The sequence below is a fragment of the Triticum aestivum genome, chromosome 6A, assembly GCF_018294505.1.
Source record: "Triticum aestivum cultivar Chinese Spring chromosome 6A, IWGSC CS RefSeq v2.1, whole genome shotgun sequence".
NCBI lineage: Eukaryota > Viridiplantae > Streptophyta > Magnoliopsida > Poales > Poaceae > Triticum > Triticum aestivum.
The window spans coordinates 174,580,009-174,652,097 of NC_057809.1; positions in this window are offsets into that span (position 1 = coordinate 174,580,009).

Below are 72,089 nucleotides of genomic sequence, written 5' to 3' on the forward strand. Positions count from 1 at the left end.
TTTCTGCGATGTAAAAAACAAGCAAAAAACAACAACTGGCACTAGGCACTGGTTCAATAGGTTAGTCCCAAAAAAGGATATAAAGTTGCTATAAAATGATTGTAAAACACCCAAGAATGATAAAATAACAACATGAATACTTCATAAACTATAGATACGTTGGAGACGTATCAGGCACCTGTGTGCGAAGCACGTTGGTAGAACCAGTCTCATGAACGCGGTCATGTAATGTCGGTCTAGGGCGCTTCATCCAACAATACCGCCGAATCAAAGACGTTGGTGGTAAGCAGTATGCCTATTATCGCCCACAACTCTTTGTGTTTTACTTGTGCATATGACATCTATGCATAGACCTGGCTCAGATGCCATTGTTGGCGAACGCGGTATTTCAAAAAAAATCCTATGATCATGCAAGATCTATCTAGGAGATGCATAGCAACAAGAGGGGAGAGTATGTCTACGTACCCTCGTAGACCAAAAGCGGAAGCGATTAGTAACGCGGTTGATGTAGTCAAACGTCTTCACGATCCAACCGATCCTAGCACCAAATGTACGGCACCTTCGTGTTCAACACACATTCAACACGATGACGTCCCTCGAGCTCTTGATCCAGTTGAGGACGAGGGAGAGTTCCGCCAGCACGACGGCGTGTTGACGATGATGATGAAGTTACCGGCGCAGGGTGATAACCCACAAGTATAGGGGATCAATTGTGGCCTCTTTCAATAAGTAAGAGTGTCGAACCCAACGAGGAGCTAAAGGTAGAAAAAATATTCCCTCAAGTTTTATCGACCACCGATACAACTCTACGCACGCTTGACGTTCGCTTTACCTAGAACAAGTACTAAACTAGAAGTACTTTGTAGGTGTAATGGGATAGGTTTGCAAGAATATAAAGAGTACATAAATAAAATCTAGGGGCTGTTTAGGTAAATAAGCAATAAAGTTAACATAGTGAGTGTGGAAAAGTGGTGGTAGGAGTTGCGAAATTGTCCCTAAGGAATTGACTACTTTACTAGATCAATAGCAAGTTTTATGTGGGGGAGGCCACTGCTAGCATGTCATCCCTGACTTGTAATTCTATGCACTTATGATTGGAACCATTAGCAAGCATCTGCAACTACTAACGTTCATTAAGGTAAAACCCAACCATAGCATTAAGATATATTGGTCCCCCTTCAATCCCGTATGCATCAATTTCCATGCTAGGTTGAAGCTTCTGTCACTCTTTCCCTCCAATACATAGTCCTATCAACATACAACTAACCCTATCACTACAAAAAAGACACATCCATGACATTTTGGGCCGAACGAAATTTTTTCTATCATACTTATGACACTTCTATGACGATAATTGTGACAAAACCCGGTATCATCATAGATGTGGTGGGCTCCTACTTCTATGACAAAAAATCATGATAGAAAATGGGCTTTTCGTCCTTGGCGGGCCGAAGACGTAGCCGCATGACATTCTTTGGGCCGTCCATGATGGAAAAAATTGTGGTAGAAGCGAGGGCAAGGAAAATATCGGGGTGTTCCCGGTTACGGTGGGTGATCGGGGCCGAGCGATGCATAGAGGTTTGCGTGTTTCTCTCGTACACGCACGCGTGTGGGTGCGAGGCGTTGGGCTCTAACTGAACCCGAGCGAGGCGTTTGCCTACTGAACCCGAGCGATTGCATTGCAGGCTACGCATTACTAAACCCGAGCGATCGATCGATGGCTGTTAACTGAACCCGATCGTGCGATTCCTTCGCTACTGCTGCTAACTGAAGCCGATCGACGATGCCTCTAGAGGAACAGTGAGCGTTGCTGGGGGGTTTGGATGAACAGTTCCCGGTGGGGGTGGATGAACAGGACGCCGTGGTGTTGCCTCTGGATGAACAGGACCCCGATCGATCGAGCCGGTTGGGGCTGGATGAATAGGACCCCGTGGAGGGCTGGATGAGCAGGACGACCCCATGAAGGGCTGGATGAACAGTAGACGGTGGAGGGATGGATGAACAGTAGCCCGTGGAGGGTTGGTTGAACAGGAACCCGTGGAGAGGGATGGTTGAACAGTAGCCGGTGGAGTCGCGCGCGGTGGAGGCTGGATGAACAGGAGCCCGTGGATGAACAGTCGCAGGTGGAGGCTGGAGGAGGTCGACGATGGATGAACAGTAGCCCGTGGAGGCTAGAGGGGGTCGACGGTGGAGATGAACAGTATCCTGTAGGGGGTACGCCACACCCCTCCCGATGAACAAGACCCCTGTTTCGATCGTATAGCGCTCCAACACAAGTCCGTTTCCTCCGTTTTGTGGTACGCCACACCCCTCCTGATCAACAGGACCCCGTTTCGACCGTAGGAGGTCCGTTTCCTCTGTTTTGTGGTACGCTAGACCCCTCCCGATGAACAGGATCCCGTTTCAAACATGGCCGGTCGAACACAAGGCCATTTCCTCCGTTCAGCGGTACGCCAGACCTCATTTCCATCGGATGTTCCATCCAAGCCGGTTGGCCCCCATGCGTTCCATTGCCTCCCGATGAACATGATGCATTCCGTTGCCTCCCCATGAATACGACGACGACACTGTTTTTTTTTGCGGGCGATGACGACGCTGTTTCTCCATTCCGACCTAGCCATGTACACGAGCCCTGACCGTACGTATGTGCGAGTAGGCGTTCGAGACCTCGCCCATATGTACGTACGTGGCCGTATTTTCTTTCTTGCACACTGGCCGCTGTACATACGTGTACATGCTACGTGCGTGCCTCTACTATGACACATGCGCGCCTCTACATCGACCAGTATGTACGTACACGTTCGCGACTAGAATGGCAACTCTACGTACGCTTCGACCAGGTGGGTCCTGACTGTCAGGCACTTCCTTGCATGCGAAGATGTAGCTGATGGGTCCCAGCAGTCAGGGGGGTGAATCGGTTTTTTTTCAGACGCACTTCCTTGCGTGCCATGATGTAGTTAGTAGGTCCCAGCAGTCAGGGGGGAAACGTTTTTTTTGCGAAATACGGTTGCCCGTCCGGTGGGTGCCTGCTGTCAGGTGCAGGAATCATTATTTTCCGTGTAATAAGGAGGCACTTCCTTGCTACGGCCGTGGACCCAGCTGTCGGCCTCTCCACGTACAGTCCACGTCCGATGGAAGCTGTTCCTTGACCACGTTGACCATACCGCGCCGAGAGCACCAGGGCGGTGGACGACAGCAAGGCCTAGGAAGGGGACGACGCGGAGCCGGGGAAGACGCAACAGTGGATGCCCACGCGTAGAGGAGTATGAGGGTTCACTGGTTCGCTGCGGTGTGAGGCTGCCGTCACCGCAGAATAACAGGGGGTGTGGGTGAGTAGAGGGATGGCCTGGCCAGCGGTGGGAGTAGTAGGGGGTGATGAGGCCTTCGCGGCATCACAACCGACCACGGGAGGCAGGAGCACGCGGCGCGACCGACGCTGCATTGGGCGGCTAGAGCAAGAAGACCAGAGGTTGAAGAAGCACTACGGTCGTTGGATGGACATCGTACGGTCACTGCAGCTAGAATCGTTTATATTGACTAAGTTGACAAAGCCCTTGGTATGTGTCAACTTAGTAGGCCCACAGGTCAGCCTCCGAAATGGTGCGCCCCAGATGTCAGGGGGAGGAATCATTTTTTGGGCGGCTGAAGCAAGAATATCCGAGATTAAAGAAGAAGCACGACATCCGTTGGATGGACATCCAACATCCACAGTTGCCAGAACTGTGTGTTGTTGACAAAGCCTTGCATACGCGTCAACTTAGTTTTTTTAGGGGACGCGTCAACTTAGAAGGCCCACAAGTGTGTGGCAGAGAACATATAGCCCATTTGCGATTTGTAAGAATGTACATTCCATTTTTTAATTATAATGGAATTTACTACAGCCCATTTACAGTTTGTTAAAAGTACAACCCATTTTCTAGCTAGGACAATGATTAATAATTTCAACCATTCCTCAAAAAAAGATTAATAATTTCAACCAACCGCTCAAAACAGAAATAAAAAATTTCCCACATTTTTATGGGATCCGAAATATTTTTATCCGAAATTTCTAGTTAGATTAAATATAATTTCAAAATAAAGTTGTATTACGTTAAAATCCAACAAAATATTGCGCGCAAAACAAGTAATGAAATTAAAATTTTCAAATTCCAAAAATAATATATTTTTAAACTAATTACGCGTTTGGTGCATTTTTTTATAGTTACTGCCCACTTATTATAATGACATCCCATTTATTATTTCTTAAAGTTCATTTTCTTCTTAAGCCTAATGCATACCTCCTAGGATAGTTTGTAGCCGAGTGGGGCGAAGAATAACAAGTTGACCCGGATATTGTGTACAACTGTCGGCCCAGTTGCATTGCGATGTTGTAAAAAGGCCTATGTAGTACAGTACAACCTAACATGGCTACTCATCCTACATTCAGCGAAGCCAGAAAGGCCCAAACAAGGCTTCTGTACAACTTTTTGAAGTCACTGAGCTCAATTAATAACTTAAGAAAAAATTTAGATTACAGTGGAACCTAATTAAAAGCTGTCACGAGCAAAGAAATAATTCAACGGGTCCCACTTGTGTGTGTGTGTGTGTGTGAGAGAGAGAGAGAGAGAGACCCATTGGTCGATGCTCGTAAATACATCTTTCAGCCATATGCATTGTTGATGCTCAGTAAAAACTTGTTGAGACAATCATATAGAACATCATAGCACACTGAACTTGCATACAAAAATTTCACGTAGGTGGCACAATCAGGATGGAAGCAGTGGATCGCTACGGGTAGGGCTATGTTGAAACCAATGAACTCGTACATAATGGTTCATCGTCTTTATCAATGATGGGAAATATCTTGAATGATGTGCAAAGAAAACAGACAGACAACACAATAAGTTCTGCTAGCACATTAAGTTGACGTACAACCCTTTCTAAAAAAAGTTTAGGTACAAAATTAGAACATGTCACAATCAAATGTACTGGCACATCAGTGCTTCACACCCATAGCTCGGATTTAACTAGTATCTGACAAGATTCAGTTGTTACCTCAAATTAGAGCACATCCAGGCAGCCAGCCCTGCCTCTTCTCCCAAAGAAGCAGTGGCCTCCGCCGCGTGATGGAGTAGGCCCTATGCCATCCATCGTTCCGAGCAACACGGGGAAAGTCTGACGTTGACTCATGTAATGGACATCGTTGATGGACCCTGGCACCAGCTGCGGCAGCAGGACTTCGATTGATGGATTGACCACTTCTTCGACATGCACGAACACTCGATACAGGTACATCCCGAACATGGTCCGCGGCAGACTTGATGGCGACAAATAGTACAACCCCGGTTCCTACACCGGTATCTCAACACCAATCACCTTCGGTATGGTGGACGGCTTCTTCATCCATGCCATAACCGTCAGAGCCCAGCTGTCTGGAGGAACAAACATACTTACGATCTCACCTCCAAGGTCGTTGATAAGCTCATTCATGGACTCGCTGTTCCAAGCACGTCGAGGCATGTCGTGGAAGGTAAGCTTTGTTAAAAACTCAAGCCTAGAGGGAACCGAGCCCATCCTGGGTGCCACCGATCAAAGCTCACCAGCACGCCATCGTAGAACAAACACCGAGAAGATTTGAACACATGACTGCAGTCAAAAGTTGTTCGGAGCCTGACAAAGAAATCTACCGGTGGTGGACAGATTTCGACAAGCAAGTCACTTATTTGGATGTCGTGCGCAATGCTAAGAGCTTTGACAAGGTCGTCCGGCGAGACTGGAGGCCGGTCACCGTTGATGGTTACCATCAGCACTTTGTCGGCAAACTGGTCGTCAAGCGTCGTCGTGCCACTGTTGAGCGACAACATGCAGCGACTGAAGGCAAGACGGACATCAGGATCTCTGGCTCGGAGATCCGTGTTGATCGGCGACATGATAGTGCGCTTGAGTACAGGGAGTATAGGAGGGGGATTTGGGGGAACTGGAGTAGGAATCGAGATTCCAGAGGTGGGGGAGGGGCGGGAGATTGGGGATGAAAAGGTAGCATGAATTTCGAACACGTGCCAATATGCTCTCGGCGCGCAAGCGCATGAAAACACCGGTGGCACCCACATGTCGGCCTAAGAGTCCTTATTTATTCTTTTTTGGAGAGCCCGGCCTTTTTTAGGATCTTTTGAGAGCCCAACCAGAGAGTCATAATTGACATGTTTGGCATTGCGTTACTACTCGGCCCATATTCAACGACACCTCACTGGCCCAAACAAGTGTACATCATCGAAAAGACACTGAGCTCAAATTATATAACTTGAAAAAAGGAGATACACTCTGAACACTGGAGAATGGTGATGCCCTCATTTAGCCCACCAGTAGTTTGAGACAATAAACAGTTTGAAACAACGATATATACAACATTCAAACACTAACTATGACTACTACTGACATAAACAACAAGACATGGTAGTTCATAAGAAGTCTTGCTACACCACCAGAATGCACCCATCTGCAGCGCTCAGACTCTCGTGATCCAGGCGAGAATGACATTCTAAATAGAGGCAACTATTACATAGTAAGAGTGACATATACGAGGATGACCAAATGACAAGGAATATGCATAACAAAAGAAAGAACAACCCATCCAGAACAAGCAGCAAAGACAACAAAGTCATTCGAAGAGATGATCCAACACCATCATAATTTGCAGCCCCACTTCAGTGACCAATGATTCGGAGGCACTAGTACTCCACCCTTTTGACGCAACAACCCAATTACCTATCAACTTGAAGGCTTAAACCACATCACTTCCTGTCGTAATTGAGACATCCAAGGATCAAAGTTAATCAGGATGCCTTTGTCATTCTCACCTTCTTTTGGCTGTAGGCTATATCGTTGACAATCAGGGGAGTTTGCTCCCAAACTCGTAGGGCTCCCCGTGTAGACACAGTTTTCCATAGCAAATAGAGCCTCTCTGCCATCAAGGTCCTTGCCAACGGTGATCTCCTGGTTAATCGGATAATTGAGTCCGAGAAACAGAGAGTGTGAACCAAGGCTGTTTACCCGCCTCCAACTAAAAAATCCTGAAGGCCCCAACAAGCTGGTATCCTGCTCATAGACGTAACAACCAATGTCCAGATACTCACGTAATCCACGGTGCTTGTATACAGTGGGGGTTTTGCAATATAACTTTTCCGGCTCATGTGTCCGAATGATCATCAGTCTTTTGTCGTCATCTGATCGAGCGAGGAACCAGTTGTGCTTCCCTGTTTTTGGCAAAGGTGGTGTGATTACAAAGGGCAGTAACTGTAGGGACACTGCATCATATCAAAAAGGACAGGCATTGTTAATGTAAGATCAGCATTGTTCAGAGTATGAGTAGGATAATGCAAGAAACAACATTGATATGTCCCTGTTGGAACTGGGAGGAAAATACAGGGAAATGTATACTGGGTTCGAAAATATAGAAGTGCCATGCATGGTTATACTCATGTTATCTCGCAACCGATTCTTCACAGGAAACTACCATGTCATGCATGTTATGTAATCATGTTCTGTCCTCACAAACAAATTCTTCAAGGTAACTAACAGACCATGCATTGTTATATACTCGTGTTCTGTGGGCAAAAATTTTGTGAGGATATTATTCTAGCCATTGATTGCTGAAGGGCGAATATACATATGTACACATGGTAAGCATTACAGAATTTCACTACTTCCAAATATAGAGTTCTCCATATGCACATTTACTTCCCTAATGTATGCTAATGTGCTGTACAGCGGCGGTGACAGACTGCACAGTGCACAGAGTGAGGCTGACTTTGGTAACCCAAACACGCCGCCTGGACTAGTGTCAGGCGCAGGGTGTTGTCACTTCACTGTGAGGACCGGATGAATAGTATTTTGACCATCAAGTCTACCACAGTTGTACTACTACTACTAGTAGGAACATGAGTACTCCAGTACTGTATAGAGGAAATAGGTCTCCCGTGCTAGCATGCATGTTCACTTCATCCTCCAGGTATCATCCATATTGCGAGCAGAACCAAATTCTCGTGCATGCGGAAGCGCGAAGATGGGCCTTTTCTTTTTTGATGAGGATAACCGTGTATTCCTTAACCAGAGAATGTTGTGTCTCCCACGCACGCGCCAATATCCATCTGAACCAGCTACGGCACATTTTTTATCTGTTTGCCTAGGTCCCACCTATCAGGAAGGATGGGCACGTACACGAACAGGTATGACTCCTCAGTCTACCCGCATAGCCTTTCCGTTTAGTCTACCTAGCCGTCTAATCAACTGCCTGCACGCCACTTCTCCCATTTACTTCTCCATCGAGAACCGATTTTCCTCGGCTTCTTCACCTCCCCTTCGTCTTCATTTGCATCCAAACCCCACTGCGTTCACATTGTTTTAACCTCTTTAAATAATCATCTACTACTTCAGTTAGACTAGCCATCTAATCCTAATTCTCCAAACCATAGCCCTCCGTTCTAGCGGTTCCAAATGGCGAAAGAGATCGAGATGCAGGTTTTTAGCGTCCAACATGTCCTCGTCGAAGGCTCATTGAGCATAGTTGCCACCGTCACCGTCCACCCAAGGGTTGTTCGGAAGTGGATCAACAATGTATCCAACTCCCTCGAAAAGGTAGAGACAAGGGTATCGGTCTCGATGCAGAGTACACGGAGCGTGCCACTGGGAAGATCCAACGCGCCGCCGTTCTTCAACTGTGCCTCGAAGATGATGTTTTGGTGTACCACATCATACACGCGCCCTCCATCCCAGGTGAGCTTCACGATTTCTTGTCTCTGGAGGACATATACTTCTGTGGGGCAGCCATCGAAGTGGACAAACAGAAGCTGGAGCCGTACAACCTTGATTTGAAAAGCATCACTCACCTACAAACCAGAATCAAAATTCATGTAGAAGATTGTGATAAATAGACACCATCCCTGTTCGACGTAGCAAATTTTGTGCTTGGTACAAATCTTTAGAAGGGTGACGAGACGGTGGCATTAAGTTCGTCTGGATGGGAGAATTATCCCTTGACGTACGAGCGCATAAAATATGCTGCCCTCGATGCCTGTGTGAGTTTCAAGATAGCTGCAAGGTCCAAAGAGCTTGTTGCGAAGCCGTCTCCCACAGAAAAGAAGAAGAAGAAGAAGAAGAAGAAGAAGAAGAAGAAGAAGAAGAAGAAGAAGAAGAAGAAGAAGAAGAAGAAGAAGAAGAAGAAGAAGAAGAAGAAGAAGAAGAAGAAGAAGAAGAAGAAGAAGAAGAAGAAGAAGAAGAAGAAGAAGAAGAAGAAGAAGAAGAAGAAGAAGAAGAAGAAGAAGAAGAAGAAGAAGAAGAAGAAGAAGAAGAGGAGGAGGAGGAGGAGGAAGAAGAAGAAGAAGAAGAAGAAGAAGAAGAAGAAGAAGAAGAAGAGGAGGAGGAGGAGGAGGAGGAAGAAGAAGAAGAAGAAGAAGAAGAAGAAGAAGAAGAAGAAGAAGAAGAAGAAGAAGAAGAAGAAGAAGAAGAAGAAGAAGAAGAAAAGGCTGCACCAGTAGCAGGGCATTATGGATGGATGAACTATTTCCTCTCTTGTACAAAAAAATTATTCCCTCTCGGTGTATATTGATATAGATGGACTATTTTGATGGTTTGCATGTCTTTGGAACAAGTAGTAGCGTGGGTCCGCTTGACAATAAGGAACTATTTATCCGCCTAGCTTTCTCTACTACTCCTTCCAGTGATCGATATGCAATGCATGTGCCCATAGACATGACAGCTTGTCCATGGAAGTTCAACTATGGCGACCATCACGTTTCATCCACTGCCACTCGCGATTCCCACGCCGCCACTCCAACCCACGGCACCACGTCCCCCGACGTGCGCCTCACCCCTCTCCACCGCATCGCCCCTCTGCCTTTGTGTGCATGACATGTGGGCCACCTTAAATGCGGCGAGTGCTACCACTTGAGCTTGCGTTGGATTTCCCCGAAGAGGAAGGGATGATGCAGCAGAGTAGCGTAAGTATTTCCCTCAGTTTTTGAGAACCAAGGTATCAATCCAGTAGGAGGCCACGCTCAAGTCCCTCGTACCTGCACAAAACGATAGCTACTCGCAGCCACGCGATTAGGGGTTGTCAATCCCTTCACGGTCACTTATGTGAGTGAGATCTAATAGATATAATGTTTTTTGGTATTTTTGATATAGATATGCAAAGTAAAAAGTAAAAGGCAAAGTAAAAAGCAAAGCAAGATAAAAGTGATGGAGATTAATATGATGAGAATAGACCCGGGGGCCATAGGTTTCACTAGTGGCTTCTCTCAAGAGCATAAGTATTCTACAGTGGGTGAACAAATTACTGTTGAGCAATTGACAGAATTGAGCATAGTTATGAGAATATCTAGGCATGATCATGTATATAGGCATCACGTCCGTGACAAGTAGACCGAAATGATTTTGCATCTACTACTATTACTCCACTCATCGACCGCTATCCAGCATGCATCTAGAGTATTAAGTTAAAAACAGAGTAACGCCTTAAGCAAGATGACATGATGTATAGAGATAAATTCATGCAATATGAAATAAACCCCATCTTGTTATCCTCGATGGCAACGATGCAATACGTGCCTTGCTGCCCCTTCTGTCACTGGGAAAGGACACCGCAAGATCAAACCCAAAGCTAAGCACTTCTCCCATGGCAAGAACTACCAATCTAGTTGGCCAAACCAAACGGATAATTCGAAGAGACTTGCAAAGATAACCAATCATACATAAAAGAATTCAGAGAAGATTCAAATATTATTCATAAATAGACTTGATCATAAACCCACAATTCATCGCTCTCAACAAACACACCGCAAAAAGAAGATTACATCGAATAGATCTCCATGAGAGAGGGGGAGAACTTCGTATTGAGATCTAAAAAGAGAGAAGAAGCCATCTAGCTACTAACTATGGACCCGAAGGTCTGAGGTAAACTACACACACTTCATCGGAGAGGCTATGATGATGTAGAAGCTCTCCGCAATGACGGCCTTCTCCGGCGGAGCTCCGGAATAGGCCCCAAGATGGGATCTCATGGATACAGAAAGTTGCGGTGGTGGAATTAGGTTTTTGGCTCCTGTTCTGATCGTTTGGGGGTACGTAGGTATATATAGGAGGAAGAAGTACATCGGTGGAGCTCCGAGGGGCCCACGAGGCAGGGGGCGCGCCCTAGGGGGCGCCCCCACCCTCGTGACCGCCTCTCTGATACCTTGGCGTAGGGTCCAAGTCTCCTGGATCACGTTCGGTGAGAAAATCATGTTCCCGAAGGTTTCATTCTGTTTGGACTCCGTTTGATATTCCGTTTCTTCGAAACACTGAAATAGGCAAAAAACGGCAATTCTGGGCTGGGCCTCCTGTTAATAGGTTAGTCCCAAAAATAATATAAAAGTGGGAAATAAAGCCCAATATAGTCCAAAACAGTAGATAATATAGCATGGAGCAATCAAAAATTATAGATACGTTGGAGACGTATCAGGCATCCCCAAGCTTAATTCCTGCTCGTCCTCGAGTAGGTAAATGATAGAAAGAGAATTTTTGATGTGGAGTGCTACTTGGCATAATTTCAATGCAAATCTTCTTAATTGTGATATGAATATTCAGATTAGAAAGATTCAAGACAAAAGTTTATATTGACATAAAAATAATAATACTTCAAGCATACTAACAAAGCAATTATGTATTCTCAAAATAACATGGCTAAAGAAAGTTATCCCTACAAAATCATATAGACTGGCTATGCTCTATCTTCACCACACAAAATATTTAAATCATGCACAACCCTGATGACAAGCCAAGCAATTGTTTCATACTTTTGACATTCTCAAAACTTTTTGAATCTTCACGCAATACATGAGCGTGAGCCATGGATATAGCACTATAGGTGGAATAGAATGGTGGTTGTGGAGAAGACAAAAAGAGGGGAAGATAGTCTCACATCAACTAGGCGTATCAACGGGCTATGGAGATGCCCATCAATAGATATCAATGTGAGTGAGTAGGGATTGCCATGCAACAGATGCACTAGAGGTATAAGTATATGAAAGCTCAAAAAGAAACTAAGTGGGTGTGCATCCAACTTGCTTGCTCATGAAGACCTAGGGCAATTTTGAGGAAGCCCATCATTGGAATATACAAGCCAAGTTCTATAATGAAACATTCCCACTAGTATATGAAAGTGATAACATGAGAGACTCTCTACTATGAAGATCATGGTGCTACTTTGAAGCGCAAGTGTGGTAAAATGATAGTAACATTGTCCCTTCTCTCTTTTTCTCTCATTTTTTTATTTTTTTTATTTATTTTTTTATTTGGGCCTTTTCTCTTTTTTTATGGCCTCTTTTCTTTCTCTTTTTTTGGGCTTCTTTGGCCTCTTTTATTTATTTTTCGTCCGGAGTCTCATCCCGACTTGTGGGGGAATCATAGTCTCCATCATTCTTTCCTCACTGGGACAATTCTCTAATAATGATGATCATCACACTTTTATTTTTCTTACAACTCAACAATTACAACTCGATACTTAGAACAAAATATGAGTCTATATGAATGCCTCCGGCGGTGTACCGGGATATGCAATGAATCAAGAGTGACATGTATGAAAGAATTATGAACGGTGGCTTTGCCACAAATACGATGTCAACTACATGATCATGCTAGCAATATGACAATGATGGAGTGTGTCATAATAAACGGAACGGTGGAAAGTTGCATGGCAATATATCTCGGAATGGCTATGGAAATGCCATAATAGGTAGGTATGGTGGCTGTTTTGAGGAAGGTGTATGGTGGGTGTATGATACCGGCGAAAGGTGCGCGGTATTAGAGAGGCTAGCAAAGGTGGAAGGGTGAGAGTGCGTATAATCCATGGACTCAACATTAGTCATAAAGAACTCATATACTTATTGCAAAAATCTACAAGTTATCAAAGCAAAGTATTACGCGCATGCTCCTAGGGGGATAGATTGGTAGGAAAAGACCATCGCTCGTCCCCGACCGCCACTCATAAGGAAGACAATCAATAAATAAATCATGCTCCGACTTCATCACATAACGGTTCACCATACGTGCATGCTACGGGAATCACAAGCTTCAACACAAGTATTTCTAAAATTCACAACTACTCAACTAGCATGACTTTTATATTATCACCTCCATATCTCAAAATAATTATCATGCTTCAATCTTTTCTTAGTATTCAACACACTCAAAAGAAAGTTTCACAAATCTTGAATACCAAGCATATTATTATTAAGCAAATTACCATGCTATTAAAAGACTCTCAAAATAATTTAAGTGAAGCATGAGAGATCAATAGTTTCTTTAAAACAAATCCACCACCGTGCTCTAAAAGATCTAAGTGAAGCACATGGAGAAAAATTATAACGCTCAAAAGATTTAAGTGAAGCACATAGAGCAAAATTATAACGCTCAAAAGATATAAGTGAAGCACATAGAGCAAAACTACTTAGCTCAAAAGATATAAGTGAAGCACATAGAGTATTCTATCAAATTCTAATTCATGTATGGCTCTCTCAAAATGTGTGTACAGCAAGTATGATTGTGGCACACTAACAAACAAAGACACAAATAATACAAGACGCTCCAAGCAAAACACATATCATATTGGTGAATAAAAATATAGCTCCAAGTAAAGTTACCGATAGAAGTAGACGAAAGAGGGGATGCCTTCCGGGGCATCCCCAAGCTTTGGCTTTTAGGTGTCCTTAGATTATCTTGGGGGTGCCATGGGCATCCCCAAACTTAGGCTCTTGCCACTCCTTGTTCCATAATCCATCAAATCCTTACCCAAAACTTGAAAACTTCACAACACAAAACTTAAGGTAGAGAACTCGTGAGCTCCGTTAGCAAAAGAAAACAAAAGACCACTTCAAGGTACTGTAATGAACTCACTCTTTATTTATATTGGTGTTAAACCTACTGTATTCCAACTTCTCTATGGATTATAAACTATTTTACTAGCCATAGATTCATCAAAATAAGCAAACAACACACGAAAAACAGAATCTGTCAAAAACAGAACAGTCTGTAGTAATCTGTAGATAGCGCAAGATCTGGAACCCAAAAAATTCTAAAATAAATTTCTGGACGTGAGGAATTTATCTATTAATCATCTGCAAAAATAATTAACTAAATATCACTCTCCAAATAAAAATGACAGCAGTTCTCTTGAGCGCTAAAGTTTCTGTTTTTTACAGCAAGTTCAACAAGACTTTCCCCAAGTCTTCCCAACGGTTCTACTTGGAACAAAAACTAATTAAACACAAAAAACACACCCAAAACAGAGGCTAAATAATTTATTTGTTAATAAACAGGAGCAAAAGGCAAGGAATAAAAATAAAATTGGGTTGCCTCCCAACAAGCGCTATCATTTAACGCCCCTAGCTAGGCATAGCAAGCAAAGATAGATCTAGGTATTGCCATCTTTGGTAGGCAATTCTTCAATGAGGCATCTATTTCCCTTAGGAATTTATTTCTTTCTAGTGATTATCAAACTTTTAGGCACAAGATCGAAAAATTCATTTGTAGCAATTGGTTCCTTAATGATAGCAAAAAGATTGGGATGAATACTTATAGATTTAAGATCCGCAGTTTCCTTACTAGATGATTCACCCTTATTTTTAGGAACATACATAAGCTTGGCAATTTTAGTAGGAGGACTTGGAGTATTCTTTATGGAAGAAAAAGTGGTTCCCAAGTTTGTAATGACACCCTCAAGTTTATCAATTCTAGTAGAATCTAAGTTTATCTTTTCATTAACTATGGGTTCCTTTTCCTTAATATTTTTCAAAGTCATTCCTACCTTAGATCCATATTGAGTAATTTGATTGTGGGTATTTTTATCTATATTTTCAATTAATTCAATAGTAGCAACTTTATTTTCTATAATTTCAAGTCTTTGCATGACATGCTCCAAAGTTAACATGGTTCCATTAACCAAAAGAGGTGGTGAGCCAAATAAATCTAACATAGAATTATAAGAATCAAAAGTATGGCTACCCAAGAAGTTCCCTCCGGTAATGGTATCGAGGATATATCTGTACCAAGGATTAATGCCTACATAAAAATTGTGGAGAAGAACTGAAGTAGATTGCTTCCTGGTAGATCTATTTTGAGCATTGAAAATTCTATACCAAGCATCTTTTAGATTTTCTCCCTCCCTTTGTTTAAAATTTAGGACTTCATTATCGGGAGACAACGGAGAAGATATAAGACTAGCCATGATGACAAGGCAAGCGAGAAAAAGGCAAACGGAAAAGAGAAGGAGAATGAGAACGAGAACGAGAAAGAGAGGGCGAATAAAACGGCAAGGGTGAAGTGGGGGAGAGGAAAACGAGAGGCAAATGGCAAATAATGTAATGCGAGAGATAGGGATTGTAATGGGTACTTGGTCTGTTGACCTTTTGCGTAGACTCCCCGGTAACGGCGCCAGAAATCCTTCTTGCTACCTCTTGAGCTTGCGTTGGATTTTCCCGAAGAGGAAGGGATGATGCAGCAGAGTAGCGTAAGTATTTCCCTCAGTTTTTGAGAACCAAGGTATCAATCCAGTAGGAGGCCACGCTCAAGTCCCTCGTACCTGCACAAAACGATAGCTACTCGCAACCAACGCGATTAGGGGTTGTCAATCCCTTCACGGTCACTTACGAGAGTGAGATCTGATAGATATAATATTTTTTGGTATTTTTGATATAGAGATGCAAAGTAAAAAGTAAAAGGCAAAGTAAAAAAGCAAAGCAAGATAAAAGTGATGGAGATTAATATGATGAGAATAGACTCGGGGGCCATAGGTTTCACTAGTGGCTTCTCTCAAGAGCATACGTATTCTACGGTGGGTGAATAAATTACTGTTGAGCAATTGACAGAATTGAGCATAGTTATGAGAATATCTAGGCATGATCATGTATATAGGCATCACGTCCGTGACAAGTAGACCGAAACGATTTTGCATCTACTACTATTACTCCACTCATCGACCGCTATCCAGCATGCATCTAGAGTATTAAGTTAAATACAGAGTAACGCCTTAAGCAAGATGACATGATGTAGAGAGATAAATTCATGCAATATGAAATAAACCCCATCTTGTTATCCTCGATGGCAACGATGCAATACGTGCCTTGCTGCCCCTTCTGTCACTGGGAAAGGACACCGCAAGATCAAACCCAAAGCTAAGCACTTCTCCCATGGCAAGAACTACCAATCCAGTTGGCCAAACCAAACGGATAATTCGAAGAGACTTACAAAGATAACCAATCATACATAAAAGAATTCAGAGAAGATTCAAATATTATTCATAGATAGACTTGATCATAAACCCACAATTCATCGGTCTCAATAAACACACCGCAAAAAGAAGATTACATCAAATAGATCTCCACGAGAGAGGGGGAGAACTTTGTATTGAGATCCAAAAGGAGAGAAGAAGCCATCTAGCTACTAACTATGGACCCGAAGGTCTGAGGTAAACTACTCACACTTCATCGGAGAGGCTATGATGATGTAGAAGCCCTCTGTGATGACGGCCTTCTCCGGCGGAGCTCTGGAACAGGCCCCAAGATGGGATCTCGTGGATACAGAAAGTTGCGGCGGTGGAATTAGGTTTTTGGCTCCTGTTCTGATCGTTTGGGGGTACGTAGGTATATATAGGAGGAAGAAGTACGTCGGTGGAGCTCCGAGGGGCCCACGAGGCAGGGGGCACGCCCCCCACCCTCGTGACCGCCTCTTTGATGCCTTGGCATAGGGTCCAAGTCTCCTGGATCACGTTCGGTGAGAAAATCACATCCCCGAAGGTTTCATTCCGTTTGGACTCCGTTTGATATTCCGTTTCTTCAAAACACTGAAATAGGCAAAAAAACAGCAATTCTGGGTTGGGCCTCTGGTTAATAGGTTAGTCCCAAAAATAATATAGAAGTGGAAAATAAAGCCCAATATAGTCCAAAATAGTAGATAATATAGCATGGAGCAATAAAAAATTATAGATACGTTGGAGACGTATCAGCGAGCATCAAGTTTCTACCACGGCCACACGCGATTCCCATGACGGCACACGAACCCATGACACCAAACATCCCCTGACCTGCGGCTCACCCGTCTTGGCCCCACTACCCCTCTGCCTTTGGGAGCATTACATGTGGACCAGCCACCTATTAGGTCCACATGTTATTGACTCAAAGGCAGGTGTAGTAAGGCGCTGAAGCTCAGCCCCGAGGGCCCTGAGAGGGAAATGTAACTCCTGCTCCAGGCTGGTGCTACCTTTGCACGAACTCGTGCCAAACTCGAGATTTGTTTCTTTACTATACACACACGCAACGATTTAGTGGACATTGTAATCTCAACATGTGATGTGGAGCTCTAAATTTGAATTTGAAACTTATAAAACGAAAAGATTCAAAACAAATAAACTAGGAGAGAGGGAGTATATCGTAGGATGTGTCCCATACGAAACAAGTCCCCTGGTTTGTCATTGCGAAGATGCGGTTAGAAAGGAGCACAGTGTCTTCATACTTGTACGGCAACAAATCGGCCACAAAATGCATGGTCCACCTTTGACCGCCATGTGCAAGGTTCGTGCTATCTTATTCAATCTCACAGTGGTTCCATCGCACCAATTCATGCGGTGGCCCGTTGCATGGCTGATCCCAATGTTGGACAAAGGTTCTATAGGAACGGTGTCATCGTTGTAAACGTTGTGCAAATTGATGTTGGTACCCTCCTGTACATATGCAAGCCAATCTCCACTTGCACCGAGCCTAACCTGTGAAACAGTGGGCAGGGGGAGAATTAGGAAATGGACACGGAAGTAGTCTTTAGAATGCATTTACTACGTGATCAAACTCATCTTACCTGCTTATCGGAGGAAATCCGAGTGCCCCTCAATGTCAGCACCTCAAGGGGCGTCAACTTGCAACTACGGTCACGCCGCACTGGAGAGACCCCCAAGGAAACATCCTCTTGCGTTCCACGGAACATCAAGATGCATTTGTATGAGTAGTTTATCTTGTGAGAGAAAAGGATGAACGAGGGAAGGCCTCTAGAGATAGAGATAGACACTACTACTACCAATGTGTTGGCCCGTGCGTTGCAATGGATCCAAAGTAGTAGAATAATACTTGTTCATGTGCTTGAAATATAAACACTCTAGTTTTGATATACATGTGTCAGCAGACATGACAGCTTGTCCATGGAAGTTGAACCACGACGACCATCACGTTTCTTGTTTCTACCACTGCCACACCCACACGCAATTCCCACAACGCCGCTCCAACCCTGCCTGTAAGCACGACGTCCCCCGATGTGGACATGGATCCTCTGATGTGGCTATCACTGTCTTACCTTGCCTTTCCTTCGCTGACAGGTGGGACCTACACTTGGGGGTCCCACATGTCAGTGAAAGAATGGTAGGATTGTTCATGTCAGGGGATCCTCATCCCCCCGACGTGCGCCTCATCCCTCTCGGCCCCACCGCTCCTCTGCCTTTGTGTGCATGACATGCGGGCCAGCTGAACTGCAGCGACCATCAACTTTCTACCAGAGCCACACCCGATTGGACGTGGTTTGCCTGCTCCGCTATTGTGCTCCGATCCGTACTCCCGCACCATCGAAATTTCATCCAACGGTTGTGACATATTTCGTCCCGGGCATCAATCCTCAGCTGGAGTACTTCTGTACTACAGGTAGTACCCGCCGGTGTGGCCATCAACGCCTCATAACGCCCCGACGCCTAGCTGTGGCACCCTCGCCATGGCCACGCCACCACCGGTCGGTTCATCTCGAATGAGTGAGTCGCGAACCACACCACCACCATGAGAATGACATGCGGGCCAGCCGCATTTAAGGTCCGCATGTCATTGACTCATAGGCCAGGCACTAAGCCACTGAAGTTCAGTCCCGTGGGCCCTGAGAGGGAAATGTAACTCATGCGGCATGCCTTGTAGTGCTCCCGCAGTACGAGCTCGCACCAAACCCGGAATTTGTTTCTTACTACTACTCCCAACTACTAGTAAAGTACACGTGCATTGCACGCATGAGATTCTGGTGGTTTGTGCATTATGCTTCTACATGTGGAGTCTTCTAGATTCAACATGTGGCAAAATCTGGTGGAATGTAGATGATATCCAACGGCCAGTAGTGCTCGGATTTGCCATCTTTGTACCGTCGGATTGGCTTCATCCAACTACCAACTTTCAAAGTTATTCACACACTATATAGGGGTATAGATGTTTGGTTTGCAGCCAAAGGTTGCCACGCCTAAGCTTAGGCGTGCCACAAGTGTGTTTGGTTGCGTTCTCATCTCAGCATAGTTGTTCCATCTTCATGCATGCTCAACTCAACACCCCTCTTCATGTATGCTCTCTTCATGCATGCTTCTAGTGTATTTGTGCTAAGCTAGTGTGGACACATGCACCCTCCATACACTCTACCAAACACCCAAAAGTGGGTCGAGGAGGGAACTCTTGGGATCATGCACCCTTCATACACCCTACCAAACACACCAGGCATGTGTTTGGTTTATTGCTACACTTGTGGCTTGCCACACTTTTCTAGCTAGATGGTCCACATGCCATAGACTCAACTTCTTGCCAAATCTTGCCACACTTGTGGTGGCCATTTTGTTAGCCACATTTTTTGTGGCAGACACACTTTGCCTAAGCTTAGTTGTGGCAAAGTTAGTCATGAATGAAGTTCAACCATGGAGTCTTCTAGATTCTACATGTGGCAGAATCTGGTGGAATGTACATGATATCCAACGGCGAGTAGTGCTCAGATTTGCCATCTTTCTACCGTCGGATTGGCTTCATCCAATGACCAACTTTCAAAGTTATTCACACACTATATAGGGGGTATAGATATAGATGTGACGACCCGTTGCAATGGATCCAAAGTATATCTATTTAGTGGAGTGCACTCTAAACACATTATCTATTTATTTTTCTCTAACCTTTTGTAGCCATGCAACCAAGCCACATAAGCTTCATGGGTGCCCCCACATCATATTATTCATACTACGTTGACTGGAAAAAAGATAAATCACCCAAAATAAGATCTTCCTGGTTTTTGTTCCTACGATGTTGTGTCATGCACGTACCTACTAGTTGTATAGTGGTAGTACTGGTTGTATAGTACAAACTTGGTACTAGTAGGAGTAGAGTAGTACGGAATGCTCCTACTCTATCAACGAGCCCCATCTGAAACCAAATTTCTTGGCTTTCGTGCTACAACTAGATCTTCCCCACGTTTCTGTTTTCCAACCCGGCGGCGGGCGAGGTGCGGTTTGCCAATAGTCGGTTTGCTCAACGGCGGTCCCACATGAAAGTGAAAATGCTAGGCAACACGCCTTCCCTAAGCTATGTGTTGTGCCGGACGGGCCATGGAGTACTCCCGATTCCGGGGCGTGTAGGGGGGTGGGGAGTGCGACACGAACGCGGCAGGCCTTTTCCTTTTACTAGCAATGTGCATGTGCATTGCGATGGATCCAAAGTAGTAGAATAGTAGTACTTGTTCACAAACTTGAAAGAAATCACTCTTGTTTTGATATACTCCTAATATATTACTACATCTGTTCCTAAATATTTGTCTTTTTAGAGATTTCAAATGGACTATCACATACGGATTATATAGACATATTTTGAAGTGTAGATTCACTCATTTTGCTCCGTATGTAGTCACTTATTGAAATCTCTAGAAAGACAAATATTTAGGAACGGAGGGAGTACTTTTCACTCAGAATATATTTCTCAGGCTGTTTTGATGAGGTGAGGGAGGGATGTGGTTGCTTTCAAGATAATAAGGGTTTTCTGCAAATTCGAGCAGAGAAGTGCGCTATTGTTGCAAAAATGCCACAACTTACCTCACAACCGTTAGATGCAGATCTAATGGTCAGAAACGACGGATGGCAGACACACCACCATCACCAACTGAGTCTTTTATAGGAGTAGGAGTAGTGAAACATGTATAAATTGTAACATTTTGGTTCTGCTCCTTGGCACGATCGATAGATAGAAATAACGATTGGAAACGCTAGGGCGGGGCTATTTCCGCCAAATAAGCAGGGTACGTAGTAGCTAGGTTGGCGCATCGTGGTTTGGTCACACGCGGTCCGACATGTTCTAGTGTTTCTAGCAAGATGCCCGCGTGTTGCACGAAATTGATGGAAAAGGTAAGCACACAACTTATAAATTGACGGATGCAGTACTAGTTACAGTGATGCATATAATTAAGCAAAGGGATCGCACATGTCGGTATTGACTGGAACGACAATACAACATCACAATAAGAATTAAGGCCATGATGATGATGCGATCGCAGTGGTGGTTACAGAAGGCAAGAAGAAAGATGCATCCATCAACGTATGACCTCCTCCTCCGCAACTTAGTGTGTCGGGCCACCGACCGGCGGCTAAGGAGCGGTGGCTTTTGTGGCAAGGCCGGGGTGCTTCTCAGCAAAGGCATCCAAGGCTTCTAGCCGGTTGAGGAAGGCCAATGTCGTAGCGTCCTCACTGGCCTTGTAGATACCTATGTACATGATTTGCTCATACACGTGGATGTGTAGGTCGACGAATTCTTGCAGGGCAAGGCACCTCGTGGCGAGGGCGACCTTCAGGTGGACATTCTTCGTGGCATCGGCGGGCAGTCGCAGGTGTCAGATTACGGGTTCCGGCAAAACCCTTAAGGTTCGAACACTAGGGTGCGCGCGGAGATCCCTCCCTCACTGATCACGCCCTCAAACACTTCACGGTCTCTAGACTAGGCTCGAACTCACAACACACAAGACACAAATTTATACTGGTTCGGGCCACCGTTGTGGTGTAATACCCTCTTCCAGTGTGGTGGTGGTGGATTACCTCTAGGGCTGAGGATGAACAGTACAAGGGCAAGAACAGCCTCCTGAGGGGAGGTGTTCTTGTGCTTGGTGAAATAGTGGGTGTGAGGGTGGATGAATCGACCTCCAGATGGGATGTCTGAGGCTCAGTTCAAGATGGCCTCCTACTGTGATGGCTAATCCTATTTATAGAGGCCCTAGTCCTCTTCCCAAATATTTGAGCCGGAAGGGAGCCAATAATGGCCAATTTGAAAGGGGACAACTAGTACAGCTTATCCTGACAAAAGTAGTCTTTGTCTGCCAAAGGCTCTGGTGGTGATGCCGTCTTGGGCTCCATAGTGACCCCCGTCTTGCTGTCCTGCTGGTCTTGGTCTCGTTGCACCGATATGGAAACCTTTGCCTGATGCCTCGGAACTCCTCGCATGCGCTTGCCTCCTTAGCACCAAATAGGAAACAAGGACAATGTGCACGCTGGCGCCCGCCTAGTCTCGATCGTCATGGCTCACGTCATTGGAACCTCGCGAGGTTTGCCTTGCCTTGATCTCTCCACCCCTCGCGAGCCAGCCTGGTGAGGCCGCTCCTGAGGAGGTCTTGCGTTGTCCGCCTCGCGAGGGTCTTGAATCCTTGCTGGTGAAGATGGGCCGTATGGGCCCACTTGCAGAGCCACGCCGTGGGCCGCAGGCAAGCAAGTCTAGGGACCCCCGTTCCCAGAACACCGACAGTAGCCCCCGGGGCCAAGGCGCGCTCGGACTTGGCTTCGAGGCGAAGCCAAAGGGAAAGTGCGGAGCACCATGGGCCCCATCAGCCTGCCGCCTTGGATGACATGTGGCGGTTGATTGGACGTGGGATTCTCTGCTTTCCCATGCTGCCTCGGCAACTGCCCGACTGTCCAAAGGCTGGTGCAGACAATGCTTGCCTTCATTGCTTCCTTTCGCCTTGCTCCAGATCCCCTTTCTTGCTCTCTGCTTCTGAAATCTCCAGATCTACTCCCATCCCCTTCTGCATTAGCGACCAATGGTGCCCCGGAAGGTCAAGCCTGCCTCGTCGCCGGCCTGGTACGAGCCAGCTCTCGACGCGCCCAACGTCTCGGAGAAGAACCTCGCCGCCACGTGCTTGCTGACGGCGGGGGAAAGCAACGAGAGGGGGAAGACTGGACTCCGGGCCGGCTCCGACGTGTCGGAGCCCGACGCAAGCACCTTCTTCCCCTTCTTCACGAGCAGCATTGTTGCAGGGCTGGTTCCCCCTTCTCCGACTTCTTCTATGAGGTCCTTGGCCACTATGGGCTGCAGGCGCTGCATCTTCATCCCAACTCTATCCTTCTCTTGTCGATCTTCGCCTACTACTGCGAGGCGTACCTCGGCGTGATGCCGTCCATGGCCCTGTTGCGCCACTTCTTCTTCATCCACATCAACGAGGGCCATACCTCCGGGTGAGCCAATTTCATCGCGGCCGACAAGGCCAACTCAATCTCGAAGACTGGGAAGAAGGCCGACGGCTTCAGGAGCAAGTGGGCCATGATGGACGCCAAGTGTGCCCACCCATGCTTGATGCTACTGACGGAGATGCCCCAGTCCGATAAGGGGTGGTCCTGCGCGAAGCTCACTGATGAGCGGGTGACGTGGGTGCTGGAGCAGATGAACGCCGACCTGAAGCCGGGCAACGCGAAGGCGGCAAAGGTGACAGGGGCCATGCTCCTGAGGAAATTCCTGATGCTGCGTGTAGCCCCGCTTCAGGCACGTACGCGCCCCTTGTGGGAGCTTGGGGACGAAGAGGACAAGGTTCGGCTGAGCCTGAAAGCCTTGTCCGACAGTGAGCTGGCTACGGCTCTCCACCTCCTGGTCGGGGACGACCAGGAGTACCCGCCGAGTGTCTTCACTCCCTTGTTCTGCCGCAAGGACGGGGCGCAGGTCGTGGCCGCCAGGCCGACCTTTGACGGGCGCGGGCTGGTGCCGCCGGTGCCCATCGGGGGCCCTGCGGCACCGACGCCAGTGGAGCTGTCTTCTGGTGAGTCCCGCGGGGAGGAAGAGGAGGAGGAGGAAGACTCAGAGGTGATCCCTGAAGGGATGGGGGAGACCTCCCCCTTGAGCAAGGCTGACATCCTCCACACCCTTCCTGACGACGACGATGCCGACGCCCGCCAGGGGAAGGGAGAGCCGCCCGTAATCCCGACGAGGGACCGATCGGCACTGATTTCCCGGGATGCTGCTTCTGCTCTGGCGCCGCCTGGAGCCGCTTCCGGCTCATCTGCTGCTCCTGCTTCTGCTTCCGGAGCTAGTGCGCCCGTGCCTCGGGTCGCAAAGCTCTCCAGATTCAAGCTCCCGAAGCGGAGGGACTACGCCATGGTGGATTAGTGAGTGTTCTAGTCCTGCTTCATTCCTGCTGCTGATGCTTGTTTCTGACTCTTCTTCCTTGTTGTGTAACTAGGCTGACACCTGCGGCGAAGAGGAGAAGGGAGGGCGAGGTGGTGCTCGTGCTTCTCCAGCCCGATCATCCTCACGAGGCTGGGTGGAGCATCCTCGGGAGAAGTCAGCCCCCGAGGCCTCGCTGACTCGGGAGGTGCCAGAATCCGGCTCGGGTGCTGAGGTCCAAGAGGCTCGGGAGCCTCCAGCCTCCCAGGCCATGGTGACGACGCCTCTTCCTCCTCCTTCTACCGTGTTGCTAGCCCCAGGTTCCTCTGCTTATCCTGACGTTCTAGAGCGGGCTCTTTATGAGATGGCCCGACTGCGAGAAGATCTCCAGAGCACCGAACCCCTCCTGGCGGCTGGGCGCCTGGAGCTGGTCTCTGGTTGGCTTCATCCTGACGTGTCCGTTCGGGCGGTGCTGAGTCAGGTCGCGGCGACCTCTGAGGGGGAGAAGCGAGCCGCAGCTCAGGCAGCAGTTGCTCGCGAGGCGGCGCTGAAGGACGCCGAGGCCGCCCAAGGTCGCTGTCAGGAGCTGGAGGCCGAGCTGAAGATCCTGCGTGAAGAGCGTGCCGAAGATTCCCGTGGCCGTAAGGCGGAGGAAGACAGGATGAAGGCCCGGGAGGACACCGTCAAGGGTCGCGACGCCGAGCTGGAGCAGCTGGCACAAGCGTAGGCCGCTGAGCGCGGTCGGCTAGAGGAGCTGGAGCAAAAGGTGCAGGCTAAGAACGCTAAACTTGACGCCAAGATGTAGGTTCTGGCCGAGGACCATGCGGCCTTCGCGCTTCTCGAGAAGAGGTCTCGCGGGGCTCTGAAGTCACTCTATGAGAAGGGCTTGGAGAAGCCGCTGGCCACCGATGAGGACGGCCCCACCCAGTTGCTTCCCTACTTGGTCGAAGCGCTTGAGGAAGTCGTGCGCGGCATCGGCCCCATGGCAGAGGAAGAGGCTCGCATCCTTTCTTTAGCCGTGCTGACGCGCATCTTTAGCCACCTCCATCATCGCGATCCTGCCGCCCGCCTTGACGAGCTGCTAGAGCCTGTGGCTGATGAACACTGCGCATCCGCCGCCGCAGCCGTGAAAGGTCAGGTGGAAGCCCTGCTAAAGAAGTTTGACGCCTTCGCCCCCGCGCCCTCGACCGGTGGTGCAGGTCAAGGCAACGCCACCCAGGAGGGGGCGCCTCTTGCGGGTGCCGGCGGTATCCAGGGATGACTGGCTTGCGGCTCCTTTCCTGTTGAAACTCCTGCAGCATGTAGCGTGCCTCGTGGAGGCGTTTAAACTTGTGCTTGATATTTGGAGAACAATATGTCTTGTAATATTTGCTTTGAGATTTTGCGGTTTTCTTCCTATTTGCTTTACGTTCTACGTTGGCAGAGCCCGGCCACACGCATACCTCAGCCGCCGTTGGGTCATCCGGAGACCAGGACGAGCCCAAGGAGTGAGGGGCTACATGACCAGTTAGGCTCCTGAGTCGTGATGCTCAGGAGTCCCCCTTGACGCGCAAATAGCTTATAGGAAAGAGACGCAGGGATAGATCTAGTGTTCTATGTCGGCAGGGCCCGGCCCCGCGCATACCTCAACCGCCGTTGGGCCGATCGGACACCAAGACGGAACCAAGGAGTGAGGGGCTACGTGACCAGTTAGGCTCCTGAGTCAGGATGCTCAGGAGTCCCCCTTGACGTGCAAAAAACATTCATACATTTGCCCTCGCCGAGGCTCAGCTCGAGAGGGGCGCGCGACGACCAGGTCCGGGGGACCTGATTGGGTGGCGTACGCTTGGGCATGACCCGAGTGCAGCCCCCGTGCCCAGCCCCCTCACGCGACTCTCCTGAGGGGAGGCGTTGCGATGTGGCCAGACACCGAGCCCGGAGGCTCCCTAAGGTTGATACGACCGTGAGGCCGCCCTCAGTTGTTTATCACCAGGAAAGACCATGGCGCTTCCGCACTTGCACGGGCATAGCCGCTCCTCGGCAGTGTCGACGGCCAGCGCAAAGCATGGTGCTTCCACTGGTACGTGGGAGGGGACTCCCTACTGCGGAGAGTCCCAGGGGCGTGTATAGCCCCGCCCTGACACGTGGCTTGCACGGCAGGGCTAGACGAGGTGTGTCTGGGCACTCGTGAGCCAGCGCGGGACTCACGAGGCCCTACCTCAAGGCGGGTTGCGCCTGGTCTTGATTCTTGTTCGCTGTGTTGGTCTTGCGAGGTGGTCAGACAACCTGCGCCAAATGAATCTCCTGAGGTTATCGCGTGAGAAATCCAAGCACCAATGGCCCCAGGAGGTGACGTGAATGGGGTCGGCCCGCCAGACAGAGCTCAGCCGTTGGATATATCGACACTGCAGGGACGGGCCCGAGCACAGACGCCGTGCCTAACCCACTCACGAGAAGGGTCCTGAAGAAAGACGACTAGCGCACGGCTCCCGCGGTGGGTGACAATCAAGCAGGTGATAGTCATAGATGGATTAAACATGGAAGGCAAACTAGCTCAGGTAAATGCATGAACGATACGTGCCACAGGGTCAGGCCCGAGCGGCTTCGGGATGATGCAGCTCGAGGGGCATCCCCAGCAAGGTAAGCTAAAGACATAAACAAGAAGGGATACATGCCGCAGGGACGGACCCACGTGGCCTGGGAATGATGCGGCCCTGAGGGCGCTCCTAGCTAAATAAACTTGGAAAATGTCACCTGGTTCTATTGTTGAAGACATGTTGAGGCAGCTGAAGGTACGCGGCGAAGGGGTTGCTCCTCACGAGACACCGGGGCCCTGAGCCTCGGGGGGCTCTAGAGGCTCGGGCGGCCTCCTGAGGACCGTCTCCATCTCTGCCAGGATTGCATGGTGCCTGGCCTCCTGACCCGCCATGACGCTCCGCAGGATGCGCTAGAAGGCAGCAGCCATGCTCGGCAGGTCGAACGACATGCGAACGTAGCTGTGAGGTGGACCTTCGCAACGCCCAACACGCGAAGGCCAGGAATGCTCCTGAGACGCGGCTCGGTTGAGCCCTGGTATGTCGATGCAGACACGCAGCTCACCACCCTCGCCTGGGTGGGGAGCAGCGCCAGGTGGGCGGCAGTTGCCGCGCATTGCTCTTGCTTCCTGAAGCTCCTGAGATACCTTGGTGATGAACTCCTGAGCGCCGGGCGCTCCTTGCCCGGTGTCCTCCTGAGGGAGACGTGTCGCGAAGCACGCCTCCAAGTGATGCCCGAGCGCCTCCCTCGTGACGTTGGCAAGGTCTGAGGCCCTCCAGAAGAGAGTCCCCGGCCCTGCCCGAGGAGGGTGCCGGGCGCGCCTTCCTATGTGATAGATAGAGGCGCCCCAGGTGCGGGCGCTGGTCCTAACGAGGTACCACTTGCAGTGCTGCCCTCCTGGGGTCCGGCACTGAGTAGCTGCTTCTTCTTCTTGGGGACGACCTCAGGAGGGTACCGAGCTGCATTGCTATCGGGGTCTTCAATTGACGCTGCTTGGAAGGCCCGCTCGAGGGAGCACACCGCATCTCTTTCTTCGCAGGGGACTGTGATGATCCCGCCGCTCCCTGTCATCTTGAGGACGTTGTAGACGTGGTGCGTCACTGCCATGAACTTGGCCAGGGCTGGATACCCGAGGATGGCATTGTATGGCAAAGGGATGTGGGCGACGTCGAAGTCGATGAGCTCGGTGCGGTAGTTGTTGCGTTCTCCAAAGGTGATGGGAAGGCGGACCTGCCCTATCGGCGTGGTGGAGCCGTCAGTCACTCCCGAGAAGCACTTAGTGGGCTGAAGCTGATCGTATGGCACTTGAAGGTTGTCGAACATCTCGACGGGCAGGACGTTGAGCCCGGTGCCGCCATCGGTGAGGGTCTTGGTGACTTGCACATTGCTGATGGTGGGTGAACAAAGCATTGGGAGAGTGCCAGCGGTAGCCGTGCACTTGAGTTGATCTGCCGAACTGAAGGTGATGGCACACTTGGACCACTTGAGCGGGCGTGTGGCCTTGAGCTTGGGGAGGACCACGTTCACCTCGCGAGCAAACTACTTGAAGATACGCTGTGAGGCTGGGGCTTGAGCTCCGCCCAAGATGCAGGCGATAGCTCGCGGCTCCTGGAAGCCCCCAACCCCTTGGTCTTGATGGTGGGTGTCGTTCATTCTTGGTGGTGGTGGCAGCGAAGGAAGACCGGGGTTGCCCTGAGGGCGACCCTCACGAGGCTGATCCCTCCAGGCGCCCTCGCGAGGCTGATCTTGCCAGTGGTCCTCATGAGGTCGGTCGCGCCACTCCTGGCATGGGCCACGGTCGTCCCAGCGTCCTCCGCCACGTCCTCCTCCTCGGCCGTAGCCTCGGTCGTTGCGCTCGGGGCATTGACCGAAGCGTCCATCGCGAATGGCCCTAAGCTCTTGACAATCATTGGTGTTGTGGTTGTGCACGTTGTGGAAGGCGCAGAATGGTCGGCTGCCCTTGGATGACTCAGGCTGGTCCCTGCCGCGCTTCGTGTCCGGCTCCGCCGCGAGCACGTCAACTCCCTTGCGCTTCACGTCCTCGGCCTTGGATTTCTTCTCCTCCAGGTCGGCAGCTGGGAGCTCGAGGAGGGAAAGGCGTCCTTCCTCAGCCCTTGCGCACTTGGTCGCCAGGTTGAACAGCTCCAAGGATGTGCACAGCTCCTCGTGGATGGCGAGCTCCTCCTTCATCTTGACATCGCGGACGCCATCAGAGAACGCCGAGATGATGGCTTCGGCCATCACCTTGGGGATCTTGAGGCGGACGTTGTTGAAGCGCTGGATGTACTTCTGGAGGGTCTCTTCTGGTTGTTGCTTGACGCGGCGGGGGTCACCCGCGGCCGGGGGGGGGGGCGGTCGTGAGTGCCCTGGAAGTTGGCGATGAAGAGGTCGCGCATCTCGTCCCAGGAGGAGATCGAACCTGGGGACAGGTTCAGGAGCCACGAATGAGCGCCGTCCTTGAGCGCCATGGGGAACCAATTCGCCATGCCTTCTCGTCGCTGTTGGCCGCCTCGATGCTCAGCTCATAGAGCTGCAAGAAATCTACAGGGTCGGGGGTGCCGTCATAGCGAGGAGGTAGATCCGGCTTGAACTTGCCCAGCAGGCGACGCTACGCAGCTCGGGGGTGAAGGCGCGGCAGTCGGCCGTGGTCACCGGGGGCCGCCGTAGAGGTGGAGCTTGATCTTGGCGCCCACGCGCCGCCACGGCAAGCGATCCTGGCGTGACAGTGCGGAGAGCGGTGGAGCGCTCTCTCACGGTCAAGGAACTTCTTGACAGCTCTTTCTTCATGTGCGAGTGATTGACGTGGCGGGTCACGCGGCGGAGCCGCGCGCCTTGGCGCCAGGGCGCCGTCTTGGTGCAGGGGTGGTGGAGGCGCTGCATGAGCTGCGTCGCCCGTAGCTGGTGGTGGACGAGGTAGCGAGAGGGACGGTGCAGGGGAGCCCCCTGCGGCGTTGACGAGCTCGGTGATGCGGTCCAGCCAGTCCTCGTAGAGGTCGTCGACTGGGCGGTAACGTAGGAGCTCGCGCGCTATCAGTAGCGCGGCCCGCGCATCTGTGTGAGCGCGACGAGCGTGAGACGACGAACCAGCGGGGGTCAGTAGTGGAGTGGCGGTGCGGCGTCCTGCCGCACCGAGGGGTGCAACAAGGATGCTTGCTGCTCGTTCCCTATCGGGGCGGTGGCGGCGTTGGTTGCGGGTAACGGAGAACGATGGGGAGGCCCGCCTACGGGAGCCGTCTGGGTGACGCGTGCGGCGAGGGCGGCCTGGCGCTCAGCTCGGGCGCGACGAGCACCCGACATGGTTGCGACGAAGAGATGGAACGCGGATCAGTGAAGGAAAAACTCCGGCGCACCCCTACCTAGCGCGCCAAATGTCGGATTTCGGGTTCCGAGAAAACCCTTAAGGTTCGAACACTAGGGTGCGCGCGGAGATCTCTCCCTCACTAATAACGCCCTCAAACACTTCGCGGTCTCTAGACTAGGCACTCGAACTCACACCACACAAGACACAAGATTTATTCTGGTTCGGGCCACCATTGTGGTGTAATACCCTACTCCAGTGTGGTGGTGGTGGATTGCCTCGGGGGTTGAGGATGAACAGTACAAGGGGAAGAACAGCCTCATGAGGGGAGGTGTTCTTGTGCTTAGTGAACTTGTGGGTGTGAGGGTGGATGAATCGGCCTCCAGATGGGATGTCTGAGGCTCAGTTCAAGATGGCCTCCTACTGTGGTGGCTAATCCTATTTATAGAGGCCCTGGTCCTCTTCCCAAATATTTGAGAGGGAAGGGAGCCAACAACGGCCAATTTGAAAGGGGACAACTAGTACAGCTTATCCTGACAAAAGTAGTCTTCGCCTGCCAAAGGCTCTGGTGGTGACGCTGTCTTGGGCTCCACGGTGACCTCCGTCTTGATGTCCTGCTGGTCTTGGTCTTGTTGCACCGATATGGAAACCTTTGCCTGATGCCTCGAAACTCCTCGCCTGCACTTGCCTCCTTAGCACCAAAGAGGAAACAAGGACACTATGTGTGCTGGCGCCCGCCTGGTCTCGATCGTCATGGCTCACGTCATTGGAACCTCGCGAGGTTTGCCTTGCCTTGATCTCTCTGCCCCTCGCGAGCCAGCCTGGTGAGGCCGCTCCTGAGGAGGTCTTGTGTTGTCCGCCTCACGAGGCTTGGCCCCTCGCGAGGGTCTTGAATCTTTGCTGGTGAAGATGGGTCGTACGGGCCCACTCGCAGAGCCACGCCATGGGCCGCAGGCAAGCAAGTCTGGGGACCCCCGTTCCCAGAACACCGACAACAGGGCCACCAGTGCTTGAAAGAGGTTCCGGCCATGGAGGCCGATTAGGGTGCCAGGCAATGAGGAGCCCGGGTGTGCGGGCTGGAGGAGTACGGCGATGTCGTCCGCGAGGTTCTTTTGGACGGTGAACTTGTTGGTGGTGGCAACGATCATCTGGTCCAACTGAGAGTCGTAGTTGGCGTCGATGGCGGCCATCCACCAGCCGGTTGCCAACACCGTCTGGAGACGATCCTCGGCGCCATGCCGTAGGTCGGCGTCGTGGACCACCTGCACAGCCATTGGCCGCTCGCGCGCATCACGGCCATGGGTCTGGCGCGAGGACTTTTGCGCGTAGTGTAGGTGCTTAGGTAAATGCTTAGGTGCGTACGATGTGGTAGTTGCATTGGAATGGAGGGGCGCCTTTATATGAGGGCAAACTGCGTTGCATCCACATCATGCAGCCTCTTTTCCTGGTCCTCCTCCCATTACTTCCCTCATGCATTAATTGAAGGAGAATGCATTGGTCGTTCAACATTTCGGGAACCGCTACTCCCTCCTCGTCTGCATTAAAGCCGTATCAGGAACTGCGCCGCCCACTGTCAAATCGAATAGTACTACGCCGCCTGCTGCACGCCCGGCTGAACACGCCTCCTCACCTCCATTAAACCCGCATGCAAACCGAGAAACCTACTCCGGCCACACGTCCGTTCATGAGCGGGCCGGAATTAAACGCAACACCGGCCGAGCTCCTCCCGTCCGCCCTTAGTTTAAACGAGGCCAGACACTAGCTGAGCTCCTCCCGTCCGCCCTCAGTTTAAACGAGTCCAGACGCTGGCCAAGCTCCTACCATCCGCCCTCTATTTACACAGGGCCAGACAGACAGCGGGCAAGAATCACACCCCTCCGCCACTCCCCCATCTCCTCCTTCACCATTTTCTCCACTCTTCTGATGGCTTCCGAGGAGCCGTTCTCTGGTATATGACCCAGCTGGGTGGCCCGCCGAGCCCTCCGAATACGAGCGAGGTCGCTCGGTGCTTCACCAACCTTGCTTGGCCCGACGAAGCCAGTTGCCACCCCAAGCAGGCACATGGTTCAGCAACTCGGCGCTCCAGTTCATCTCGATGAGGAGTGGCGAGTTGCTCCATGCTGGCACGGCGGCGAGCACACCAGTACGGGCGTCGTTGCTGCGCGTCGTACCACGCCACCAGTGTATGTGGGCGCACCTCCCGTGCCTGCGGCAGCGCCACGCAGGCAGAGACAGAAGCCGGGTGCGTGGAGAGCGACGAGTCAGTGGCCAGCTTCTCCGTGTCCACCGCCATCATCGAGGACAAGTAGAACACGGGAGGCCGCCGCCACTTGGGTCCCATGAAGGCCACCGCCGAGGCGACGACTGCGCATTCAGGTGGTTTCCTTGCTGCTTCGTCTCTTCCGAGGACCTTCGTCGACCCCGCAAGTGTCTACCGTGCATGAGGAAGACAAAGGGATCCGCGGGCGGCCATTTAGATTATGTACTCCCTCTCCAGTTGGCGGGAAATATTTGTTCAAAGAATGGATAAATTGTATGTATCTATAACTAAAATAAGTCTAGATACATCCATTTCTAGGACAAGTATTTCCGGACGGAGGGAGTATTAATTGTACCAAGAGAGTCAGATTGCCACCGCTTAGTTCATGTAAATGTAATGAAATCCATCATGTTTATATGAATATCCGGCTTTTTTATACGAAATCCTTCATGCTTATATTAAAATATGAAATCAATCTGTGTTTGCACGAATTTCATCTTGTTGGTTAGAGTTGTGAAAATGTATGCCTCTGGCGTTTGATGTCACCCTCCGCGGAAGGAAGCGGAAGGAAATTTGCCGGCTGCCGTTGGAGATGCTCTTATGCTGGAAATAATAGAGTGACATCCAATCTATTTGAGTTAATTGCATGTATGATTGTCCCTCTATAAAAAGTTAATTGCATGTACAGTGTACACGTGACTTGCAGGGTGGCTACAGCTTCGTACAGAAAGTTAAAAAGAAACAAGTCCATCCGTAATCTTGTATTCTAAGTACTCTATGGGTTCCACTGTCAGTACAGTAGTGAAAGAAGTAAATATTAAATAAGCAATATATAATATAAAAATCTAAAGTTAAAGACAGAATTCGAACTCATGTCATCGCATTGTGAGCATCCGACGCTAACCAGTCCAGCACATTTTTGTTGTAGACCATGCTAGAGATATATCTCCATGTCTACTCTTATACTCCATCCATTCCTAAATACTCCCTCTGTTCCCAAATATAATACCTTTTAGGGATTCCACTATAGACTATATATGGAGCAAAATGAGTGAATCTACACTCTAAAGTATGTCTATATACATTCGTATGTAGTTTATAGTAGAATCACTAAAAGGTCTTATATTTAGGAACGGAGGGAGTATTTGTCTTTTTCAGATTTCAAATGGACTACCACATACGGATGTGTATGTGGACATATTTTAGAGTGTAGATTCACTCATTTTGCTCCATATGTAGTCACTTGTTGAAATCTCTAAAAAGAAAAATATTTAGGAACGGAGGGAGTAGAAAACAGAGTTGGTGATGATGGTGTGCGTGCCATCCTGCAATATAGGCCGTCAGATTTATATCTAATGGATAGGAATGAAACTATGGCAATTTTGCAAAAATATACCCACACCCCTCTCCACGTTCGCAAATACGGCCTTCCATCATTCATCCTTTTCTCTCACAAGATAAACTACTCGTACAAATGCATCTTGATGTTCCATGCAACGCACGGGCATCTAGCTAGTTTCTTTTAAAATAGTTACTATGATAATTGGGTTGAAGTGATATATTTTATGTCTGCCCCGAATGATTTCAGATTCACTAGTAGTAACAAAGAAAAGGTTGCCTTGTTAATTAACAGAAAACAGGGTGAAAACTATCACATGAGGCCGGTAAAAACGAGGCACATTGGGTTCAGTGTCATCGTCACTACAGTTGTGCGCGCGCGAGAAGTCTACATATCGAGGGGGCTACTGAGCGAGGCACGGAGACACAATGTTCTAGAGAGAAACCAATTGACATATTATGATCAGATCGAGTTGTCACCCTTCTGCTGTCATTGTTGGGGTGGGGGAGGGGAGGGAGAGAAAGACGTATCGAGAGTGTGCGTGTTTGAAAGAGGAGTAGATAGATTACTATAAAGATCAAGGTGCCACCCTAATCCTTCGGTGTCGGGTAGTGTGTGTGTGTGTGTGTGTTTGAGAGAGAAGCTGGTCGATAGATTAGTATCAAGATCGAGGTGTCACCCTACTCCTTCGGTGTTAGGAAGTGTGTGTGTGTGGTTATGTGGGTGTGGGTGTGGGTGTCGAGGGAGCAGTGACACTTACATATCTCTACTCTTATAAAAAACAAAGTTGGTGATGATGGTGTTCCTGCCATCCTGCCATCCTGCAATATAGGCCATCTGATTTATATCCGATGGATAGGAAGGAAACCATGGCAATTTTGCAAAAAGATACCCACACCCCTCTCCGCATTTGCAAATAAGGCATTCCCTCATTCATCCTTTTCTCCCACAAGATAAACTACTCATACAAATGCATCTTGATGTTTCATGCAACGCATGGGCATCTTGCTAGTAGGGAGAAGGAGTTTGTGTGACACATATCTAGCTATATTAAGGGATAGGTAGATAGCATTTGTGAGAGGCATACTTAAAGCATCACGAAGATAAACAAAACGGTGTTCATGCAAATGCAAGCGTGTGTGTGCGTGAGAGAGAGAGAGAGAGCGAAATCTCAAAACAAAAGGTGCTCTGCTGGAATCCCATTGTATGTATTCATATGGTTCCGGAACTCGAGTTAACCTTAGGCATATGTGTGAGAAACATTATTATACTTTGAGACATTAGTGGCTGTGGGTGGGCGGAATTAAAGGGGTGGGCGTGTTCGACAGAGAGAGCGTGTGTGTTTCTGTGTGAGAGACTTGTAGGACGGGGTAGAAAGACGAATTCTAACCTTGACGGAGGGAGAGAAATACACGAAGTGCACGTGTGTGATTCCAATGCCCACAGGGAAATGAGATATGTATGTGTGTGAGAGAGATTGCACAATTCATTCATGTATCACTATCTAGCGATCGTGGACGTGCATCGCTTGAACATAAATCAATATCTACTTCGTATCGTGGCCAAAGATACAATATCGATTCAATGCTATAAAGATTGGACACTCACGTATCACATTTTTTCTATTTAATAAACCTTTTCAGTTGTGCATGCCAAAGTTACAGTGATGTTTCTTCAAACAACCAATGTAGCTATCATGTACATGAACCATTGTTACTCTTGCATTCAAAATCATTAGTCTTGGATGATTTAAGGTTCTATTATGAAGTAATATATGTAATATTCATATACGAATTCAACGGGTACGCAATTTATGAAATGGAGGCTATGTAATCATATGAGGTAACACTTTTAAGTAGCGGACTACAATATCCATTTCTTTTTGTGCGCCTCTACACTAACACGTCAATGCATTATGTTTAAAGTAAATAACCAATTGCACTAAATTATCTATTTACACGAGAAATACATAGGCTGAGCGTTTGATCCCTTTTTGTGAACGCGCCACTACACCCGTACGATTGGTCGTGCCGTGTGAACGTCCAAGTTATCGGCGCATCATCCCAAGTTATTGTCTTTTTTGGGGGTGGACTTCACATCAGTTATTAACTGCTGAGCATGCCCCATGTACACAGTCTCGCATGACCTTCCCTCTAGCACGGTCCAAAATTAGTTGAAACTGGATACGAACGATCCCGCGGGCGGCGAAATCTCACGCCTCCTTCTAAAATTTCCGCCACCTTAGTCTTTAGCATGCGAAATTCCCCTTTTCTCCTTGGTGCACGGAGACCAACAGTTACAATACCGCCCTCATCTACATAATAGGTCGGGGCTGCTTTGGTAACTTCCGATTCCCCCACTACACGGCACCCCCATTTCCTCTCCCCCTCCCGCAAAAATGACTAACTCCACAGCACCAGAGCATCTTACATCACGTCGTTCATACTTCATCGGCCTTTCTCCCCTCCCCTCTCGAAACCCTAGACTGCTCATCCACCGGTGTACTAGAGCCCATTCATTGCCAGTGGCGTCCACCTCACCGGATCTGCTTCTGCGGCCGCATCTACCCCTCCTACCTCCCCTAGAAACAAGTAGACTGCTCATCCACCACTGTACCATAGCCCATTCAGTGTTGGCCTTGTCCACGGCGTCGGATCTGCTTCGCTGGTACTCTCGTCAACCGCAGCGCATCTGCAACGGCTCATTCGTACTCCCCACCGGAGACGCTTCGTCCACCCCCCTCCCCTCGAAGCTTCCCCACCGACGCCCCCATCGACGGCCTCTGATCCTCTTTGCCTACACCTTCCTCAACTCTACCGGAGCCGCTTCGCCGACACCATCGTTAACCCCACCGGAGTAGCTTCACCTATACCATTCTTAACCCTACCAGGGCCGCTTTGCCAACTCACAAGTCCACGGCCTCAGATCCGCTTCCTCGCACCCTCATCCAACCTATCGGAGCAGCTTCTAACACCCCGTCCACGGCCGCAGATCCGCATCATCGACACCATCCTTAACCCAACCACCAGAGCAGCTTCACCTACGCCCTCGTCCACGGCCACAGATCCGCTTCGCCCACACCATAGTCCACCCTACTGGAGCCGCTCCACAAACACCCTACTCAACGGTTCTAGATCTCCTTACCGGACCCCGACAGCCAGCGCAGCGTCATCACCCTTGACGTTTATAACCTGATTCCCACTGTCTGGCAAGATGCCAAGCACCCGCTACGGCCTAGGTACTTGTTACCTTTAAACCCGTCCAGTATCACCTGCCCGATGTACTTCAAATATACTAACAGGTCGCTGTTACCTGTTATGCAGCTAGCAAAAACTACAAGGACGATGTTTCTTCTGGATCTAGCAGCTTGGCCAACCAAGATCCTGGACTGAGGCATTGCTATGGTCTTGTAAGTGCATCTCTCTCTCTCTCTTGTATTGTTCTGTGCCTGCCAGCGTGCTTTACTAGGATTTTCGACCAGTAATCCATTTGTGCAGACAATGATTTCTACTACTGGCTGCTAAATTAGATATGTAGATGTCATACATGATACTACCTCATACCTCCGTTCCTAAATATAAGTCTTTCTAGAAATTCCACTATAGGCCACATACGGAGCAAAATGAGTGAATCTACACTCGAAAATGCATCTACATACATCTGTATGTGGTCTATACTGGAATCTCTACAAAGACATATATTTAGGAACAGAGGTAGTACATTACACAAAATTGTAGGTGGCATGTAGGAATTCCAGTGCACTACATTAGGCTCACTTAGAGTGCCTGCTAGTCCAGCACACAGAGTCAAGGCTAGTTTATGCTACACACACAATCATTAATTGGTGGTTTAAATATGCGCAAGGGATATGCAATGTATTCATGTAGAGATGTCTGAAATTAGTCGTGTCAACTTGCAGATAGGGTTACACAATGAGAAAGTACAAGATGTATGTGGCAATTTCATGGAACATCGCAAAAAAAGGAGAGGCAGCGGTGAGCCTATACAGTGTGTTATGGTACGTCACTCCTCCATTGCAATCATCGTGACATGTTATTTGTATGTCAGTTCTATTGGCCAAGTTTCTTAGGGACATTTATTACGAGTTATCCTAAGAAAATAAGCACCTATGAATATAAGCTCCATGTAATAAGCCAACTAGTTCTTTTCATTGCGTTTTCAGCTTATCTTTGGTATGATCAGTGAAAAGTCTAGATTGCATTATATTTTTTTCATTTTGCTGCCCATATGAAAATTAATTTGACTTGCAAACATCACAGATTGAACCCAGTGCAGTAATTAATATGATAGGAAAACGGACCATCACTATTTGCTCAAAATGCAAATACAAAGATACCATCTACTTGACACAATCTACTTTGGTCAATGTTTTCCATAGAGATCCCATTGCCTAATTTAAACGAAGAATGCATGACCCACATTTAAATGAAGAACAATTATTTATTGAAATTCGACGGTCCAAGTGGATGGTTATTATCATATAGCAGCACCACCTGAAACCATCATATAGCAGTAGCAGCTCATAGCAACTCATCATACAGGAGCAGCAGCAGCAGTGTGCAATTCATCATATACCAGCTGCAGCTCATAGCAATTCATCATATAGCAGCAGCAGCAGCTCGTAGCAATTCATCATATAGCAGCAGTAGGAGTAGCTCATAGCAATTCATCATATAGCAGCAGCAGGAGCAGCTCGTAGCAATTCATCATATAGCATCAGCAGGAGCAGCTCATGGCAATTCATCATACAGCAGCAGCAGGAGCAGCTTATAGTAACTCATCATATAGCAGCAGCAGCTCATAGCAATTCATCATATAGCAGCAGCATCTCATAGCAATTCATCATATAGCAGCAGCAGGAGCAGCTATAGCAATGCATCATATAGCAGCAGCAGAAGTAGCTCATAGCAATTCATCGTATAGTGGATCAGAATGAAAAATTGGCAAAAAATCAGAGGAGATCCTCACCTTGTTGGATGAGCTCATCCTTCAACAGCACCTCAAGGCCACGGCCTGGGAGGTGGGGAGAGGGAATAAGGTGCCTTCTGCCGCAGTGTGGCATCAGGCTTAGTTGTGCAGCGCCTGCCGGAGTAGTGCGTTGGACGAACCACAGTGGAGCAGCTGCTGGAGACCATGAGAATGAGGGGCGCCGCCAAAGGGAGGAACAGCCAGGGAGATTTGCCCCTACCCGCCGGCCATGTAGCCTAGCTGGACAGAGCATCATCGAGGACCAGGCAAGATGGGACCAGTGGCGACGGCTCGCTGGAGGAACCCTAGTGTTGCAGGCAGGGGATCGAGGTAGAGGGAAAGGGGAGAGGAGATGCAAGCGGGCAGGGCAATGAACGCTTGCGTGTTTGTTTTTACTTGAGGGTGAGGTGTGACACGGGCGTCAGCAGTTGCATTTTGAGTGTAATATAGGCAGACAACAGAGTCATTTCACTATTCCCCTTCCCTTCAATTTTTAGTGAGGTTCTACCAGAAACACCCCCCTCCAAAGCGAAATTAGTTAAGCCCAAGCCCATAACTCAAAAATGACTTCTTTACATCTTTTATGGCTTATTTTGACAATAAGCCCTGAAAAGGCGGAATAGAACTGGCCCTTAACCTGTAGTTCAATTGTGCGTGCAATGATGAATCACTCATGCCTGCTATAGTGTACATTTAGGCATCACCATACATGTGCATTCCATTGTAGAATCTGGAATATGCAATGTTTATGTTAGTTCATACGTTGCACATGATGTTTAAATGCCCCTTAAATCTGGTCAGTCAAGTGATGGTCTTTAAGCCTCCTTCTTTGCTTCTTTTCTTGATATGTAAGATTTGCTCACACATCTGTTCAATTGCTTGTTTGCATCAGGCAGACATACTAGGACTGTTTGCTTTGATTACTTGATGTTCTTGACCTAACACTCTAATAGAGCTTGTCAACGATTTAAACACTAAGGGCTGCTATAGTGGGGCCTTTTCTAACTCGTAGGTGAGATAGTTTTGTTGTACACTAAAGTAGGCTCTCCAAGAGTACCTGGAGATCCACTTCGAAGGTATGCCTAGTTTTTACATAGTGCAGACATAGTAAATGCTCATTTCATTGTGTGCAAGTGCAAGAGATGCGGCATGTTTCATTATGTGGCGTCATTTTGTTATAATCTCATCCTTTTGTGTTCACAGACTGGAAAGTATGCATATTTATCTTCCAAGGAGACGAGTGACTAGTTTGTGTCACCTTGTAGAGGGGGTGCAATGAAGATAAGATTGAGGATTTCTAAGTACAAGATGTTAGGAAGGAGCCTTGCAAGAGAAGTAGGAGCTGCGCTGAGCCTCTTCAACCTGTTAAGGTAAGTCACTGTATCCAACTCAATAGTTCAATTCCTTGTTTGTGTCAGGGATAGTTAATTTGCTCTTTTCAATTTCTTTATTTGTCCTCAGTTAATGAGATGCCCAAAGAATGATGCCTGATGTTGGGTACTTGTATAACTATTAGTTGACATAATTAAAGGCCTTACCATTTAATTACTTTGTCGAAGTGTGCCTGAAGCTTTGAAGTCTATTAACCAACTATTATTGCATGAGGCTCACAATCTAGTTTATACTAGGCTAATGATTGCATAGTTTTGCTTGTTGTAGTATGTTTGTATGAAACCCTCTGTTGTTCATTATGCTCCCTAAGACTTTAATTCAGCTACAAAATGGCCAATTGCTTGCTTACTTCTACACAACGAGCTGTCTAAATTTGTAACTTGTCTATGTTTTGGATTGGGCCCCAACATCATGCTCCTCTGGTGAGCTAAGAGAGATTTCTGTATGCAAGCTGCATAGACTACCTTTTTTATAATTTTAAAATATCACCTGCTTATGCTTCATGACGTGTAACATTATTGTTAGTCTTGTTTTGCCATGTACAAAATAGTCTGTCTTGCTTGCTTCACTATTGTAACTATATTTTTGCCCTAGTCATGTGTACTTAGAGAAACATTTCAGGATGAAGTGACATCAACACAAAGATCTGCGAGCAGTGCAGCATGGTCATTACCGAATGAATATGGGTTGGAATTGGAATGTGTTGATGTTCTCGAGCATCAACTAGAAGTGGCAAGACAACGTGTACATGATTCTCAACATACAATCAACAAGTTGAGACTGGACATGCAGGTATTAAATGCAGGAGTCAAAAAAATGAAACAAGACACTGAGGTAACAACAAAGGAATTGGAGATTTTGCAGACTGAAATTTGTGCTATCTAAATCCAGTCAATCCTATTTTCTAAAGAGATTATAGTTCAAATGGTAAGTTATGTTTATGCGCGTCCATGATGTAGGAGCTGTATTTGCCTAATGTATGTAATTTATTGTTTGTGTATGCTTTATTATCACTAGCGCCGAACCATAATCCCCAGTGGGTATAATCGTCTGTAATTTCTTTATTGTATAATGTAGGATTATTCTGTGTTTCTATGCCTTAGTCTCTTTATTGTATAGTGTATGTTTTTTAGAGGTGACAGTATAGAGTAGGATAATTCTTTGAATATGCTATATCGTTCAAACGGGGGCCAACTCGCCCAAACGTTGTAGTGACCATGGCCCTCCACAGGCCGTACGATCCATGGGCCATCTACGGGATGGACGATCCATGGCCTTCTATGGCCGTCAGATCCGTGGGCCTTCTATGGGCTGTCAGATCCATGGGCCTTCTATCGGCTGTCGGATCCATAGGCCTTCTATGGGTCGTCGGATCCATGGGCCTTATATGGGTCATCTCATCTATGGGCCTTGTACGAGCCGTATAAGGGGTCGTAAATGGGCTTGAGTGGAAATCGTATGTTTTATGGGCTGACCATAACGGGCGTTAATAGGCCGTATTTGATGATGCTATGAAAATGGCCCAACAAATTAACGGGCCGACTGTATCCATGGGCTGAATTTGGCCCATAAGCAGAAAAGGCCAGTAACAGGCCGTAAGTAACCGAATGCTGGAAATGAGCCCAAGAATAAATGGGCCCTGAGAAGGCTGAAAGGTAACACAGGCTGGAAATGACCCAATGGAATAATGGGCCGCTAATGGGTATAAAGCGATACACTGTTCATTACGGGCCGGTTTCACCACGGGTCGTTAATGGGCCAAGAGTTACAAAGGGACTCATATGGGCCGAAATACTTCATGGGACATACATGGGCCGAAAGTTACAATGGGCTGGAATCATATTGGACGGCCCAGATGATGCTATTGGGCCTAATTCCGGTCGGCCGTAACTGGCCGTGAGTTAGCGGGCTATAAATGGGCTATATGCGAACATGCCGTTAACAGGCTTTCCGTAGGTCAGCCTGCCACCTTTTGACCAAGTCAAATGGGTCGGCCTTTTCACAGGAATGGGCCGCTATTGGGCCATGCCACGTGTCGACGTATCATAGGCGCCTTGGGTCCAATGAGTGGATGACATCTGTCCCAACGGTGAGCCGACACGTGTTTCCTCCAGCCAATGATGATTTTACATGTGGAAAATCCCCATTGGTCGGGGCTATTAATGGGTTATCGGATCCAAAACCGGACCCGATAGCTTAACGGCGTTCCATTACGGTGGATGCCACATTTCGGTCACCCTTGACGAAAGCACTTCTGTGATGCGCGATTTATCGTCATGGAAGTGGACACTTCCGTGATGATAATTTTGGTAATGTCATGGAACACTTCTACGACAGCACATGTATGACTATCTTGATTCTGACATAAAATCGTCATGGATGTACATGCATGAAAAAAAAATGCGACCTATTGTGACAAACACGTATCATCACGGAAGTGTATTTTTTTGTAGTGTATGGTGTGATCCATGTGCGCACTCATATGATGGGCACCAAAGGACAACAACATAACCACAAGCAAATTAAACCAATCATAGCAATTCACCAATTACCGATAGGACAACAAAAATCTACTCAGACATCATAGGATGGCAACACATCATTGGATAATAATATGAAGCATAAAGCACCATGTTCAAGTAGAGGGTACAGCAGGTTACGGGAGAGTGGACCGCTGTAGATAGATGGAGGAAGGTGATGGAGATGTTGGTGAAGATGACGGAGGTGTTGGTGTAGATTGCGGTGATGATGATGGCCCCGGCGGTGTTCCGGCGCCACCGGAAGAGAGGGGGAGAGGGCCCCCTTCTTCTTCTTCTTCTTCATCGACCTTATCCCCAGATGGGAGAAGGGTTTCCCCTCTAGTCCATGGCCTCCATGGAGGCGGTGGGGCGAGAGCCCCTCCGAGATTGGATTTGTCTCTCTGTCTCTCTCTGTTTCTACGTTTCCTAATTCTGCTCTTTCACCGTTTCTTAAATTCCCAGAGATTCGTAACTCCGATTGGGCTGAATTTTGGACACGATTTTTATCCGGATATTAGCTTTCTTGCAGCGAAAGAAAGGCACCAACCGCCTTACGGGGTAGCCACAAGGGCCCAGGGTGCGCCTGACCCCCTGGGGCACGCCCCCTGCCTCGTGGCCCCCTCGGGCATCGTCTTGCGTTGATTCTTACTCCCAAAAATCACATATATTCCAAAAAATCGCCGTCAGTTTTTATCCCGTTTGGACTCCGTTTGATATGGATTTACTGCGAAACAAAAAACATGCAACAAACAGGAACTGGCACTGGGCACTGGATCAATATGTTAGTCCCAAAAATAGTATAAAAAGTTGCCAAAAGTATATGAAAGTTGTAGAATATTGGCATGGAACAATCAAAAATTATAGATATGATGGAGACGTATCACAGGGCTTCGCCTAAGTACTACGACCATATGACCGAGGTGTGTAACTGTGGAGGGGGGCACCGCACAGTGCTAATAGAACACTTGGTGTGTCTTTGGGGTGCCCCCCTCCCACGTATATAAAGGAGGGGGAAGAGGAAGCCGGCCCAAGGGGGCGCGCCAAAGGGGGGAGTCCTACTTGGACTCCCGGTCCAAGTTGGATTCAGGCCCCCCTCTTTCCTATTCCAACTATGAGAAGGAGGGGAGGAGGAAGAGGGGGGAGGAAAGAGGGGGGGAACCCCCTCCTAGTCTAATTCGGACCAGCCATGGGGGGGCGCGGCCACCCCTTGAGGCCCTTCTCTCCTTTCCCCTAAAGCCCATTAAGGCCCACTACTTCCCCGCGGGGTTCCGGTAACCTCCCGGTACTCCGGAAAATACCCGAAATACTTTGGAACCATTCCGGTGTCTGAATATAACCTTCCAATATATCGATCTTTACCTCTCGACCATTTCGAGACTCCTCGTCATGTCCGTGATCTCATTCAGGACTCTGAACAAACTTCGGTCATCAAAACACATAACTCACAATACAAATCATCATCGAACGTTAAGTGTGCAGACCCTACGGGTTCGAGAACTATGTACACATGACCGAGACACATCTCCGGTCAATAACCAATAGCATAACCTGGATGCTCATATTGGCTCCTACATATTCTACGAAGATCTTTATCGGTCAAACCGCATAACAACATACGTTATTCCCTTTGTCGTCGGTATGTTACTTGCCCGAGATTCGATCGTCGGTATCATCATACCTAGTTCAATCTCGTTACAGGCAAGTCTCTTTACTCGTTCTGTAATGCATCATCCTGTAACTAACTCATTAGTCACATTGCTTGCAAGGCTCATAGTGATGTGCATTACCGAGAGGGCCCAGAGATACCTCTGCGATTCACAGAGTGACAAATCCTAATCTCGATCTATGCCAACTCAACAAACACCATCGAAGACACCTGTAGAGCATCTTCATAATCACCCAGTTACATTGTGACGTTTGATAGCATACAAGGTGTTCCTCTGATATTCTTGAGTTGCATAATCTCATAGTTAGAGGAACATGTATAAGTCATGAAGAAAGCAATAGCAATAAAACTAAACGATCACTATGCTAAGCTAACGGATGGGTCTTGTCCATCACATCATTCTCTAGTGATGTGATCCCGTTCATCAAATGACAACACATGTCTATGGCCAGGAAACTTAACCATCTTTGATTAACGAGCTAGTCAAGTAGAGGCATACTAGGGACACTCTGTTTGTCTATGTATTCACACATGTACTAAGTTTATGGTTAATAGAATTATAGCATGAATAATAAACATTTATCATGATATAAGGAAATATAAATAACAACTTTATTATTGCCTCTAGGGCATATTTCCTTCAGGTCTGCCTTGCTGCATTAGAACAACCCCAATTCCTTTGCCTGATGCATCAGTTTCCAGGATAAAAGGGTGGGAGAAATTTGGCAGAGCTAATACAGGAGCAGAAGTGAGGGCTTGTTTGAGTTGTTGGAAAGCTTTGGTGTTTTCTACTAACCAACAGAAATTCCCTTTTTAAGCAAATCATGCAAGGGTCTACATATGACGCCATATCCTTCAATAAACCTTCTGTAATATCTAGCCAGACCCAGGAAATTTCTGAGTTTAGTGATATTTTCAGACATAGTCCACTCAGCTTTAGCAGCAATCTTTTGTGGATCTGTGGCCACACCATTTTCAGAGATAACATGCCCCATGTATTCTACTTGTTGCACTGCAAAAACACACTTGGACATCTTAGCATAGAGCTGATGTTCCCTCAAGAGCTCCAAAACCAACTTGCTATGTTCTAAATGTTCTTTGAGACTTTTACTGAAAATTAATATGTCATCAAAGAACACCAATACAAATTTCCTCAGATATGGACCAAAAATGGTGTTCATGAGTTCCTGGAATGTGCCAGGGGCATTGGTGAGGGAGTCCGGGACTAACGGGTCCTTGGGCGTCCGGCCTGTTAGCCATGGGCCGGACTGATGGGCTGTGAAGATACAAAGACCGAAGACTGCACCCGTGTCCGGATGGGACTCTCCTTGGCGTGGAAGGCGAGCTTGACGACCAAATATGTAGATTCATTTCTTTGTAATCGACCTTGTGTAACCCTAGATCCTCCCGGTGTCTATATAAACCGGAGGACTTAGACCGGAGGGAAGAGATAATCATTACCATAGTCATGCAGGCTAGGCTTTTAGGGTTTGCCATCTCGATCTCGTGGTAGATCAACTCTTGTAATACTCATATTCATCAAGATCAATCGAGCAGGAAGTAGGGTATTACCTCCATAGACAGGACCCGAACCTGGGTAAACATCATGTCCCCTGTCTCCTGTTACCATCGACCTTAGACGCACAATTTGGGACCCCCTACCCGAGATCCGTCGTTTTTGGCATCGACAATTGGAAAGGCCAAAAGGCATGACCAGAAACTCAAAATGGCCAAGGAACGTTCTGAAGGTTGTTTTATGTATATCCTCAGGTGCCATTCTGATTTGATGGTAACCAGACCTTAAATCCAGTTTGGTGAAGTATTTTGCTCCATGCAACTCATCTAACAAATCTTCTATAACAGGTATAGGGAATTTGTTCTTAATGGTCAGTGAATTAAGCTTTCTAAAATCAGTCCATAGCCTCATGGACCCATCTTTCTTTTTTACTAACAGAATAGGAGCTGCAAAAGGACTCTGACTGTGTCTTATCAGATGTGCACCTAGTAAAAAATTATCTTCTCCTCCATTTCCATCTTTTGGTGTTGGGGAACCCTGTAAGGTTTGACATGTGGTGGTGCAGCCCCTTGCACTAATGGAATTGTATGGTCCAAAGCCCTATGAGGGGGTAGTGTTTTAGGCTCCTCAAACAAATCTGCATACTCTAGCAGTAATTTCTGTATTTGTGGTGGAGTTTTAAAACCTTCAGGTGCATCCATGAGTATGTTATGAACTTGACACAGGAAAACCTCTGGCCCTTTGTCCATGAATTTGTCCCTTTTCTTAGGAGGAACCTCTTTCACACTGGCAGGAGTAGTGAACACAGCTGTGGACACAGTTTGCTTGCCCCCATGTGTAAAACTGAATTGTTGTGCAGGAATATCAAAAGCAACAGGGCTAACAGCAGTAAACCAATCATAACCGAGAATTGCATCATGGCTTGGTAAAGATAGTGTTCTGAAACTGTGAGAAAGTGTCATTTTAGCAATCTAAAATTGACAGTTGGGCACCATTGCAGCAGACACTAATATACCACCACCAACTACTGCAATTTTCCTAGGTTTGACAGGTAGCATGTTGCAATTGGATTTTATTGCAAAATCTTGATTGATGAAAGATGTAGTGCTACCAGAATCCAACAAGGCGACTGCCTTTTTCCATTGCAAAAGCAGATATGAACATAGCCTGATATCCTTCAGATATTAGCGCTGCTTGTTCCTCTAACTGTTGTTCCTCATGTCATAAGTGGTTTGTTCCTCTATTTCTTGTTGCATAGCATGCACATTAGGAACTAACTTGCATTTGTGACCATGCACCCACTTGTCTCCACACCTCCAACATTCTCCTGGTTTCCTGATTTTCTGTGCACTACTTGTAGGAATTTCAGCATGTCTAATAGGAATTTGTTGCTGAGAGAAGGAGTAGCACTCTGTTTTTTTTATATCCACCAGCACTTTTCTGATAGCAGTTGTTGTAAGGGACAATAGTTCTTTTTGTGCTGGCAGTTACAGGTGGATGACAAGGTTCCACATCTTTTGCTAACCAGTAAGCATCTGTAAGAGTTTGAGGCCTCAATGGTCTTACTTGGTATTTTATACCCTCTCTTAGTCCATTGACATAGCATCTTACAAACCGAGATTCTCCTAACTCTGGAGTTTCCTCTTGTACATCAGCCATAAGATCTTCACAAAAAATGTGTATTCAGACACTGTGCTGTTAGACTGTTTCACTGAATTAAACTTTTCAGTCAAGTCATAAGGGCCCTGTGTAGAGAATCTTTTGGTGATCTTTGTACAAAATTCCTTCCATGATACTTCCTTCTTTAGTAGACTAGATCTTCTTAGCCAAACATCTGCTTCACCAATGATATATAGCAGAGCCAAAGAAACTTTATATTCCTCAGGTGCTCCAGACAATTGAAAGTACTTGTTGCACTGTCTGATCCAACCAACAGGGTCTTCTCCTTCAAATCTAGGAAAATCCATTTTAGGTCCTTTTGTCAGAGACTTTATGAACTGACACTGCATATCTTGTTCATAGGTTTTTGCATAACCCTGCCACAGTTGCCTGTCTCTATTTTGCTGATAGTATTGCTGAAAAGCGGAATTGTATGTAGGTTGTCTGGCTGTGACTGGAGTGCCCAAAGGACTTGCCTGATATGTCCTACCTTGTTGTGCATATCCAGGAGGGGCTGCTGGTTTGCTAGTTCTGACGGGAGGCAAGTTGTGTAGCTGCAATTCTTTCAATTGTCTGGTTTTCTCCTTCTCTGCTTCCAATTGTTTCCTCGGCTGCTCTATTCTGAGTGCTTGACTTTGCAACTGTTCCTGCGACATTGTTGGTGATTTGGGTCTCTGTTGAGAGCTTGAAGGCAAGTCAGTATTACTTCCTTTTGTTGGTTCTTTCACTGGTGCTTGCAACACTGAGTTGATTGTTGAGAGTTGTTTGCTCAAGTCCAGAACTACTTGCTCCACACTGCCCACCTATGTCGCAATTTCCCCTTGTTTTGAACTAATGGAATGCACATCATCATGCAATTTTGCCATATCAGCCTACATTTGAGCCTGGTCTTTCTGCATAATCCCCACATCTTCCCTGAGAGATAGCATTTCATGCAGATCCACCTCACCGATTGCTTTCGCACGCCCCATCACCTCGATCTGAAGAAGAGGTAAGGAATTTTACCATGGGTGACATCCGCAACCCTTGCTCCCTCCAGATCCTGCCGCCGCCTCGATCCACGCTACCAAGGTACACAGATCAGCGCTCAGACGTGGAATTTTACCGATCGAGCAGGGAGCTCAACCAACCGCTTCGACTCGACTGATCTGTACCCGAACAAATCGCCGCCGCCAACACTGCCGTCGATCACCGCCTCCACGTCGCCGTCGACTCCAATGAAAAGGGTGGGGAATTGGGTGGGAATACCTCGAGAGGAAAATTTTCTACCCACCAGGAAGCGCCTCCGCCAAGGAAAACGCTGGCTACTGATACCAATTTGTCAGGACCTAACTATTTCTCCGATCTAGAGTTAGGGATTTGAGAGATGTAATTGGGGAATTTCACCCAGATCGGGAGGAGTTTGTATTAGCTAGGAGTATACTTGGCCATTACGACAATTCATTGAATAATTCGATCATCAGAGCCAGCCACAACTCGGCTGTCTTTATAGGTGCAGAGCTCACGGCAAGAAGTGAAAAGTAACAGTAACGAAAAGTAATGTTACAATCTGCCATCCAACAGCTAGCGACGAACTGTAAACGTGAGGAGCTATATCGGCCGTCCATTTCTCTTTCTGATCTGCTACAGTTATCTGAAGACAGAACTCACACCATCTTCAGTCCCGACACTCCAGGTGACGAAGATAAACCTCCATGAAGCGAATCAGCAAAGAAAGCTGATGGGAGATATCCAGCAGCAGCAATTTTTGAGTGAGAAGCAAGATTTAGGAAAAGAGAAAGGGGGCCGGAGGAGATGGATGGGGAAAACAGGAACGGAGAAGTCAAGAAGTGTATAGAATAGGAAAGTGGAGAATAATAATGGTGGGACCCATTAAACTAATGACGTTTTGGAGTACACACACTTGAGTGCACGTGTCTCATATTAAGACAAAATATATCAAGGTTCTCTGGTAATAAGAGTAATGGATTGGTACGATAGCCAAAATATAAAAGATGGCTTATATTTTAACGATATATTGTTTGCTCTCCCAGAGTCCTCACTTCGCATTTTTTTAACACAGTACGCTCACCCTTGGTACTGTTGTGCACGTCTATAAAAACAATCACTCCCTCCGTTTCAAAATACAATTCTTTTTAAAGATTCTATTACGGACTACATACGGATGTATATAGACATACTTTAGAGTGTAGATTCACTCATTTTGCTTTTGCTTCGTATGTAGTCCATAGTGGATTCTCTAAAAAAGACTTATATTTAGGAACATAAGGAGTATTTGTCTTTCTAGAAATTTCAACAAGTGACTATATACGGAGCAAAATGAATGAATGTACACTCTAAAATATGTCTATATACATCCGTATGTAGTAGTCCAGTTGAATCTCTAAAAAGACAAATATTTAGGAACTGAGGGAGTACATACCAGCAAAGTTTATATGGATATCAAGACTATAAAAAATCTAAATCAATTTCAGTAAAAAACAATAAATAAATATACCAATCTTGGGTAGCATTAGCAATTAACTTATGACTACATTAAAACAAAAGCAACGAGGACTACTCCCTCTGTTCCAATTTAGCTGTTGATGTGTACTAAATCAGCGCCAACTATTATGTAATAAAGAAAGTAATAAATTTCTGTTTATAAAAAACTAAGCAACATGATAAAAAATGTTAGCAAAAATATGTAGATATAATTTGAAGAATGCAGTCCAAAGTACGGAAAATGTGAATGGACAACACATATATTTATACTAGGTATGTGCCTGTGCGTTGCCACGGGAGTCAAAATATATATGCAATGACATTTGATCAAAAGGTTGTTCTTTTCATGAACACAAATAATATGCTTAGTTTTTTTTTTGCGTGGGTGACAATATGTGTAGTTTCTAACCATGTCTTTATTTTCTGCTGCCGAAGTGTCTCCTTGTCCAATATGTCGGATATCGCTCATGCCACCTCCTGTGTGTCACATGCATTGTATTAGATTTAACCCGATTTACAGTCCATTGCATCCAGCAAAATAAGTTAATGCGGCTCAATTACTCCTGATGTGATTTAGAACTTCCCATTTACATGGCCCATATTTCTGAAGCAGCCTAAATGAGCTAGCCGTCTACCTGATACATCACCAGTACCATATATACATGACATATTTCCAAGCAGTCTAAGTTTTACTCCTCAAAAAGTGTTTTATATTTTGAGACGGAGGGAGTACATCATTAGTACATATAAAACAGTTTACATCATAACCTATTTTGGAGCTCCATGGTGACCGACAAGCACCTTGACTACTAATGGCACAAGGTAAGACGTGTCATGCCCACAACCGATGTCGGCTCGCCATGGAAGTAGTTTCGCACACATATTTTAAATTAAAAAAAGATAGATGAAGCTACATATTAAAGGTGTAAAAAAGGCATGAAGTACCTCTGACGAATGCACATAAGATAGTGCACTACCAAAACAAAGTAGTCTATGTAGCAATTTGGTTGTCCAAATTTTTTTACAAGCAAATGTATCATTCATGAGAAATGGGAATTGTGAGGTTCTACAGTTAAAATGTAAGTAACATAACACCCATAGGGCCACAGGTGTGTCACCCCAGCTGACGGATTCCCATCCACCTTTACTCAAATAAAAAACCAAACATACCAAAGAAAAAAAGTTCACAAAATTCTAATACTTGATAATATCATCACATTTGGTTTAAATTTTCTATGGACAAATTACATAATATTTTCTCAAAAAAATAACTTCAAAAAATCCTAGCCCGCGCATCGAGCGGGCCACTTTGCTAGTTGAAAATGAACAATACTAAAACAAATAATCCCTTTGGTGCCAGTATTCCGGCAGCCCCTCGCCAGCGACTCCCTGGTGCGCGGTGTTTTCCCAGTGCGGTGGCGGTACTCCGCCTTCTCTGCCTCGCAGCGCTTGACGTAGTGATCTGCCTCTTGCTGGCGGACACGCGCGAACGATCTTGCCATTTCGTCGGTGGCACGCTGGAGCTTATCGGCTCACCTCCATGCAGCGATGAGGCGCCCAACGCTTACGACCTTCCTCGCGAAGTACCCGTCTTCATACACCTCCTCCTCACGACGACGCGCCCGCCCCCAAAGCTCTGCAGCCTCCTTTTTCCAGGTGGCATCACGGGCTTCACATGCCGCCTGGTACCTGGCTTCCTCCTCCGCCATCTTCTTCTTGAATGCCACTTGCCTGGCTTTCTTAGCCGGCGGCAGCGACTTCCACAGACAAAGGTTGTACTAGCCCCAAAACCAATCCAAAGTTGGGAGGTCTGGTGCAACCTCGTCCGGTGGCACGTAGGGGTCCTCGTCGCTGCTATTCGAGTGAGCGTCCTCGAGGGGCGGCGACTCCTCGTCGGCGCGTGGGCAGACCGGCGGCGCCATGGCAGAGATTTGAGAGAGAGAGGGCGAGCAAGGGAAGGATGTAGATGAGAATGCAGGCGGGACGATGTGAGCAAGGTAGTATTTATTGGCGGCCGGAATCTAGATCGACGGGAACAGTACACACGCCGGTAGCCGGAATTTATGAGTACTGTAGTTTGAATTGCACACGATTCCCGCAGCAAAATTCGTGTGTGAACATAATAGCTGACGGTTTCCAATACAGAACCGTGTCTAATCAATAATCCCCGCCACTCACCTATCAAACCTCGAGCCGCGAGATAGAGTGCCAATCGTGTGGGGGCCGGTTGTCTTGCCAGATCTTTACATTTTCTTTTTTGAACACCAAATATTTACATCGTCTGATGATTTTTAACTCACACACAAGTACACAAAAATATGATTTTTAAACCGTTATGGTTAGCCGTTGCATGTAGATGTAGTTCAAATTTGAATCACGGTCATTAAATGGCTAGAAAATCATTTAAATTTCTTTAAAAGGTCAAATGACCCCTGAAATTTTCCAAATTTTCACATGACAGTTGTATTAGTGCACGTTAAATGTAAAAAAAAATTGAAGGACGTAAGAGGAAGCTATCTCCCGTTCGTCATGAAACATGTATTGTTCCCTCTCGGAACCATGAACCTTCTAGTGAGTTGCTTCGATTTATGAGGGGTGTGTGTCCAAACTTTCGTCAAACAGACCAATTTTTTTTACCACATCATCTTAATGGCATGACATTACATCAAACAAAGTTTCATGTTTTTCTGATTATTTTTTAATTTTTTAGAATTAAAATGGCATGGCACTCCATGCATACATATGCATGTGTCAATGTCGTGAGACCAATATTTTTGAAAATTCCTTCTATTTTACTGCAGATGGAATTAACTCGCACATAAGTACACAAATATGATTTTTCAAACCGTTATGATTAACCGTTGCATGTAGATGTATTTCAAATTTGAATTACGGTCATTAAATGACTAGAAAATCACTTAAATGTCTTTAAAAGGTCAAATGACCGCTAGAATTTTCTAAATTTTCACAGTACAGTTGTAGTAGTGCACATTAAACGTAGAAACAAAAATTGAAGGCCGAAAGAGGAAGCTATCTCCTGTTTGTCATCAAACATGCATTGTTCCCTCTTGGAACCACAAGCCTTCTAGTGAGTTGCTCCGGTTTGTGAGGGGTGTGTGTCCAAACTTTCGTCACACATGCAAATTTTTTTGTCACATCATCTTGGTGGATGACATTACATCAAGCAAGGTTTCATGTTTTTCTGATCATTTTTCAAATTTTTTGGAATTGAAATGACATGGTACTCCATGCATACATATGCATGTGTCCATGTCGTGAGATCAATATGCTTGAAAATTCTTTCTAATTTACTGCACATGGAATTAACTCACACACAAGTACACAAATATGATTTTTCAAACCGTTATGGTTAGCCGTTGCATGTAGATGTAGTTCAAATTTGAATTACGATCATTAAATGGCTAGAAATTCATTTAAATGTCTTTAAAAGGTCAAATGACCCCTAGAATTTACCTAATTTTCACATTACAGTTGTAGTGGTGCACGTTAAACGTAGAAAAAATTTGAAGGCTGTAAGAGGAAGCTATCTCCCGTTCCTCATCAAACATGCATTGTTCCCTCTCGGAACCACGAGCCTTCTAGTGAGTTGTTTTGGTTTGTGAGGGGTGTGTGTCCAAACTTTCGTCAAACATGCTGATTTTTTTACCACATCATCTTGGTAGCATGACATTACATCAAACAAGGTTTCATGTGTTTATGATCATTTTTTAATTTTTTGGAATTAAAATTCCATGACACTCCATGCATACATATGCATATGTGTCCATGTCGTGAGACCAATATGTTTGAAAATTCCTCTTAATTTACTACACATGGAATTAACTCGCACACAAGTATACAAATATGATTTTTCAAACCGTTATGGATAGGCGTTGCATGTAGATGTAGTTCAAATGTGAATTATGGTCATTAAATGGCTAGAAAATCACTTAAATGTCTTTAAAAGGTCAAATGACCCCTAGAATTTTTCAAATTTTCACATTACAGTTATAGTAGTGCACGTTAAACATAGAAAAATTTGAAGGCCATAAGAGGAAGCTATCTCCCATTCGTCATCAAACATGCATTGTCCCCTCTCGGAACCACGAGCCTTCTAGTGAGTTGCTCCGGTTTGTGAGGGGTGTGTGTCCAAACTTTCGTCAAACATGCCAATTTTTTTACCACATCATCTTGGTGGCGTGACAGTACATCAACCAAGGTTTCATGTGTTTCTGTTTTTTTTATTTTTCAGAATTAAAATGCCATGTCACTCCATGCATACATATACGTGTGTCCATGTCGTGAAACAAATATGTTTGAAAATTCCTTCTAATTTATTGCACATGGAATTAACTCGTACACAAGTACATAATATAATTTTTCAAACCGTTATGGTTAGCCGTTGCATGTACATGTAGTTCAAATTTGAACTGCGGTCATTAAATGGCTAGAAAATCACTTAAATGTCTTTAAAAGGTCAAATGGCCCTAGAATTTTCCAAATGTTCACATGACAGTTGTATTAGTGCACATTACACATAGAAAAAATTTGAAGGTTGTAAGAGGAAGCTATCACCCGTTCGTCATCAAACATGCATTGCTCCCTCTCGGAACCACGAGCCTTCTAGTGAGTTGCTTCGGTTTATGAGGGGTGTGTGTCCAAACTTTTGTCACACATGCCAAAAAAATTACCACATCATCTTGGCGGCATGACATTACATCAACCAAGGTTTCATGTGTTTCTGATTTTTTTTTGGAATTTAAATGCCATGTCACTCCATGCTTAATTGTGTCATAGCCGTTAGACCAATATATTTGAAAATTCCTTCCAATTTACTGCACATGGAATTAAATCGCACACAAGTACACAAAATATGACTTTTCAAACCATTATGGTTAGCTGTTGCATGTACATGTAGTTCAAATTTCAATTACGGTCATTAAATGGCTAGAAAATCACTTAAATGACTTAAAAGGTCAAAATGACCCCTGAAATTTTCCAAAATTTGACATGACAATTGTATTAGTACTACAAAATTTCTCGTACATTTAAAACACCATCCGTTGCCACTTTACTCTAAATTCGTCTTTCATAGCTAATAAAAATATCTACAACATCACACGCAGTTGTTTTCTAGGAACCGTTTGCGATGAAAATATTTGGGTCTATTTAAGTCTCCCTCCTTAAGCTTCGCCGACTCGTCTGCTCCAGTGCCAGCAACCCCTGAATCCACGAATCCCGATCTCCATTCCCGCACCCCCTTCTTACAAAGATGATGCTGGGAAATGCTTCGTGAAGGCCCGTACGATGGCCGTGTCCCCCCAAGTGCCGCCACCTACACCGAGAGCGTGGCCGCCTACGCCGAGAGTGCCGCCGCATCCACATTGAGTGCGGCCACTTCCACCGAGAGGGCATCTGCGGTAGCCGATAGGGCAGTTGCAGCAGCCGAGACAGCTGCAGTAGCTGCTGCGACGACGGCTGCAAACGCCGTGAGCACTCGACCTGCCGTCCGTGCCGCCGATGTCACCCTAGCCCGGGTCGAGGCCATCCACGCCAAGATCGAGGATGCACACGCCAAGATATTCCAGGCCACCTTAGACTCCATCATGCAATCCACGTCCGAAAAGGCGACGGTGGCCATGGAGCACCTGCTTCCTCATGAGGTCGTCGAGCGGGAGCTGGAGATGCAGGAGGCAGCGGAGATCGAGGAGCGCCGGGAGAAGGAGTTGCGCATGGCCGAGGTCGAGGTAGAGAAGAGTCTATCCGTCGATGAATCAGCGGTGGAGTACCAACGTGAGCTCTGACACAGCCACTGCTACGAGTACTACAACCTTGAGGGCGGCGCCGAGGACGCGGTCGACTTCAGCAGGGGGTACGCGGAGTCCACCAATGGCGGCCTATCGCCAGGACAAGTCATCGACGTCACATCTCACACCGGTGATGCATAGGCCGGCGCGGCGGCGTATTTGTTAAAATTATGCGTACTTAGGCTTTCTTTTTAATGTTGGTCTTTTGTTAGAGCAATGTTTAGGTCAACTGGCTCTGTTTAATTACTAAAATTGCTCGATTCAGTAAGTGTGGTATGTCTGCTGTATGCTCTTTTGTGTGCCCAAATTAGCAAGCGATATTAAATTATGAATGACATACCTGGGGAAATTTCCACCAAAATTTGAATTATCAAACTCATCCCATGCGCGTAAAGCAGAAGAATCATTTGCAATGCACACAATCGTTCAAAGTGAATGGTCCGGCGGCACCACACGCAATGTTCCCCTCCACATTTCCAAAATTTTGGCCTACCGCCAAAATATCTACCCCCGCCTCCCTCCCCCCTTCCCCACCCCCTTTTCTTCCCGACCACAAGTCACATTTCCCCTGTTTCCTCCTTCCTTCCTTCATTCCTTCCTTCATTCCTTCATAAGCTATAGCCGCTTCCTCGCTCTTGTCGTCTCGCATCCTACCGTCGGGGTCTCCATGGTATTCTTCAAAGACCTCTCCAGCGGTTCCTCCTCCGACGACGACTCCTTCACCATGCAGGTATGCCTCTCTTCTCTCTCTCAGGCTATGACTTGGAATGAAGGATTTTTACCCAGTGGTCGATTTGAGTCATTTCTTCCTCTTGTAGCTCCCTAGGACCATCAGTGACAACAAATGGAGCGGGGTGGTTGAAGATCTATCTGCTCGTTGTCACCATCAATCTCCATGCGTGAAGCTAGTTGCGTTTGAATCTGTGGACAGTGGGAGGAAGCTTATGGCATGTGCAGAGAAGGTTACACTCTCTTTCGTTGTTACAAACCATTTGTTAGATGTGATTCAGACACTGTCACGGTCTTGACCTATTCACACCACACCTTCAACCAAACGCATCCTAAGACAGTGTCATAATTTGTACCTAATATCTTAAATTGTTGCCATCTCATCAGCGGTGCCATTAGAAAATTATTTGGCACCGCTTCAGCAGTTTGTGCAGCCAACTTTGGTCCACACATCCGAGCAGCCAAGCAGTAAAATACTAAATCTTTATGGCACGAAGGAACTGGGCATCGGAGCAACTACGTGCTCCGAAGTCCGGGTCCTTGATTTTTTCCGCTGTATCGGCTCGCCAGTGCAGGACACCAGTGCGAGATGTAGCAACAGTTGTCTTTACACCAGTTTTGGCATACATAGTGGACAACCTTAGTGCTATTAGTTCTATGTTACTAAATTTGTGCATGTACACACATGTTAGTATCAATTTGCTGTCGTCCAAACACTGTCGCTATGTTGTTGTAGTTATATTTACCTTTCTCATAAAATGTTCAATTTGTTATTTATTGTACACGAGTAAGAACTTGTAGCGTTGTTGTAGTAGTTATAGCTTCTAATGTTCCAGAATTTGGTTGTTGTCTCAGTAGCAATTAATTCATTTGCACATCGATCTTTTCGAGAAGATATGTCATAATTAACATGTTTCTTCAGTTTTCCAAAATAAGCATTGGTGATTTTTTATGTTGCTATAAACCCATTTCCCCTACATTTTTTACTGATCTAGTTCTAAATATTATAGGATGAACGGAAGTGTTCTTACTTGGAGTGGGTTGATCAAGAGTGGCCACAGTCTTTGAAGATGTGCCTAGCGAAGATCTGGAGCATGTATGAGGAAGAGAACAGAGAAAGTGTTGTCAACGTTGAAGAATATTTGAAGATGCAAGATAAAAAGAGGAAGGTGGAGAATGAGCTCAGATTTTTTAAATCAGACTTTGCTAAGATGGTGTTGGCGAAGGAGGAGGCACTTTCCCAGTCGGCCAGTGCAAAACAGGTTCTTACTGAACTAAAAGCAGAGGTGGATAAGACGAGTCTGGATGATCTCGATTAGGGAAATGAATATATTGTTCTAATATTATTCTTATGAAGTTGAACTAGCTATATGTTGTACTGTGTTGTTTTCATGTAGCTATCATACTGTGATGTTATAATATATTTATGTGCCTGATATGAAATTGGCAAACAGCTGTTCGATACAAAGTGTGAATTTGCATAATACTAGAATTATTAATTGTAAACTAATAAACCTACTAAATATATCATGGAACTTTGCAAACTGTTCTAGCAGTAAAAGCGCTTGTGATGGATAGCCCAATGCCACACAGTTTTCTTCATCAAATCGTGTGTGATGTAGTTGATACAAGCAAACAGATAACCAAGGCAGAGCGTGTGTGATAGTTACACCTTTCACAGACGAGCCTACACATAAAACTGTGTGGGATGTACATACGAACGGAAACGTTTTCCCTAGATTGACAGTGTGGGATGTACATAAGAACGGAAATGTATTCCTTGGATTGACTGTGTGTGATATACATACATACGGAAATGTTTTTCTGGGATTCACCGTGTGGGATGTACATACCTACGGAAATGATTGAGTTTCGATGCCTTCCCCGATCGCACATGGCCCCAGCCTGTGTCCCGGGAGGGCCTATCCCTGACAATTTCTGGGTCATGTGGGAAGGACCCCCCTATCGTCCACACTCACTTGGAGACGATTTCAAATGCCATCATGGAAAGGGGTTAAAAACCGTTTGTATAGCACCGACGCGTACCAGTGGTAATTCTTGAGTTGTAAGTAAATAAAAGTGTGATGATCTTCATTATTAGAGCATTGTCCCATGTGAGGAAAGGATGATGGAGACTATGATTCCCCCACAAGTCAGGTTGAGGCCCCGGACGAAAAAAGAGGCCAAAAAAGAGAGAAGGCCCAAATAAAAAAATGAGAGAAAAGAGAGAAGGGGCAATGTTACTATCCTTTTACCACACTTGTGCTTCAAAGTAGCACCATGATCTTCATGATAGAGAGTCTCCTATGATATCACTTTCATATACTAGTGGGAATTTTTATTATAGAACTTGGCTTGTATATTCCAATGATGGGCTTCCTCAAATTGCCCTAGGTCTTCGTGAGCAAGCGAGTTGGATGCACACCCAGTTAGTTTTCGTTTTGAGATTTCATAAACTTATAGCTCTAGTGCATCCGTTGCATGGCAATCCCTACTCATTCACATTGATATCTATTGATGGGCATCTCCATAGCCCGTTGATACGCCTAGTTGATGTGAGACGATCTCCTTCTTTTTGTCTTCTCCACAACCATCGTCTATAACACCTATAGTGCTATGTCCATGGCTCACGCTCATGTATTGCGTAAAAATTGAAAATGTTTGAGAACGTTAAAAGTATGAAACAATAACTTGACTTGTCATCGGGGTTGTGCATGATTTAAATATTTTGTGTGATGAAGATGGAGCATAGCCAGACTATATGATTTTGTAGGGATAAGCTTTCTTTGGCCATGTTATTTTGAGAAGACATAATTATTTTGTTAGTATGCTTGAAGTATTATTGTTTTTATGTCAATATGAAACTTTTGTTTTGAATCATACGGATCTGAACATTCATGCCACAATAAAGAGAATTACATGGATAAATATGTTAGATAGCATTCCACATCAAAAATTCTATTTTTATCATTTACCTACTCGAGGACGAGCAGGAATTAAGCTTGGGGATGCTTGATTCGTCTCCAATGTATCTATAATTTTTGATTGTTCCATGCTATTACATTATCTGTTTTGGATGTTTTATATGCATCAATATGTTATTTTATATGATTTTTAGGACTAACCTATTAACCTAGAGCCTAGTGCCAGTTCCTGATTTTTCCTTGTTTTAGAGTTTCGCAGAAAAGGAATACCAAACAGAGTCCAAATGGAATGAAACTTTCGCGGTCATTTTTCTTGGACCAGAAGACATCCAGAGGGCTTGGAGTGCACGTCAAGAAAGCCACGAGGCGGCCACAAGGTCGGGAGGCGCGCCCAGGGGGTAGGGCGTGCCCCCACCCTTGTGGGCCCCTCATGACTCCACCGACCTATTTCTTCCGCCTATATATTCTCAAATATCCCAAAACCTTCCAGGGGAGCCACGAAACCACTTTTCCACCGCACAACCTCCTGTACCCATGAGATCCCATCTAGGGGCCTTTTCCGGCGTCCTGCTAGAGGAGGATTCGATCACGGAGGGCTTCTACATCAACACCATTGCCTCTCCGATGAAGCGTGAGTAGTTTACCACAGACCTATGGGTCCATAGTTAGTAGCTAGATGGCTTTTTCTCTCTCTCTCTCTGATTCTCAATACAAAGTTCTCCTCGATTTTCTTGGAGATCTATTCGGTGTAATACTTTTTTGCGGCGTGTTTGCCGAGATCCGATGAATTGTGCATTTATGATCAGCTTATCTATGAATATTATTTGAATCTCCTCTAAATTATTATATGCATGATTTGATATCTTTGCAAGTCTCTTAGAACTATCGATTTGGTTTGGCCAACTAGATTGGTTTTTCTTGCAATGGGAGAAGTGCTTAGCTTTGGGTTCAATCTTGCGGTGCTCGATCCTAGTGACAGAAGGGGAACCGACACATATTGTATTGTTGCCATCGAGGATAAAAAGATGGGGTTTTAATCATATTGCTTGAGTTAATTCCTCTACATCATGTCATGTTTATTAATGTGTTACTCCAAGGTTGTCAGAATCGTGATTTTGAATCGGATCGGAGCTTTGATGGTTGGATCGCAAATCATAGGATCTTCACTATCAGGATCGTAAAGTCGTAGATTCTAAGAACTAAAATCGTAGAATTATAGGGGTTAGTTTGGATCGTAAAGTCGTATAATCGTATAACAGAATCGCGATTCTGACAACCTTGTGTTACTCTGTTCTTTATGAACTTAATACTCTAGATGCATGCTGGATAGCGGTCGATGTGTGGAGTAATAGTAGTAGATGTAGGCAGGAGTCGTTCTACTTGACACAGACGTGATTCCTATATTCATGATCATTGCCTTAGATATTGTCATAACTTTGCGCTTTTCTATCAATTGCTCGGCAGTAATTTGTTCACCCACCGTAATATTTTCTATCTTTAGAGAAGCCTCTAGTGAAACCTATGCCCCCGGGTCTACTTTCCATCATAAAAGTTTCCGATCTACAATTTTAGTTTCTATTTACTTTCTTTGCAATCTTTTACTTTCCATTCCATAAACCAAAAATACCAAAAATATTACTTTACCATTTATCCATCTATATCAGATCTCACTTTGCAAATAACCGTGAAGGGATTGACAACCCCTTTATCGCGTTGGGTGCAAGTTGGTGTTTGTTTGTGCAGGTATTCGGTGGCTTGTGCGTTATCTCCTACTGTATAGATAAATTGGTTCTCAAAACTGAGGGAAATACTTACTCTACTTTGGTGCATCACCCTTTCCTCTTCAAGGGAAAAACCAACGCAAGGTCAAGAGGTAGCACCTACCAAACCTTTCTCATGAGTGACCGATGGCTCCACCACCCTAATAGGGCAGATCTGCCTCCCTGTCACCTTCGGCAAGCGTGACAACTACCGCACAGAGATCATCGACTTCAACATCACCCACATTCGCCTCCCGCACAACGCCATCCTTGGGTACCCGGCCCTGGCCAAGTTCATGGCAGCGACTCATCATGGCTACAACGTCCTCAAGATGCTATGAAGTTGCGACATCATCATGGTCACCTGCAACGAGAAAGACGTGGTGTGCTCTCTCGAGCGCGCCTACCAGGCTGCGGCGGTCGAGAACTCAGATGGCGAGGGCATCGTCTACCCTCCTGAGGCCGTCCCCAAGAATAAGAAGCAGATGATTCGCCTAGGACCTCAGGAGGGTGGGGCGTCCGACGGCTGCGCCTCAGGACCTGCGCCCACTGACAGGGCGCCTTCCCCTCTCCCATAGGAAGGCGCGCCTGGTGCCCCTCTCAGGCTGGGCTCGGGGGCTCTCCTCTGGAGGGCCTCTGATACGTCTCCAACGTATCTATAATTTTTGATTGTTCCATGCTATTATATTATCTGTTTTGGATGTTTATGGCCTTTATTATGCACTTTTATATTATTTTTGGGACTAACCTATTAACCCAGAGCCCAATGCCAGTTTCTATTTTTTTCCTTGTTTTAGAGTATCGCAGAAAAGGAAAATCAAACGGAGTCCAATTGACCTAAAACTTAACGGAACTTATTTTTGGACCAGAAGAAGCCCATGGAGTATCGAAGATGGACCAGGAGAGTCCCAGGCTGCCCACGAGGGTGGGGGGCGCGCCCACCCCCTGGACTAGCCCCCTGCCTCGTGGACAGCCCGGAGGTCCACCGATGTACTTCTTCTTCCTCCCATATATACCCATATATCCTAAAAACTTCGGGGAGCACAATATATTGGGAGTTCCGCCGCTAGAAGCCTCCGTAGCCACCGAAAACCAATCTAGACCCGTTCCGGCACCCTGCCGAAGGAGGGGGCAATCCCTCTCCGGTGGCCATCTTCATCATCTCGGCGCTCTCCATGACGAGGAGGGAGTAGTTCTCCCTCGGGGCTGAGGGTATGTACCAGTAGCTATGTGTTTGATCTCTCTCTCTCTCTCTCTCGTGTTCTTGAGGTGGTACAATCTTGATGTATCACGAGCTTTGCTATTATAGTTGGATTTTATGATGTTTCTCCCCCTCTACTCTCTTGTAATGAATTGAGTTTTCCCTTTGAAGTTATCTTATCCGATTGAGTCTTTAAGGATTTGAGAACACTTGATGTATGTCTTGCGTGGGATACCCGTGGTGACAATGGGGTATTCTATTGATCCACTTGATGTATGTTTTGGTGATCAACTTGCGGGTTCCGCCCATGAACCTATGCATAGGGGTTGGCACGCGTTTTCGTCTTGACTCTCTGGTAAAATCTTGGGGGAACTCTTTGAAGTACTTTGTGTTGGTTTGAATAGACGAATCAGAGATTGTGTGATGCATATCGTATAATCATACCCACGGATACTTGAGGTGACATTGGAGTATCTAGGTGACATTAGGGTTTTGATTGATTTGTGTCTTAAGGTGTTATTCTAGTACGAACTCTATGATAGATTGAACGGGAAGAATAGATTCATGTTATTTTACTACAAACTCTTGAATAGATCGATCAGAAAGGATAACTTTGAGGTGGTTTCGTACCCTACCATAATCTCTTCGTTTGTTCTCCGCTATTAGTGACTTTGGAGTGACTCTTTGTTGCATGTTGAGGGATAGTTATATGATCCAATTATGTTATTATTATTGAGGGAACTTGCACTAGTGAAAGTATGAACCCTAGGCTTTGTTTCCTAGCATTGCAATACCATTTACGCTCACTTTTACCACTTGTTACCTTGCTGTTTTTATATTTTCAGATTACAAAAACCTATATCTACTATCCATATACCACTTGTATCACCATCTCTTCGCCGAACTAGTGCACCTATACAATTTACCATTGTATTGGGTGTGCTGGAGACACAAGAGACTCTTTGTTATTTGGTTGCAGGGTTGCTTGAGAGAGACCATCTTCATCCTACGCCTCCCACGGATTGATAAACCTTAGGTCATCCACTTGAGGGAAATTTGCTACTGTCCTACAAACCTCTGCACTTGGAGGCCCAACAACGTCTACAAGAAGAAGGTTGTGTAGTAGACATTAAGCTATTTTCTGGCGCCATTGCCGGGGAGGTGAGTGCTTGAAGGTATATATTTAGATCTTTCAATCAAATCTTTTTGTTTATTGTTTTATCACTAGTTTAGTTTATAAGAGAAAACTATAAAAAAAATGGAACCGAGTTTACCTCATACGCTTCATCTTTTTAATATCTTTCGTGAGTATGATGGAAAGGAAAATTATGCTCAAATGCTAGAATAAGAAGTCTATAAAATGTTTGGCACTAAATCTATGAATGATGAGCATGATTGCAATGTTGTTAGTATGAATTCCTTGAATACCCATGATGCTAATGATATGCAAAGCCACAAGCTTGGGGAAGCTATGTTTGATGAAGATGATATTTTTGTCCCCCAAGTTTTGATGAGCAAATTTATCATGATGAAAGCATGCCTCCTATTTATGATGATTATATTGATGAAAGTGGATTTGGAGAGGTCATGACTTTATTTTGTGATGAGTCCACTATTTCGGAAGAGGTTCCAAATGATCATGAGAACAAAGTTGCTATCTATGATGATTATTGTGAAGACTTGTATGCTATAAAGAATAATGATATCCATGAAACTTGTCATCGTGATTTTAGTTTTCAATTGTATTATGTCTCACATGATAATTATTTTGTTGAGTTTGCTCCCATTACTATTCATGAGGAGAAGTTTGCTTATGTGGAGAGTAATAAAAATTCTATGCTTGTGCATCATGAAAATAGTGCTTTATGTGATAGTTATATTGTTTAATTCATTCATTATTCTACTAAAAATTATTATGAGGGAGGAACATATGCTTGTAGGAATTGCAATAATATCAAGTTTCCTCTCTATGCGCTTAAAATTTTGAAGTTATGCTTGTTTTGCTTTCCTATGCTAGTTGATTATTGTTCCCACAAGTTGTTTGCTCACAAAATCCCTATTCATAGGAAGTGGGTTAGACTTAAATGTGCTAGTAATATTCTTCATGATGCTCTATTTATGTTTCAATTCTTATCTTTTATGTGAGCATCATTGAAATCATCATGCCTAGCTAGGGGCGTTAAAACGATAGCGCTTGTTGGGAGGCAACCCAATTTTATTTTAGTTCCATGCTTTTTGTTCCTGTTTAGTAATAAATAATTCATCTATCCTCTGTTTATATGTGGTTTTATGTCTTTAATTAGTGTTTGTGCCAAGTAGAACCTTTGGGAAGACTTGGGGAAAGTCTTTGCGATCTTGCTGTAAAAAACAGAAACTTTAGCGCTCACGAGAATTGCTGCCATTTTTTACTGGAGAGTTCTATTTAGTTAATTCTTTTTTAAGATTATTAATATACAAATTACTCAGGTCCAACAATTTATTTGAGAATTTTATGAGTTCGAGAAGTGGTCGAAACCTACAGATTACTACAGACTGTTCTGTTTTTGACAGATTCTGTTTTTCGTGTGTTGTTTGCTTATTTTGATGAATCTATGGCTAGTAAAATAGTTTATAAACCATAGAGAAGTTGGAATAAAGTGGGTTTAACACCAATATAAATAAATAATGAGTTCATTACATTACCTTGAAGTGGTGTTTTGTTTTCTTTCGCTAACGGAGCTCACGAGATTTTCTACTTTAAGTTTTGTGTTGTGAAGTTTTCAAGTTTTGGGTAAAAGATTTGATGGATTATGGAACAAGGAGTGGAAAGAGCCTAAGATTGGGGATGCCCATGGCACCCCAAGATAATCTAAGGACACCTAAAAGCCAAAGCTTGGGGATGCCCCGGAAGGCATCCTCTCTTTCGTCTACTTCCATCGGTAACTTTACTTGGAGCTATATTTTTATTCACCACATGATATGTGTTTTGCTTGGAGCGTCAATTTATTTTGTTAGTATTTGCTTGATGTTATTTAGAACAATGTTTTGCATCTTTTATTTCAATAAAAGTGGCATTGATAGCCTTTACTATGCCTATTTTACTAGTCCACATGTTACTGTTTGAAAACAGAAAGTTTACTGCTGTTGCAAAAATTCCCTAGAAAATTCAGAATGTGATAAAATGTTGAAACCTTTTGCATAATAATCTATGATAAATTTAATACAGTGGGAATTTTATTTCATAATTTTTTGAGGTAGGGAAGTATGGATCTTGCTGCACTCTTTACAGACTGTCCTGTTTAGGCAGATTGTTGTTATGTTTGCATTGTTTGCATATGTTTGCTTCTTTAATGATTCTATTTGAGGATAGGACTATTAAATATGCAGAGGCATTTAGTATGAAATGTTGAATAATAATTTTAGTTATTTACTGCAGTAGAGTATGATAAGGTTTTTGCATTGGTTTATACTAACTTATCTCACGAGTCCTTGTTAAGTTTTGTGTGGATGAAGCTTTTGAGATTTAGGGAGACCGTGATATGAGAGGAATTAAGGAGACATAAAATCTCAAGCTTGGCGATGCCAAAGGCATCCCAAGATAATATTTCAAGAAGTTTCAAGCGTCTAAGCTTGGGGATGCCCCGGTTGGCATCCCACCTTTCTTCTTCAACAACTATCGGTTAGTTTCGGTTGATCCTAAGTTTTTGCTTCTTCACATGATGTTTGCTATTCTTAGAATGTCATTTTCTTTTGCTTTGCTTTCTGTTTGAATAAAATACCAAGATCTGAAATTATTAAATGTTAGAGAGTCTTCATATAGTTGCATAATCATTCGACTACTCATTGATCTTCACTTATATCCTTCGGAGTAGTTTGTCATTTGCTCTAGTGCTTCACTTATATCCTTTTAGAGCACGGTGGTGGTTTTATTTTATAGAAATAGATGAACTCTCATGCTTCACTTATATTATTTTGAGTCCTAAACAGCATGGTAATTTTCTTTGGTTATGAATTTAGTCCTAATATGATGGCAATCCAAGAGGGATATAATAAAAACTTTCATATAGAGTGCATTGAATACTAAGAGAAGTTTGATGCTTGATGATTGTTTTGAGACATGGAGGTAGTGATATCAAAGTTGTGCTAGTTGAGTAGTTGTGAATTTGAAAAATACTTGTGTTGAAGTTTGCAAGTCCTATAGCATGCATGTATGGTAAATGTTATGTAACAAATTTGAAACATGAGGTGTTCTTTGATTGTCCTCCTTATGAGTGGCGGTCGGGGATGAGCGATGGTCTTTTCCTACCAATCTATCCCCCTAGGAGCATGCGCGTAGTGCTTGGTTTTTGATGACTTGTAGATTTTTGCAATAAGTATGTGAGTTCTTTATGATTAATGTTGAGTCCATGGATTATACGCACTCTCACCTTTCCATCATTGCTAGCCTCTTCGGTACCGTGCATTGCCCTTTCTCACATTGAGAGTTGGTGCAAACTTCGCCGGTGCATCCAAACCCCGTGATATGATATGCTCTTTCACACATAAATCTCCTCATATCTTCCTCAAAACAGCCACCATACCTACCTATTATGGCATTTACATAGCCATTCCGAGATATATTGCCATGCAACTTTCCATCGTTCCGTTTATTATGACACGCATCATCATTGTCATATTGCTTTGCATGATCATGTAGTTGACATCGTATTTGTGGCAAAGCCACCGTTCATAATTTTTCATACATGTCACACTTGATTCATCGCAATCCCGGTACACCACCGGAGGCATTCATATCGAGTCATATCTTGTTCTAAGTATCGAGTTGTAATTCTTGAGTTGTAAGTAAATAAAAGTGTGATGATCATCATTATTAGAGCATTGTCCCAGTGAGGAAAGGATGATGGAGACTATGATTCCCCCACAAGTCGGGATGAGACTCCGAACGAAAAAAAAGAGAGAAAGGCCATAAAAAAGAGAAGGCCCAAAATATATATATATATATGAGAGAAAAAGAGAGAAGGGACAATCTTACATCCTTTTACCACACTTGTGCTTCAAAGTAGCACCAAGATCTTCAGGATAGAGAGTATCTTATGTTGTCACTTTCATATACTAGTGGGAAATTTTCATTATAGAACTTGGCTTTTATATTCCAACAATGGGCCTCCTCAAGTGCCCTAGGTCTTCGTGAGCAAGCAAGTTGGATGCACACCCACTTAGTTCTTTTGTTGAGCTTTCATACATTTATAGCTCTAGTGGATCCGTTGCATGGCAATCCCTACTCCTTGCATTGACATCAATTGATGGGCATCTCCCTAGCCCATTGATTAGCCGCGTCGATGTGAGACTTCCTCCTTTTTGTCTTCTCCACATAACCCCCTCATTATATTCTATTCCACCCATAGTGCTATATCCATGGCTCACGCTCATGTATTGCGTGAAAGTTGAAAAAAGTTTGAGATTACTAAAGTATGAAACAATTTATTGGCTTGTCATCAGGGTTGTGCATGATGAGAGCATTCTTGTGTGACGAAAATGGAGCATGACCAAACTATATGATTTTGTAGGGATGAACTTTCTTTGGCCATGTTATTTTGAGAAGACATGATTGCTTAGTTAGTATGCTTGAAGTATTGTTATTTTTATGTCAATATTAAATTTTTGTCTTGAATCTTATGGATCTAAACATTCATGCCAAAATGAAGAGAATTACGTGGATAAATATGTTAGGTAGCATTCCGCATCAAAAATTCTGTTTTTATCATTTACCTACTCGAGGACGAGGAGGAATTAAGCTTGGGGATGCTGATACATCTCCAACGTATCTATAATTTTTCATTGTCCCATGCTATTATATTATCTGTTTTGGATGTTTATGGGCTTTATTATGCACTTTTATATTATTTTGGGACTAACCTATTAACCCAGAGCCCAGTGCCACTTTCTGTTTTTCCCCTTGTTTTAGAGTATCGCAAAAAAGGAAAATCAAAAGGAGTCCAATTGACCTGAAACTTCACGGAACTTATTTTTGGACCAGAAGAAGCCCACGGAGTATCGGAGATGGAACAGGAGAGTCCCGAGCTGCCCACGAGGGTGGGGGGCACGCCCACCCCCCTGGGCGCGCCCCCCTGCCTCGTGGACAGCCCGGAGGTCCACCGACGTACTTCTTCCTCCCATATATACCCATATACCCTAAAAACTTTGGGGAGCACAATAGATCGGGAGTTCCGCTGCCAGAAGCCTCTGCAGCCACCGAAAACCAATCTAGACCCGTTTCGGCACCCTGCCGAAGGAGGGGCAATCCCTCTCCGGTAGCCATCTGTTGGGTTTCGTAGTAATTTCAAAAATTTTCCTACGCGCACACAGGATCATGTGATGCATAGCAACGAGGGGAGAGTGTTGTCTACGTACCCAACGCAGACCGACTGCGGAAGCGATGACACGACGTAGAGGAAGTAGTCGTACGTCTTCACGATCCAACCGATCAAGCACCGAAACTACGGCACCTCTGAGTTCGAGCACACGTTCAGCTCGATGACGATCCCCGGACTCCGATCCAGCAAAGTGTCGGGGAAGAGTTTCGTCAGCACGACGGCGTGGTGACGATCTTGATGAACTACAGCAGCAGGGCTTCGCCTAAACTCCGCTACAGTATTATCGAGGAATATGGTGGAAGGGGGCACCGCACACGGCTAAGGAATCGATCACGTGGATCAACTTGTGTCAACTTGTGTGTTTAGAGGTGCCCCTGCCTCAGTATATAAAGGAGGAGAGGAGGGGAGGCTGGCCGGCCAAAGAGGGAGGCGCAGGAGAGTCCTACTCCCTCTGGGAGTAGGATTCCTCCCCCCAATCCTAGTCCAACTAGGATTCCTCGGAGGGGAAGGGAGAGAGGGGGGGCGGCCACCTTCTCCTAGTCCTAATAGGACTAGGGGAGGGGGAAGAGGCGCAGCCACCTTGGGCTGCCCCTTTCTCCTTTCCACTAAGGCCCATGAAGGCCCATATGGCTCCCGGGGGGTTCCGGTAACCTCCCGGTAACCCGGTAAAATCCCGATTTCACCCGGAACACTTCCGATGTCCAAACATAGGCTTCCAATATATCAATCTTTACGTCTCGACCATTTCGAGACTCCTCGTCATGTCCGTGATCACATCCGGGACTCCGAACAACCTTCGGTACATCAAAATGCATAAACTCATAATATAACTGTCATCGTAACCTTAAGCGTGCGGACCCTACGGGTTCGAGAACAATGTAGACATGACCGAGACACGTCTCTGGTCAATAACCAATAGCGGGACCTGGATGCCCATATTGGCTCCTACATATTCTACGAAGATCTTTATCGGTCAGACCGCATAACAACATACGTTGTTCCCTTTGTCATCGGTATGTTACTTGCCCGAGATTCGATCGTCGGTATCCAATACCTAGTTCAATCTCGTTACTGGCAAGTCTCTTTACTCGTTCCGTAATACATCATCTCACAACTAACATATTAGTTGTAATGCTTGCAAGGCTTATGTGATGTGTATTACCGAGAGGGCCCAGAGATACCTCTCCGACAATCGGAGTGACAAATCCTAATCTCGAAATACGCCAACCCAACATCGACCATTGGAGACACCTGTAGTACTCCTTTATAATCACCCATTTACGTTGTGACGTTTGGTAGTACCCAAAGTGTTCCTCCGGCAAACGGGAGTTGCATAATCTCATAGTCATAGGAACATGTATAAGTCATGAAGAAAGCAATAGCAACATACTAAACGATCAGGTGCTAAGCTAATGGAATGGGTCATGTCAATCAGATCATTCTACTAATGATGTGACCTCGTTAATCAAATAACAACTCATTGTTCATGGTTAGGAAACATAACCATCTTTGATTAACGAGCTAGTCAAGTAGAGGCATACTAGTGACACTCTGTTTGTCTATGTATTCACACATGTATTATGTTTCCGGAAAATACAATTCTAGCATGAATAATAAACATTTATCATGATTATAAGGAAATAAATAATAACTTTATTATTGCCTCTAGGGCATATTTCCTTCAGTCTCCCACTTGCACTAGAGTCAATAATCTAGATTATACTGTAATGAATCTAACACCCATGGAGCTTTGGTGCTGATCATGTTTTGCTCGTGGAAGAGGCTTAGTCAACGGGTCTGCAACATTCAGATCCGTATGTATCTTGCAAATCTCTATGTCTCCCACCTGGACTAAATCCCGGATGGAGTTGAAGCGTCTCTTGATGTGTTTGGTCCTTTTGTGAAATCTGGATTCCTTTGCCAAGGCAATTGCACCAGTATTGTCACAAAAGATTTTCATTGGACCCGATGCACTAGGTATGACACCTAGATCGGATATGAACTCCTTCATCCAGACTCCTTCATTTGCTGCTTCCGAAGCAGCTATGTATTCCGCTTCACATGTAGATCCCGCTACGACGCTTTGTTTAGAACTGCACCAACTGACAGCTCCACCGTTTAATGTAAACACGTATCCGGTTTGCGATTTAGAATCGTCCGGATCAGTGTCAAAGCTTGCATCAACGTAACCTTTTACGATGAGCTCTTTGTCACTTCCATATACGAGAAACATATCCTTAGTCCTTTTCAGGTATTTCAGGATGTTCTTGACCGCTGTCCAGTGACCCATTCCTGGATTACTTTGGTACCTCCCTGCTAAACTTATAGCAAGGCACACATCAGGTCTGGTACACAGCATTGCATACATGATAGAGCCTATGGCTGATGCATAGGGAACATCTTTCATATTCTCTCTATCTTCTGCAGTGGTCGGGCTTTGAGTCTTACTCAATTTCACACCTTGTAACACAGGCAAGAACCCTTTCTTTGCGTGATCCATTTTGAATTTCTTCAAAATTTTGTCAAGGTATGTGCTCTGTGAAAGTCCAATTAAGCGTCTTGATCTGTCTCTATAGATCTTAATGCCTAATATGTAAGCAGCTTCACCGAGGTCTTTCATTGAAAAACTTTTATTCAAGTATCCCTTTATGCTATCCAGAAATTCTATATCATTTCCAATCAGTAATATGTCATCCACATATAATATCAGAAATGCTACAGAGCTCCCACTCACTTTCTTGTAAATACAGGCTTCTCCGAAAGTCTGTATAAAACCAAATGCTTTGATCACACTATCAAAACGTTTATTCCAACTCCGAGAGGCTTGCACCAGTCCATAAATGGATCGCTGGAGCTTGCACACTTTGTTAGCTCCCTTTGGATCGACAAAACCTTCTGGTTGCATCATATACAACTCTTCTTCCAGAAATCCATTCAGGAATGCAGTTTTGACATCCATTTGCCAAATTTCATAATCATAAAATGCGGCAATTGCTAACATGATTCGGACGGACTTAAGCATCGCTACGGGTGAGAAGGTCTCATCGTAGTCAATTCCTTGAACTTGCCGAAAACCTTTTGCGACAAGCCGAGCTTTGTAGACAGTAACATTACCATCAGCGTCAGTCTTCTTCTTAAAGATCCATTTATTCTCAATCGCTTGCCGATCATCGGGCAAGTCAACCAAAGTCCATACTTTGTTCTCATACATGGATCCCATCTCAGATTTCATGGCTTCTAGCCACTTTGCGGAATCTGGGCTCACCATCGCTTCTTCATAGTTCGTAGGTTCATCATGATCTAGTAGCATGACCTCCAGAACAGGATTACCGTACCACTCTGGTGCGGATCTTACTCTGGTTGATCTACGAGGTTCAGTAGTATCTTGATCTGAAGTTTCATGATCATTATCATTGGCTTCCTCACTAACTGGTGTAGGTGTCACTGAAACAGTTTTCTGTGATGAACTACTTTCCAGTAAGGGAGCAGGTACAGTT